Genomic DNA, 59,274 nt, shown 5'->3' with positions numbered 1-59,274 from the left:
TCCGCCTGAGCTTCCCAGAACTCGCGAAGCTTCATCGCTAGCGCGTTGGTTGCCATGGCTGTGGCGGGGTCGGGTGGTCAGTGACGGCTGACCAGAACGTCGAGGTCACCAATAAAGCGCGGTGTTACGCGCGCTGCTTGTAAGCAAGGAGGAAGCGGACAACGCGGTAATTTGTAAGAGTCTTTATTCAAGAGCTCACTGTAACACTAAAGCGTTCCGGGCTGCGCGCCCGGTGTATATCCCGCGGCCACGCCTACCCCTCGGGCGTGGCCGCCGCCCACTTGGTGCGCAGAATGATGTTCTCACGCCAGTGAGCTTTCGTGTCCGCCACAGCATCACATTTACTTTATGAGGTGTCGGTGCACCAACATTTTAATATCCATTGACATGAATTTATCTTTGTATCTATTTTGACGTATTTAACGCTTCTATTTCACTTATCCGTGTGTATTGGGGTTTCATATACTTCTTTTTTTTTTTTCTTTTTTTTTTTTCTTTTTTTCTTTTTTTTTTTTTTGTATACAATATCGAGGCTCATGAAAGAGCGAACATTAATCACACAGAAAGACAAACCGACACATAAAACATATAACATAGGGAGCGGTAGACAAGATGGGGAGAGAGGGGGAAGGACACAAACACAACATTTGAGAGCAGGGACCGAGAGACATGGAGACATCGAGAGATCTGAGAGAGGGCGAGGGCTTTGGGGGGGGGGGGCGTGGGAAGGGGGCAGTGGGAGAGGTATAAAACATATGGACACTGCCAGGACTTCCAGGAAAGAAGTTGGAATTTCAAACAAGGTGGATCTGGGGTGAATTAGCGGGGGTAGAAAAGATCAAGGTTTTGGATGGGGGAAGATAAGAGATGGTGGTGAACAGCTGTTTTAAAGACCTGGAGGGAGGAGTGGGATTGAAGGGAGTGAGGGAGTTTGTTCCAGAGGCGGGAGAAAAGAGGAATGAAAGAGTGAAGGTGAGCGGAGAGCCGAGATTTCGGCAGTTTAACCATCAGAGGGTTGCTGGCAGATCTTGTGCGACCTGTAGGAATATTTGGGGGACAGAGCACAGAGAGAGCTGGGGGTGCAAGGCCGGAGAGGAGTCGGTAGAAGACAGAAAGACCACCTACCTGCCTGCGGTGAGTGAGTGAAAGGCCCTCAGAGATAGCTTCATCGCGGGAGATTCCAATAATTCTGAAAGCTTTGGTTTCAACAGCGTGAAGCCGAGCTAGGTGTGAGGCAGGAGCACCGGCCCATAGGGGAGAACAGTATTCCATTGAGCTGCGGATGAAAGCCTTGTATGTGGTGAGGAGCTCAGGTGTGCCGAGGAAGGACTTCGCACGACGGAGGATGCCCAGTCGGCGACTGCTTTGGAGGCCAGCTTGGAAATGTGGTTTTCCCAAGAAAGATCATGGCAGATAGTGAGACCCAAAATCTTGAGCGACAGAACTTCTTGGAGAGGATTGTTGAGAAGTAGATGGAGGATTGTCCAGTCGATCTTTTCGGAGAGACATAGTAAGAGTGTGAGATTTGTCAGGATTGAAAGACATGTTCCACTTGTTTGACCAGTCTGTGATTTTGTCCAGGTCTTCAGAGAGTGAGGAGGCAGCAGACTGCCGATCTGAGGGAAGAGGAATGGAGCGGCAGAGAGAGAATTCTGCAAGAATTCCTCAAAAACTCAATCTTTATACTCTGCCATAAGCCTCAAAAACATTTTTAGAAAAAAAAAGGAAACCTCTATTTATCTTGGTTGCCAAGACTGAACACACGTGTAGGCTTCAACAGAGATGAAAACATAACACTATTGTAAGAAGCACTTTATAGTGCTCTTATTCGATTTTGTGGGAGCTGTGCTCGCATGATAAAACCGGACAAAATGGACGACGCCAGGAATGAAGTTTCCTTGAGCTATTTATTTCAAGCTCACTCAAAATAACTCAAAAGCACTGAATCCGCCCATCGAACGGGCAGCAATTTATAAGAGAAACTAAACACACAAAAGCCACGCCTCTCAGGCGGGGCGTGGTATGCAAACAGGTAAGCCACGCCTCTCAATGGGGCGTGGTATGCAAGACAAGTGTTCGCCCGGGAAAGGCAAGTCTGAACACGCCCGGGCGAGTCCGGACACGTGACCGCTCGCCGGTTGCGTCATCGGCCGGGGCAAGGTAATTGTGTCATGCGACCGGTAACCGCTACATGTGCCCCCCAGAATTAACATGCACCGGAAACGACCCCTGGCGATTCGTGTGGGGGTGGTAGGTGGCGTAGCGGTGGATGGTCGGGCGGGGGGCTTGGTTGACGGGGGACGGCCCCGTCGTGGAGTAAGGGCCAACCGTGGAGGTTGGTCGAGGTCCAAGTGGGCCGGCTTGAGGCGGTCCACGGAGATGCGATCGGCTTGCCGCCGATGTCGATGATGAACGACTTGTCGTCCCTCTTCGGGACCCGGAAAGGTCCATCGTACGGCGGCCGGAGCGGTCCCCAGTGTGCGTCGTGCCGGATAAAAACGTACCCCGCAGTGCGAAGTGCTGGGGGGATGTGGGGTTGGGGGCAGCCGTGGTGGGACTTGGGCATGGGGGCAAATCTCCTGGCGGCCTCCTGGAGGACCGAGCGTTGGCGAGCCGTGGACCAGGGGTCAGTGGCATCAGGGATGAATTCGCCCGGCACGCGCAGTGGCTGGCCGTAGACCAGCTCGGCGGTGGAAGCCTGGAGGTCCTCTTTAGGGGCCGTTTGGAGGCCCAATAGGACCCACGGGACCCTGTCGGCCCAACCGTCGTCCTGGAAGCTGGCCCTGAGAGCGGCCTTCATCGAGCGGTGGAACCGCTTGCACAAGCCGTTGGCTTGGGGGTGGTAGGCCGTGGTGCGGTGAAGCTTGACCCCCAAGGCCTGGGCGACCGCGCCCCAAAGCTCGGAGGTGAATTGCGGGCCTCTGTCGGAGGAGATGTCCGAGGGGGCACCGAAACGGGCAATCCAAGTGCCAATGAAGGCCTACGCCATGTCGACGGATGTTGTTGATGCCAGCGGGACAGCCCCCGGCCACCTGGTGGTCCTGTCCACCATCGTGAGGAGGTGGGTGAAGCCCCGCGAGGAGGGAAGGGGTCCCACCAGGTCCACATTGACGTGGTCGAAGCGCCACGGGGGCACGTCGAATGGTGCCAACGGGGTCTGGGTGCGCCGGTGGACCTTCGCGTGCTGGCAGGCGACACAGGCGTTGGCCCAGTCGCGGACGTCTTTACGGAGCCCATGTCAGACGAACTTTTCTGCCACGAGCTTCTGCGACGCCTTCCGGCCCGGGTGGGAAAGGCCATGGAGGGCGTCAAAAATGTGCCGCTGCCATCCGGTGGGCACGATGGGGCGAGGTTGGCCCAGGGAAACGTCGCACAGGAGAACTGTGCCTGTGTCCTCGAAGGGGACGTCGGCCAACCGCAGGCCTGTGTCCGCTGTCCGGAGGGCTTGCACCGTGGGGTCGGCGGTCTGGTCGACCGCCATGCGGGCGAAGTCCACACCCAGGTGGACGGCATTCACGCCGGACCGGGAGAGGCAATCGGCCACAGCGTTGTCCTTGCCCGCGACGTGCCGGATGTCCGTCGTAAATTCGGACACGGCGGAGAGGTGGCGCTGCTGGCGGCCGACCATGGCTCCATAACCTTGGCCATGGCGAAGACCAGGGGTTTGTGGTCCACAAACGCCGTGAACGGGCGGCCCTCCAAAAGATGGCGGAAGTGGCGAACGGCCAGGTAAAGGCTGAGGAGCTCGCGGTCGAAAGCGCTATACTTGCGCCCGTTAGGGCGAAGCTGCCGGCTGAAGAAGGCCAGCGGTTGCCAAGGCCCAGTTCACCCACTGTTCATGCACGGCGCCCATCGCGTAGTCGGAAGCGTCCGTGGTGAGGGCGATGGGTGCGTCAAGTGCCGGGTGCGCCAGCATGGTCGCGTTGGCGAGGGCCAGCTTAGCGCCGGTGAATGCCGCATCTATCTCTGTGGTCCAGGCGATGTCATGCTTGGCCGGCTTGCCCTGGAGGGCTTCGTACAGGGGGCGCATGAGTTGGGCGGCGCGAGGCACGAACCGGTGGTAGAAATTTACCATCCCCCAAAATTCCTTTAGGGACATGATGGAGCGGGGGCGCGGCAAACTTGTGACTGCTTCCACCTTGGTATGCAGCGGGACGGCCCCGCGCTTCGTGATGCGGTGCCCCAGGAAGTCGACGGCCGTTACGCCAAACTGGCATTTCGCCGGGTTGATGATGAGGCCGTGCTGGCTGAGGCGCTCAAAAAGCATGCGCAGGTGGATGAGGTGCTCTGCCCGGGAAGTGCTGGCGACGAGAATGTCGTCCAAGTAGACGAAAAGGAAGGTGAGGTCGCGCAGCACGCTGTGCATCAGCCGCTGGAAGGCCTGGGCCGCGTTCTTAAGGCCGAACGGCATGCGAAGGAACTCGAAGAGGCCAAAAGGTGTAATTACCGCCGTCTTCGGCATGTCGGCCGGCCGGACGGGTTCCTGGTGGTAGCCCCGAATCAGGTCGACCTTGGAAAAGATCACCCGCCCCGCCAAACGGGCGGAAAAGTCCTGTATGTGTGGTATCGGGTAGCGGTCGGGGGTGGTGGCATCGTTGAGGCGGCGGTAATCGCCGCATGGTCGCCATCCGCCACCCGGTTTAGGCACGATGTGCAGGGGCGAGGCCCACGCGCTATTCGAGCGCCGCACAATGCCCAATCGCTCCAGCACGTCGAATTCAGCCTTCGCCACGGCGAGTTTGGCCGGGTCGAGGCGGCGAGCCCTGGCATAGACCGGTGGACCTGTGGTCGGGATGTGGTGTTCGACGCCGTGCTTGAGAGCGACGGCCGAAAACGTCGGCTGCGTGAGGGCGGGAAACTCGGCGAGTAGGCGGGTGAAATCGTCCACGGCCGGGAGCGTGCAGGCTAGCTTGGTTGGAGCGGAGCCGCTCAATGAGCAAGTGAGCGAGCTGAAGGTCTCCGCGTTGATGAGCCGACGCCGTTTGACGTCGACCAAAAGCCCATGCGCGCAAATAAAATCTGCACCCAGCAAGGTCATGGGCACGTTCGCCGTGATGAAGTCCCACCTGAAGCGCTGGCCCCCGAAGCAGAATGCGACGCTGCACGAACCGAAGGTGCAGATGGAGGAACCGTTTGCGGTGACCAAAGCGGGGCCGCATAGCGCGGCCTGTTTGTCCTGCACCGAGGCAGGTATCACGCTCAGCTGAGCGCCGGTGTCACATAAAAAACTCCGCCCGGACTCTGTGTCCATGATAAACAGAAGGCTGCCTGAATGGCCGACGCTCATGGCCAGCAGCGAGCGCCGGCCTGGTCGTTTCCCGACCTGCCGAAAGTGCACCGTGGGCGGCACGTTCTGGCCTTCTGCCCGAACCTGGCGGGGTAATAGCACATGGTCCGCTCTGGTGGAGGCTCCGGCGGTCGCGTCGGGTTCGGTCGACGGGGCATCGTGGCGGCCGCTGCCATCAGCGGCGCTGACTTGGCCGGTGGTGGCGCCGGTCGTGGAGTGGGCATTGCCTCGGTCGGCCCAGGGTTCCAGGCGGCCGCTCCGACATGTCGCCCGGCCGAGAAAAATGTATCGGCCTCCTTGGCCAGGGCGCGAGGGTCCGTGATGGGCGAGTTAGCCAAAGCTAACCGTACCTGCCCGGGTAGCCGCCGGAGGAACAGCTCACGGAAGAGGAAGTCCGGGCTGTGTTCACCGAGAGGAGCAAGCATGTGGTCCATGCGTTTGGATGGAAGGGCCTCGACCAGCTCCGGGAGGTCGAGTAGTTGTCGCGCGCATTCGGTCTCCGTGAGTCCAAACGCACCGAGGAGTAGGCCTTTGAGTGCGCCATATTTGTCGGCGTTCGGTGGGTGCTGTAGGAAGCTCAGGACCCGGGCAGCGGTGGAGGCGTTGAGCGCGGAGACCACATGGTGGTAGCGCGTCGTATCCTCCGTAATCTTCCGCAGGGCGAATTGAGAATCCGCTTGAGCAAACCAAACGGCCGCGTGCGACTCCCAAAAGCCCGGGAGCTTCAAAGCTACAGACGACTCCATCGCCGTGTTCTTAAAAAGGGGTCACCAATTGTGGGAGCTGTGCTCGCACGATAAAACCGGACAAAATGGACGACGCCAGGAATGAAGTTTCCTTGAGCTATTTATTTCAAGCTCACTCAAAAGAACTCAAAAGCACTGAATCCGCCCATCGAACGGCCGGTAATTTATAAGAGAAACTCAACACACAAAAGCCACGCCTCTCAGGCGGGGCGTGGTATGCGAATAGGTAAGCCACGCCTCTCAACGGGGCGTGGTATGCAAGACAAGTGTTCGCCCGGGAAAGGCAAGTCTGAACACGCCCGGGCGAGTCCGGACACGTGACCGCTCGCAGGTTGCGTCATCGGCCGGTGCAAGGTAATTGTGTCATGCTACCGGTAACCGCTACAATTTTATCGATCTTTACCTTTGCCACCAAAGGTGAACAGAGGTTATGTTTTCAATTCTGTTTGTCTGTATGTTCGCAGAATATCTCAAAATGCTATGGGTGGATTTGGACGAAACCTTGTGGACAGGTTGGATGTATGCCAAAGACAAATTGACAATATTTTTGTGAAGATCCAGATGATAATTTTTTTAAAATAATCTTCGTTGAGATTGGGCCAAAAAGATATATTGCACGACATCTCAAAACGTAGTGGACAGGTTATGATGAAACTTGGTGAATGAGTTTGTGAGGTAACGAGGACGAATCGATTCGATTTTGGTTATGGTCTCAGATTAGATTTTGCAGATCTTTTTTGAGATATTTTGCAGACTACATTTTGCAGATCCAGCCTATCAGTGGGATACAAAGCATAAAGTGTTCAGCCTGGTAGAGGTACACACTCTACTGGGTGCCGTTCTAGTTATACAGGTACTACATGCTCATGGAACAGAAGAACGAAAAAACAACAGAATGGATAAACAGATAGAATGGGATAAAGGAGAAAAGAGTGTGCCGACAACAAAAAGATGCACTACAGCACAAGGAGAGGAATCTATAGGAGCAGGGTGAGAACATGACCTCAGTGGGTGTTCAGCAGTGGAAATGGTAGAGACCATAAAATGACGGTTCGGCAGCGGACTTGAAACCCTGCAGGGAAGAGTTCAAGCCAACGTACCCACAGAAAGACAGTTCCATAGGCAAGAAAAGAAGGGGATGAAAGAATGGAGGTGATTATTGAGTTTTGACTTGGGGACTGCAACAAGGAAAAGGTTTCTGGTGGAATGTGTGCAACCTGTAAAAACAGGAGCTGAGTGGCATGATGAGAGAGCAGGAGGAGCAAGACCAGAATTCAGATCGTAAAAACCCACAAAGCCACCAAAGGCCTATGGTGAGCAAGAGGTAATATCCCCATCTGATGTGCAATGCACCCCAATAAACGTTTCCAGGACAAATACACGTTTATAGTTTTATCTAATGACAGAATCTCACTTGAGTTGCAGTGCTCCATCAGATGGCAAAAGCAAAAACTATATAACAATCCCCAAAATGCATGGGTTTGAAACATCCACCATCTGTGTTCACTTTGGCACATACTTATTTCGCATGCTTTGCTTATTTCACGGTCGAGTAGTTATTTTAATTGTTTGTGCTTCATTTCCGCCTGTTAAGCGATCTCATTATTGCTTGTAATAACTGTTTGTGTGCACACTGTAATGAAATTGTACCTAAGTTGAACCCAGGTGTTATGCTCTCTCCAACCACTGAGGGGCGTCTATAAGAACTCGGACGACCATCGCTCCGGATCATTCCTGTGACATATAATCTGTGTGACAGCGTAGACTCGAATGGTGTGTATATTTAGATGATCCAGGCTTGCTTGCACTGATTGTTGATTGCTGGGCTTCTCCTTGATTATATAATCCTGATATATTGCATGATCGTATTTTTACAGGTGTTGCCAGAGATTGAATTTGCATTAAACCTATCATTGGGACAATGTTGTGGATTTGAATTCTTACAACAATTAAAGCAAATTCATCTCTTCATCTTGAACGATAACGGGACACGAACGAGAACAACGTGACTCATAAGATGATCCAAGTTCCGATCTTCGGAGCAGACCCTCAGGCGGCGGACGCGGCTGCCGAACTGACACATTGGCTGAAAATCTTGAATATCCAGTTCAATGCTCAGGAGGCTGTCTCCAACTAAACAAAACTCGAAGTACTGCAATCAAAGGTGCACCATACCGTGTACATGGCAATTGAACAATGTGAGACGTTCAATACAGCTGTGGCTGAGCTGAAGCGTATTTACATAAAAAAACGAAGCGTGGTCTATTCACGACATTTGCTTGCGACTCGACGACAACAGCCCACTGAGACTTTAGATCAATTTGCTCAAGACCTCCGACACCTCCTGAAGGAGAGTACCCCTGAGGTACGCACTCATGAACAAGTCTGTGATGACCTTGTACGCGATTCTTTCATCGCAGGTCTTAGATCACCGGTCGTCAGACAGAGACCACTTCAAGAAGCCGATTTGACACTAGCCGAAGCACTCCGGCTATCTCGCGTGTATACCGAAGCACGGGAACAATCCGACGCGTATGAACGCCCATACATCACTGCGGGGACATCTCGACAGACTCGACCAGAGAGAGCTACCGCCGAGGTCGTAGATGCAGCCTTGGCACCTCCGCCAGAATCAGAGACCCCAGCCACTCCCGAGGATCCCGATCCGGGCTTGACGGTGGCCGCTGCAGCAGGACCCAAGTCCGGAAGTAACGCTACGTGCTATTTCTGCGGGAATCGGAATCATCCCAGGTCTGTTTGCCCTGCTAAAGATGCGAAGTGTCATTTGTGCTCAAAGCCGGGACATTTTGCAAAAGTTTGCCGAGCGTCGCGGGGCAAACGAGCCCGCTCGACGATGAATGTGCTTATCTCCGAGCCAGCGGTACGAACGGCGTGCGGCGCGCCTCGCCCGACTTTGATGGGGATCGCCCCTTTCCGTGGGCCCCGAGCTGAGAGCTCGACCTTGGTGAGACTCGCCGCGCCGACTAAACAAGTGTCGCAATCACTTCAGTACGCGGCGCGACCGTCCTTGACAGGCATTCTTCCGACACCCTGCCAACTTCCGGGATCGGCTACCCGATCAGCTAATGCTGGCTTTGAAACTCTGCACGTGGCACGAGCGCCCTCTGGAGGCCGCACGACTGGCCTACACACGACTTCAACGGCACGAAAGACTTTAGCTGGCGTTGGATCCACACGTGAGGCACGAGCGCCTCGCCTTGACGAATCGATAACTACAGGTCCACCTGGCCTGGCTCGTGGCTATAATCCCACTCATGATCGAGGGAATTTTTGCTAATGCTTTGATCGACACGGGATCCATGGATAGTTATGTTGATTTTCGACTTGTGCAGAAACATGGATGGCCGATCCTTGGGACAAGATGCCGAATCTTTATGGCCTCAAGTGCTATGGCTTAGCACAAAAGGGGAATGTCGACTGAAGCTTGTGATTAAGGGTCGATTGTTTCCGGATGTGCATCTAATGGTCTTACCAGCATTATGTGCAGAAGTTTTGCTAGGACATGATTTTATCAAGCGACATGGACGTTTGGAAATGGAATTTGGTGGTACTGATAATCTTGCTGTGTGTGCTCTTGCAGGGATGGAAATTGAGCCACTGTCGCTGTTCCCCAATATGACCACGGACTGTACACCTGTCGTGGTTAAATTGTGACGCTACTCACGAGCTGACGCACAATTCATTGTGGAAGAAACGGCCCAGCTACTAAAGGAAGGTATCGTAGAACCTAGTCGGTCGCCATGGTGGGCCCAAGTTCTGGTGGTACTAAGCGAATCGCATCGCAGACGCATGGTAATCGACTATTCGCAGACGATTAATCGGTTTACACAGCTGGACGCCTACCCACTCCCGGGGGAATGGACTCCCTGGTTCGACAGGTGGCACAGTATTCGGTCTATAGCTCTCTCGATCTGCGTAGTGCGTATCATCAAATCCCCATCTCCGAGGCGGATCGCATCTATACAGCGTTTGAATCGGGTCAGAGGTTATACCAGTTCACCCGGCTACCTTTCGGGGTCACGAACGGGGTCACTTGTTTTCAGAGGGCTATGGACGACCTCATCGCTAAGGAGAACTTGACCGATGTCTTTGTTTATCTGGATAATCTAACGGTTTGCGGGTATGACCAGGAACATCATGATGCTAATCACACATCACAGACAAACATACAAACACACATACACACATACACACATACAGAGATTAATGGAATTATAGATAGACTAGGGCATGCCCGTACTATATATATATCTAAAATTATATCCCCCCCCCCCCCTCTATTTACATGAAATGGTTTGGTCCATTCGCAAAGCCAAAGCGAACGGCTTGCGAGTACGGTGACTATCCCCCCCCCTCTATTTACATGAAATGGTTTGGTCCATTCGCAAAGCCAAAGCGAACGGCGAATGGCTAAATCGCCATAGCCGTACCCGTACGCTCTCACATCACGCATCTCACATCACGCATCATGTTTTTAATTCAATTACTATCCGTAATGGTGCATGCTCTCACAGGAGCTCCGGAGGGTCGCATATCGCAGTTACGATGAATCGCAAATTAGTTTTAATTAGTTTTAAAACATAGTTTAACGCCAACATAGCGCCAACATAGTTTGCCAACGTGAAATAAATGAATACGCTCTCAAATGTGCTGTCCGAGGCAGAGTCTGTTCGCCACGTTCGGCACACGTGATAGCTCGCTGCTCTCTGATTGGTTGAATCGTTTTTTGGACATAGCTCGGTAACTACTTGTCCGATTAATTTCAAACCTTGAAAAGGCACATCCTCGGGTCCCCAGCAATATACCTGGCAAGTTGCAAGTATATCGGACCCGTGGTTGTCGAGAAACAGCGGTCACAGACAAACAAACACACAGACACACACACAGAGATTAGTGGAATTATAGATAGATGCAGAATCGAAAATGTTACAAAGAAGCCATAATGAGGCTGGGCCAATGGGCCATGTGAAGCAGTGAAATGTGAGCTGATGGACATGGTGGGTGAAGAGAGCCTATATAGTCTGTGGGGTATGGTTTATGTTGCATAAATGTCTCCATTTTAATGACACTGGTCCATTTTAATAAAAGAAAATTATTGCATGGTAAAGCTGCATATTTATGCATGAGGTTCCACATAATAATGCACGACTTCTCTGATGCTCTGTACAACCCTCTCTTCCATTTTACAGATGACTGCATTGTGCCATAAAGTACCGCCATCCCACTGGCAGGCAGACAGGAGCTGTCTGACTCTCTGTTGATCTGGAATTGTTTTATACTGGTCTGACAAATGGAATGAGTCTTTGAAACCTCATTCTTCTTTCATATGGCTCAAGCGTGGGATAGATGAAATAAAAGTTGCTGTACTCTGCCAATCGTGGGCACGTGACATTATGCTTTGTAGCTCCTGGCACATATCCCCTTTTACAGGTTGTGAGTTTGGCAGTCCTGCACTAGATTGTCTGTAATCTGGAGGTTACCACACTCGCATGAAGGCGATTCCGCAGGTCCCCACGTGAACTTGTTGCTGCTAAACTGGTCAACGCCAGTTCGAAGCTGGTTCAAGCGGCACCATTCCTTCAGGGACATGTCACATCCTGGAGGTTTAGTGGAGGTGGAGAGATATTGTAGATGGCCTTCAGGTTGGTTCGGTCACCACTAGTTAATGTGCCATGTGTGCCTGCCAGACCCATCATCTGAAGTGATGTGGGGTTGGCCTCTCTCATAAAGGTCTTCCTGCTTTTCAATTGTTTGGCAAGAGGGAGGGGGGGGGGGAATTCTTCAAAGACTTATTGACGTGGGTGTCCTGAGATGTTAGAAGCTTTGGGTGCTGCATGTCTTTTAGTAGCTAGATGCTTGACGTGATGGTGGTGAATGCCAGCAAGTACTGAGAGAGAGTGGGCTGTTGACTGACTGTTAGCCCTCAGATATGTTGAGCTGCACATCAGCCTTTTTTGTGTGAAGGCTTTTGTCCGAAGCAGAGACAGTATTCTGCAGGGGCATATATTAATGTGAGTGTTGAGGCTTGGAGAGTAGAGAAGTCATTGCCACAGAGTTTGTGGATCAATTTGAGTCTTGCAGCTGCTTTTACTGCTACCTTTTCTGTATGCTGCCAGAGGGTCACAGCCCAATAGAGTTGCACACAAAGGTAAGTAAGTATCTGAGGGAAGGAGAGAGGGATGTTGTTCAGCTTGACTTTCAGCTGTCTCCTTGCTTTGCTATCCTGCAGATGGAAGACGGAGTATGCTGTTTTCTGAACATTGAGACAGTCGCACCGTTGGTGGTAGTAGAGGCTCATTGTTGCAACATCTTTGCTTAGTGTCTTCAACTTTCTCAAATGTCTTGCCTGCATGTGATCCCAAAATGGCAAGATCATCAGCTTAGGCCTACATGTTAACCAGGAGACAGAGCCTCCATTATTGTGATTGTTTAACCGACTCGACTGTCCATTCAGGAGAACCCAGAAGCAATGATTGCAAGTAATCATTTGGATGTTGTGGACAATTTCTTGAAGAGAAAATCAGTCTACAAGGGCTTGGTCTGTAGCTCATGGTGTACTGCTCTTCCCTGTGACCCACAAAATAATCTACGGGATCAGCAGAGAGTCACACAGCTGTAGTCTGTCTGTCAGTAGGATAGGGGTATTTTACGGTACAATACGGTGTTAAGACTCTCAAAATGCACTTTCACCGCACACCTCCAATCCTTTGGTTTACTTTTCTGTGATTTGTGGAAACACCTTCCTGAGGTTTTTTAACCTCACTCTTCCTTTGAGAGCTTCAAACAGGCTGGTCACCTGTCATGTATGCAGTGCAAATGTTCACCGTTGTATCCCTACACCGGGACCGGGTGGTATCCCTACACCAGAGCTCGGATGGCGCTGCTGTGAATCGGGCCTTGATCGGCAGAGTGAATAAACGCGTACGACAATTGATCGCAGTTTGTCGAGATACTTTACATGGCGACGAAGGTAAACATCTAGACCATGACATCTTTCGGCCATATCGATGAATTCGACCCTCATGAGGGGGATTTTGACACGTATTCTGAGCGTTTGTCTTTCTACTTCGAGGCGAACGGCATTGCGACTGAAGGCCTGATGAAGGCCGTCTTCCTGTCCGTTTGCGGAGGTGAGACGTTCACACTCGTTAAAAACCTGATTCGGCCTCGGACAATCCAGGAGCTCACGTATGCAGAGCTCAAGGCCGCTTTGAAGGAACATTGCAACCCATCTCCTTCAGTCATCCTGTGTCGGTTTAATTTTTACATGTGCAGACAGCAGCAAGGTCAGTCGATCGCAGACTTCATTGCACACCTCAAAAAACTGTCACATCTGTGTGAGTTTGGGGACACGATTGATGACATGCTTCGTGATTTGCTGGTGGTTGGCATGTCCGATGACCGCACTCGTAGACGCCTGCTTGCTGAGAGAAGACTGACGTTCCAAAATGCCAGAGACACCGCAATTTCCATGGAAAGTGCTGAACGCAACGCTACAAGCATCGGTGCCACTCGCTCATCTGGTACCAGCCCTGCTGTGAATCGGTTGGATCATGTTCAGCCACAACGTTGGAACAAGGCTCCTCGTCAGAAGCCAGTGCAGTCTCAAACCCACAACAACTGTTTTCGGTGCAACGGAAAGCACCCTCCGGAGACGTGTCGGTTCAAAGATGCCACCTGCCATTTCTGTTCGAAAACTGGCCATATTGCTCCAGCTTGCATCACTCGCAAATCGGGAAAAGGAAAAGCTGCTGACAAGATTCATCAGTTTATCGGTTCGGAGGAACCCGAGCTTGACCAGGTGAGCTCTGTTTCCGACAACTCAGAATCGTATGACCTGCTTCATATTGATTCTCACCATAGGCGGGACCCTCTTCTTGCCAATGTTGTCGTCAACAATCGACCATTGCAAATGGAGGTTGACACTGGTGCGGCCGTCTCGCTCATCAGCCATGCTGTTTTCACAAACCTGTGGAGTGATGCTGACCGACCCCATCTGAAACCTACTACCTATGGACTCTCCACCTATACAGGTGAGAAGATTGTTCCCTGCGGTACATGTGATGTCAGGGTGGGCTACGATAACCGTGAGTTTCACCTACCCCTGATCGTCATTCCTGGAAAGGGCCCTTCCTTACTCGGCAGGAACTGGTTGAGCATAATTCGACTGAAGTGGGAAAGCATTCATCAACTCCGGGCAGCCAATGTTTCTCCTACCGCAGCATACACACTGAAAAATGTGCTGGATACGTACCCGGATGTCTTCAAGGATGAGCTTGGAACCTTGAAAGGACATACGGCTAAACTCAGGGTTGACCGGGATGCCAATCCTATATTTTGCAGGGCTCGCCCAGTCCCTTTCGCCCTGCGTGAGCGGATTGACAAGGAACTGGATCATCTTGAAAATCTGGGGATCATCGAGCAAATCCAGTATGCCGAATGGGCGGCGCCCATCGTTCCAGTCATAAAATCGGACCAGTCCATCCGCATATGTGGAGATTATAAAATGACCGTGAACAGGTGTTCTTCATTGGATAAATATCCAATCCCGAGGATCGAAGACCTCTATGCTCGTCTCACGGGAGGCAAGACTTTTACGAAACTCGATCTCAAATCCGCCTATCTACAGCTCTGCTTGGACGAGAATTCGAAACAGTATCTTACCATCAACACGCATCGTGGGTTGTATAGGTACCACCGACTTAGTTTTGGAGTGAAATCTGCACCTGGAATTTATCAGCGTGTCATGGACAGTTTGTTTGCCGCCGAACGCAACGTCGTTTGTTACCAGGATGATATTCTGGTTACTGGTCGTACGGACGCGGAACATCTACAGAACCTGGAGAGAGTTCTGAAGAAGATTTCGGACTCCGGCCTACGTTTGCGTCGAGACAAGTGCAAGTTTATGGTGCCATCAGTCACGTACCTGGGTCATACGATTGATGCCGAGGGTCTACACCCGACAGATGAGAAAGTCCGAGCTATCAAGGATGCTCCTTCTCCACGAGATGTGACCGAATTGAAGTCATACCTCGGTTTGCTTCAGTTCTATGGTCGTTACATCCCGAATGTGACCGACGTTTTGGGCCCCCTTTATCGGCTTTTGAGGAAAGGAGTCTCCTGGAGCTGGGGGTCTAGTGAACAATCAGCATTCCAGACCTCTAAGGATCTGCTCAAATCGTCCAATGTTCTCGTTCATTTTGATCCAGAGAAGGATCTTGTGCTGACATGCGATGCCTGTCGGTATGGAGTGGGGAGTGTATTATCGCACGTGATGCCTGATGGTACAGAAAGACCGGATGCATTTGCATCCAGAACGTTGACCCCGGCAGAGAAAAACTATTCCCAACTTGACAAGGAAGGATTGGGAATCGTTTTCGGCGTTGGCAAATTTCGCCAGTACCTTCTTGGACATCATTTCACGATTCGCACTGATCACAAGCCGCTGATCAGTCTGTTTGGTCCAACTAAGGCGACATCTGACACTACCGCCCAGGATCATCCGCTGGTCCCTGTTTCTCCCTGCTTATGACTACACCATATGTTATAAGCCCGGTTCGTCTATCACAAATGCAGATGCCATGAGTCGGTTACCCCTTCCAGAATCCGTTGATGATTCGCCTACACCAGGATCCATTATCGCACTGATGGATCATCTGGAAGATTGTGCTGTCGATTCTGGCCAGATCCGCACTCATACTCGACGAGACCCCGTTCTGTCCAGAACTGTCCAGGCTGTACAGCTTGGATGGCATTTGCTACCTGAGGGTGACCCAGATTTTGCGGCTTTTAAAGCACGTAAAAACGAACTCAGCGTGGAAAATGGTTGCCTACTCTGGGGATGTCGTGTCGTGATCCCGAAAAATCTGCGTTCCAGGGTCATGGATGAAATCCATGACTGTCACCCCGGGATTGTGAAGATGAAGTCACTCACCAGAAACTATGTGTGGTGGCCGAATCTTGATGCTGATATCGAACATCATGTTCGACATTGTTACCCCTGCCAGAGCACCCGGAATACACCTGCGAAAGCGCCACTGCATCCCTGGGAATGGCCCAGCGAACCGTGGCATCGCCTACATCTCGATTATGCCGGGCCTATTAACGGCAGCATGATTCTAATAATTACGGACGCGCACACAAAATGGATTGATGCCTATGTGACGTGTGGTACTACGTCAGCCATTGTCATCGAAAGACTCAGACGCTGTTTCGCCACTCATGGTCTGCCCAGGATGATCGTGAGTGATAACGGTTCGTGTTTTTCCAGTACCGAGTTTGCCAAGTTCACACGTCGGAACGGCATCAAACATAAGTTTGTCAGCCCACATCACCAGGCTTCAAATGGCTTGGCCGAACGATCCGTGGGAATCATCAAATCCGGATTGCAGAAACTTCAGGAGGGAACCCTGGAAACAAAGCTGTCTCGTCTCCTGTTCAAATACCGCATCACGCCACAATCAACAACCGGTGCAGCTCCGTCTGAGTTATTGATGAAACGACACTTGAGATCGACACTTGACAATCTCAAACCAGACATATCATCAAATGTTTATCAGAGCCAGCTTAATCAAAAGTTGGTGCACGATAAGACGTCCAACAGTCGATGTATCAACATTGGAGATCCAGTGTTTGCCCGAAATTTTGGTGCAGGTGCGACGTGGCTACCGGGAGACATCATCGAGAAGCCAGGTCCACTGTCCAGTGTGATTCGCCTGCAGGACGGCCACGAAATTCGTCGACATCAGGACCACATAACCTACCGTCACTGTGAGTCGATGGAGCCTGTAGCATCGTCACAGTCAGGACAACAGTTCGACCCGCCACTGCCGGAGATCGTCGTGGCCGCTCCAGCCAGCTCGGATGCCCCGAAAACCTCTGCAAACGCTACACCCTTCGTGGAGACCAAAGGAATCACCTCGGACTCTGTATCCACTGGTACACCGCGACCCAAAGGAATCACCTCGGACTCTGTATCCACTGGTACACCGCGACGCTCAATGCGTGAGAGAAAAGCGCCCGACCGGTTGAATCTTTGAAGATGTTTTTTTTCACGTTGACACATGTTCTATTTTCACGTATTTTCATTATTCTCATAACCGTTTGCACACATATTTTCACATGTTTTGGAAATGTTGCTTTTGAAATGTCAATTCTGGAAATCTAGCACGTATATTGCTCTTGGTAATTTTGGACTTAAAGGGGAGGATGTCATGTATGCAGTGCAAATGTTCACCGTTGTATCCCTACACCGGGACCGGGTGGTATCCCTACGCCAGAGCTCGGATGGCGCTGCTGTGAATCGGGCCTTGATCGGCAGAGTGAATAAACGCGTACGACAATTGATCGCAGTTTGTCGAGATACTTTACATCACCACATTCCCATGCCATTCTCTGTCCCCTACCCATTATCTTTTCTACCTCCATGAATCATACCTATCTCAACCCTATTACTTGCAGGTTATCATTTTTCCTCCTCTTTGCCCATTTCTTCATTTCCTTGTTTTTTGTAAAACTATGGCTCCTTGTCACCAGTGTCAGTTTGTTACCTCACTTTTCCATGGGCCACCATCATGTATTAAATAAAATCAAGTTGCACTGCAGTCCATTTAATGAATATTGGTAGTATAAGTTAAAAAGAAAGAGTACCACTTTATGAAAGTATGTCTTGGCTGTCCAAATTTTGACCACAAATGCTTCATAAATCGCTCGGTGATCTAGGTGAACAAGACGATGATGGCACTGTTTTGTTTCTATGTAAAGACTGACTTGTTGGGGTTTATACTGTCACACTGCCCAAGCAGAGTCCAGAATTTATATTCATGTTGAGCAGCAAAGCTGGCGGTTGTGGTTTGAACCTAATTGGAGCAAACCGCCTGATCATGTTTGATCCCGACTGGAATCCAGCAAACGACGAGCAGGCCATGGCGCGGGTGTGGCATGACGGACAGAAGAAAACGTGCTTCGTGTACCGCCTCGTATCGGTAAGGATTCGTGCACGTCAATGGAATAAAAGTATTTTCAATGTGGCAATGGCATTATTGGATGACTTGTGTTGGTCACTTCCTGATACTGCAGACTGGGACCATAGAGGAAAAGGTTTTGCAACGTCAGACTCACAAGAAGGCTCTGAGTAGTTGCGTGGTGGATAAGGAGATGGATGTTGAGCGGCACTTTACACAGGGTGAACTTCGCGACCTATTTGTACTCGATGAAGAAACCACGAGCGACACTCACGACAAGTTCGTTCCTCATTCCACTCCTTTCCCATCTGCACACTTGGCTTAAGATACTGGGACCCTGGAGTTGAATGCCATATACAACAACAACACAACAGGCATTTTAAGGCCATTTTCCCTGCTGGAGCAGGGGTTAGCCTTGTGGTCCCCATGACAATCCTCTCCATTTTTCCCTATTTTCTGCATCTCCCCTTGTTAACCCCCTTGCCCGCATTTCTTCTTCCACCATCTTCAGCCAAGTCTTTCTCGGTCTTCCCCGTCCTCTACTTCCTTCTACATTCATTTCCATCACTCTCCTCAACCAGTCACTTTCATCCATCCTCAACGCATGACCAAACCATCTGAACCTCTTTCTCTTCACAGCATCCATCACAGGCTCTATTCCCATCATCTTTCGCAATTCATCATTTGTCTTCCTTTCTCTCAACGATACTCCACACATCCACCGAACCATTCGCATTTCCACCCATTCCAGCCTTCGTTGTTGCTCTACGTTCATTACCCATGTCTCGCTCCCATAAATCATAACACTTCTCACACATGCAGCATACACCTTTCCCTTCAGCTTCAACGACACTCCCCTCCTCATCAGCACGCCACTCAGTTCTCGAAACTTCTTCCATGCACATCTCACTCCAGCATCCATTGCCGAGTCTGATCCACCTTCTCCATTCAGCATGTCTCTGAGGTAGCAAAATGTTTTCACACCTTCCAGCTTCACGCCATCTCCAAGATCCAACTCAACATTTCCTCCATCTGCAGCTCCCTCTGTGCACACCTTACACTTGAATGTAATTGCCACACTGGTTAATGACCCTCTCAGACCACTACATTTTTGATGAACCCACTCAGCGCACATTGTACAAAGGTGGGCGGTCCGCTTCGAAAGTCCGCTTATCCGCTTATCCGCTGCAGCGGACTAACGTTTTCGAAGCGGATAAGCGAATCGGAACAACCCCCGGAAACCGAAGCGGATAAGCGTAAGCGGACTACTGAAAAATTAAAGCGCATCGCGATTCGCCAAATCAGCTGTTAGCCTGAGCCGTTACTCTAGAATTGTGAATATTTATTTAAGTGAATAATAAGTGAAAACTGAATATTTTATTGGACGCTAGAGCGGCAATAACGTCAAGATGGAGAGATTTCTGACTCTCCAGCCCAGCGGCAGTGCCAGGGACAGGCACACGAGCGACGCAAACCAGCAGTCCCAGCACAGCGACATCCACAACTCGGCGGTCAACATGATGGGGGACGTGGAGGACAGTCAGGAGATCTGCGCCCTGACCCCTCAGCTCGCGCGCAGCGAGAGCAGGATGTCGCTGGACTCAATCGAGTCGGCTGAGATCAACGTGACAATGGACACAGACAATTCCAGCCTCAGCCAGAAGTGGAGGCACATCGCCCCCTTCTTCAAGGTCGTGGACAGCAAGGCCACGTGCACCAAGTGCTCAAAGACACTCAAAGCCCAGCCCGGATCAAGTTCAAACTTGAAGGTGCACTACCAGAGGTACCACGATGCCCAGCACAACGACCTCAAGGCGGCCCTCGACGGCGGCAGCAGACCCGGCCGCCACAAGTCCTTCCAGGACATGGCCGGCGCCAGGAGGCAGGCCAGCATCGAGGAGACCTTCAAGGAGAAGTTCAGCCAGAAGAGGTGTCTCGACCTTTACTATAGGTAGGTAATTTTATATTTTAATTAAACTCATTTTCATTTGTCAACTTAAAGTAAGAATATATTAATAACTTCGGAATAAATCGGTCCGTTCTATTCCGATTTAATCGGAATTTATCGGATTCAATCGGAGGCACGTTAATAATTATAAATTCAATGTTAAAGTTTTTTTGACTGTTCAAAAATATCTTTCAACAATTTATATGTCTCATATAAATAATTTATATGAGACATATAAATTGTTAAGAGTTTTCATTCATTATATCAATTTATAATAAATTGATATAATATATAATTCAGGTCCTTCATTGGCTGCATGAAGCCCGCCTCGGAGACAGACAACGAGCACAACAGGGCCCTGTGGGCGTACGCCTGCCCACAGTTCAAGGTCCCCTCCCGGCGGAAGCTCACTCGGGACATCAGGGCGATGGGGGACCAGGCCAAGGCCGACCTGACGGACCTCCTCGCCAAACAGGAGTTCGTCGCCACCACGGCCGACAGCTGGTCGGCAAGCAACAGGGCCTTCCTGGGGATGACGGTGACCTGGCTGGAGAGGGTCACCTTCGAGGGGCAGTCCGCCATCCTCGGGATCAAGGAGATCACCGTCAGCCAGACGGGCCAGTACCTGGCAGAGGCAATCTCCGAGCTGCACGATGACTTCGGCATCAAAAGAAAGGTGTGTAAACTCTGTAGTTTTAGAATTTAAAATTGTTTACAAAATTTATTTTCAATAGATTACAATTAACAATAAAAGTATGCGTTTTTTATGACAGTGTTTAAATATAATAGTCAAGATTAATTAGATTATTCAGGCAACTTAAAATGAATTGTTTTAGCAAAATATAATGTGTATTAAGTGACGTATTACAGTAATACGTCACCTAATACACATTATATTTTGCTAAAACAATTCATTTTAAGTTTTAAAACTTTTAATATTAACTGTAAGTGAAAAATGAAAATAAACTTTGTTTTAAAACAGTATTTTGCTTTTCAGGTTGTCAGCACCACCACTGACAACGACGCCAACTACATCAGCGTCTTGAATCACTATGGGGCCCTCGGGCGCGATGACGAGCAGCTAGACGTGGTGGAGGTGGACCCAGAGGTGGTGCAGACCAACACCATCCTCGTGGTGGACGCCCTGGAGGAGGTGGACCAGCAGGAAGAGGTGGTGCACGTCCCCAAGCATCGCCGCTGTGCGGCACACACAGTGAACCTGCTGGCCTCCAGGGACGTCGAGAAGGTGCCCGGCTGGAGCGCCCAGCCCAGGCCGGCCTTCACCAAGCCGGCCGCCAAGGCCCAGGGCCTGTGGAACGCCCAGAACAGGAAGACAGTGACCGCCAATGACATTAAGACGGCCCTGGGCAAGAAGCTTGTGACCCCCGGCGTCACCAGGTGGAACTCTAGCCACGACGCCTACAAGTGCCTGCTGACCGAGGTGCTTGACATGGACAAGAGGAACAACCTGAACCAGATCTGTCAGCGGCAGCACCCCCACCCCCTGCCGCACATCACGGAGGACGACGTGCAGATCTGGTCGGCGTACGTCAAGGTGACCGCCCCCTCGCCGCCTGCCTAGACGTACTCCAGGGCGAGGAGAAGGCCTACATGGGGTGCCTTCTCCCCCACCTCCAGGTGCTCAAGGACTTCCTGGAGGCGCTGTCCATCGACGGCAGCATCGTCCACGCCCAGAACCTGGTGGCCAGCCTCCTCCACCAGCCGTCCTGCACCAGGAAGGGAACAAAGGGCTTTGACGGCAGGTTAGTTCTTATATTATTATTATATTTTATCACAACAAGTTGAAAATTAATAAGTGCTTCTTTCTTCTTATATTATATTATTATTAAATGATTAAAAAATCCTTGCCGGTCTAATGATTCATTTGAAATGAATTAAAATCAGTTGAATGACATTTAATTTTTCAATTTACAAATCTGAAATTATTTGACATTTGTTTTATAACTTTTCTTTTACTTCAGGTTCAGCCACCTCTTCGTGGACATGGACCTTTTGATGGCCACGGCGCTGCACCCCCAGCACAAGCTCGCCACGGTCAGGGCCATCTGCAGGAGGCAGAACAACGACGCCATCTGCGACCTGGTGAGGGACAAGCTCATCAGGGACCTGCTCGCCCTCGTCCTGCCTGACGAGCACCTGGACCCTGCCCCCCAGCAGGGACCCCAGCCCGGCTCGAGCAGTACGGATTACCTGTTCGCCATGGAGGAGGGGCAGCAGGAGGAGAACCTCGAGGAGAAGATCAGGGAAGAGGTCAACAACAGGTCGAGGAAGCCACTGAGGGGGAACCCGGGGCTCTCGCCCAATCTCTTCCCGCTCGAGTTCCGTGATGCTTGGGTAACTCTATTTCTCAGGCATAACACGCCGCTCCCGAGCTTTGCCTCGGTCGAGCACGTGTTCAGCTACGGGTCGGACATCCTCAGGCCTAAGAGGTCGGCCCTGGCTGCACCGAACTTCGAGGCCCTCGTCTTCATGAAGGGCAACCTCCAAATCCTCAAGAAGGCCCATGAGGTGGAGGAGGAAGACGAGGACTAGTCAACAGACTGCTAGTCTGTTGACTAGTAGACTCTATTGTCAAAGAAAGGACGGGCAAATTGATTTTTCTTTAATGTAACTTGCATATATTAAAATTATATTTAAATTAACTGTAGAGTCGAGTAGAGTCGAGTGGAAAACTTTATTTCAATAAATTTTGAATAAATTTTATTTAATTAAAAATGTATATTTTTGATCTTAAAAGCTGTTTGTCTTTGTAGTAGTTAGAAATGGCTATTTAGGCTTAAAAAGCATTAAATTCCCTTTAGAAACGTCAAAAATCGCTTTAAAAACGTCGAAGCGCTTTTAAAAAATCGAATCGAAGCGGATAAGCGGATAACCGGTAAGCGGGCTAAGATTTTCGGCCGCTGAAGCGGATAAGCGAATCGGACTACACGGGCTGGCGGAGCGGATAAGCGGTAAGCGGACTTAAAATTTTCCGAATCGCGCCCACCTTTAACATTGTACATTGAATGGAGTTCACTCCGACACCCTTCCTGCACAAAGCACACTTCCCAGTTCTTTACACCTCACCACATGCTTTACCACTTGCCATCACCTTCGTCTTTCCCATATTCACCTTCAGACCTTTTGTCTCCATACATTCCTTCCACTTGTTCATCTTCTCCTTCAGTCCATCCATACTTTCTGCAATCAACACCAGATCATCTGCATACAACACCTCCCATGGCAAACCCTCCTTTACGTTCCGAGCCAGCACCTCCATCACAGCTACAAATAGTAGTGGACTTCGTACCAACCCCTGATGCGCTCCCACCTTCACCTCAAACTCACCACTGTTCCCGTCATTCGTCCTTACAGCTGTGCGCGCTCTTTTGTACATTGCCATCACTACTCTGATCAACCATTCCTCCACTCCGAACTTACTCAATGCCCATGTCACTACTTTGCGTGGAACCCTATCGAATGCTTTCTCCAGATCAACAAACCCAAGAAACAACTTCTTCCTCTTCCTCCATGTACTTCTGCATCTGCCTTCCAATAAAAAGCATGTCTGTCGTTCCTCCTCTGCATATACTGCATTGATTTATGTTAGCAAATTAATGATTATGTATAGTGTCTTCTAATATCCCTGCCTTATATATGAAAGGTGTACAAGATCATATGAAAGAATGTAATTCTTCATTTCCTTCCCCAACTCCACCACACCCCTCCTCCTTTCCCCTTGCCCATAGATTTCGCTGCCGTCGTTGTGTGAACGGCATCCAGGTGCGCGCACCTCCAACGGAAGCAGACTGTACGTCAGCCCTATCGCAATGGCAGCACAGTGCTGAGAGGCGCCACCTGCCAGACACTGCACTCCGTGCCGCTTGGGATGCCGGCATTTCCTTTGTGTTCCATCAACGCTCTCACGACACGCGCACTCTCGTGTGAACCCATGTGTACTTTATCCTAAAGGCATTACATTTTTAGCAAGCGCTTGCATTCCTTCCTGTGGAACCACTCCCGCAGGCCTCAGGAACCGAGTGAGAACTTTGGGTGGAAACTTGTTTTATAAACTCAGAAATGCAGCATGCCACCAGGCAAAGGATTGACGAATGGTATCACAAACCTCCACCATTGTTGGAATGGTGAAAGTGATCTACTGTGTCACAGTTGCCATAACGATGGCTTGGTTGAGAGTTCGCCGTCACGCTGCACTTGCAAGTCTGCTCCATACTGTAAAGCAAATGAAGTGCTGTTTTGAGTTGGCCGTTTAAATTTCCCACTTCTCCTTGCAGACAGCTTGGAGCAATGCTGGCAGACTAAGTCGAAGAATTAAGATGCTGGTGATGAGGAATCTAGCAAATTCTGACCTTTGCTATCCACATCAAAAGGATCAAACTATATTATTGAACCTTTTGGAGAGAAAGGGCTATGAGGAGGACAGGGGTAGGTAAACTTGATGATGTCGACTAATGTGTAAAACGACTGAAACGGTTTGTCATTTATTTGTTCAATGTAACATACTTCCCAAAACGATGGAGGAATAAAATTTCTTTTTGCATCTTTTATTTTTACTTTTTTTTTCACACAATTCATAGATTCACGTTTTCTCTTCTGGAAAGTTCCGGCAAATGATGGCGATCCGTCTGCTTCTCGGGATGTGTTTTCCTTCGTAATAGGATTCTTCGTTCTTTAGAATTTCGTGAGTGAACATGTATCGCACTTTATCCCTGAGGAAGGGAGATTAAAAACTGACATGATCTTTTGCACAGTGTACACATATCTCCAATCATGGAGAGGTGAATAATGTTTGCATAATGCAAGGGTCTAGGTCGAGCCCAGTGGTTTCCAACCTTTTTAAACATAAGATCACTTTTAGAATCGAAATGCAACCCAAGATCTCCCCTTAAAAAATTCTACTTTACTAAATATATATATATATATGCTTATGCATAACACACCTTGTTCTTAGTGTGACACCTGTGCTTGCACACTATCTGAGTGCTTTGAAGTCTGGGTCCTCGTTTGAGATGGCCAGTCTCATACAATCCATCAGATGGACATCTGTGAGATAAGGACGATACTTTGTGAGATGGATTTTTCCCAGATGAAATCATCGTCTGAGATATGTGGAATTAGAGTAGGCCTTCACCTCGAGTGCACAGGAAGTAAGAAGAGGGTACTTCTCTCTGTTTGAAATTCCCCAAAACTCTTTCTCCCTTGACCTAGCTTTCAGCTCTGTCATCTTGCATGGTGATTATCTCCATGTCACGTCCACTGCTCTGGTCAAACACCTGCTGAAATTTTGCTCAGTTCTCCAATGTCCACTTCAAGAAAATTATTTGAGACAAAACGATTTCTTCCATCTCGTCTCCCTCCTGAAATTGTCTGTTGAATTCCTTTTCCAATCGTCAGGTGGTCATGCAATTTTATTTTTATGGAACACTTCTTTGGTGTTTTGTAGGATTTTCTCCAGATTTGGGAAGTGTCCTGTCACCTTGTTCTTTAACTGTGAGGACCACAGGCCTTGTTTCAACTTGAATGCATTCACTGCACTGATCATGTGTGACAAGTCCCTGTCCCTCCCCTGCAGTTCGTGATTCAGCTCGTTAAGTTTTGCCTATATTTGATTTAGGAAAGGTGACATTTTCAGGAATCAGATCTAAAAATCTCTGGAGGACTTTTCCTCGACTTAACCACTTCACATCTTCATGAAGGATGAGCTCACTGCAGGTGGCATCGAGCTCATCGAGTAACAATTTGAACGAGCAATGGTGCAAGCTCTAGCAATAATTGAGTTGACGATCTTGATAACTGTCATAACATGAGAAACGTTGATATCCTTGCTCGCTTGCGCTTGTTGGTGGATAACACGGTGGTAATTGACAAAGGAGGCAAATGCATGATCATTTCAGCAAAGTGCAATAAGGCCTGCATTGGCACCCAGCAATGTCGGTGCACCTTTAAAATTCGTTGTAGACATCCTCGCCTCTTGTCCTCTAAGTGGCAAAAGAGAGAAAGTCGTTCGTTGTTACTGAGTCTTGAATGCTATGCAAATTAAAACAATCAGCTGGGCCGTATCCATTGTGTATACCGATGCATCAAACTGCAATGAGAAACATTCACAATGTGATGTCTTTAAAGATAAATTCACAGTATTTGATGAGACATGTCCTCGGACAGCGATTCCACCCTTTTGGCTACTTTTGAAGTGGCATGCTCTTGATGGCTGTCGTAATTTCATCGTTGTTTTTCTTTCTTTAAACAAGCTGTCGGCAGTAACCGTCATAGCCTCATTGATTAACTTCATCGGTGAATGGTTTCTTATGTTTCGCCAGCAGGTGGCTAATGCGAAAAGATGCCTTCTTGGACGGGCCCGGCTTCTCGCTCGTCATTTTGGATATGAGCAACCGACAACTGTATGGCAGCCACAGCAGTACAGCAACTGCATCATTAATGGATAATCAGTTCGTTTAAACGGAAATAATTTCTGATTGACCTGTGCGCCCACATTTAGCTCTTTTAAAAACTCTCCAGCAGCTTGCGTGTGCGACCCACAGCCACTGCAGTTTCAAATACAACCACCATACAACCACGACCCTTCCCATACTTTTTTTTTAATGTTCAGATCGACGAGTGAAGATTCTGGGATCGACCTGTCAATCCCGATTGCGAGGCTCCAGCTAAACGACAAGGTAGCAAGGTTAGCAAGTCCCAAAGGGTATGAGCAAAATGGGGAGTGGGGTATAAGTATATATACAAAGATCTGATGGAGCACATCAACTGGTTCTGATGGATCTTTGTTGTGACTTTTTTTTTTCTCGATGGCTCCTTGAAATATTTGCAGCTGAGTGAAGGGTAGCCCATGACCTGGAAGATTCTCTTAAAATGTCCGGTCTCGCACAGACTCATCACGCGGTAAAGCAGGGGGTTGATTTTTCTATTACTGGTAGCCTATTGCACAAAGTTGCAAACATTTTACTCACCGCATGATATAAAAGGAGCGCCGTTTGAGCAGCATATCCATTTGTTCAGCCGTTCCTTCATGTACGAAACGTATGACGCAGGTGGACAGCAAGCTGAGGCCAGCGATGGTGTTCCCACAGAACTGCATCGACACCAGAACATCTTAGCTGATACCAACATTGCTTATTAACTGGGAAAATTCCTTCCTTATGTCTAAAGCAGAGCATAATAGAGCCGATGATACAAAAGGCAGGAATGGTCTTGTACCTGTTGAAGCACCTTTTCACTCCATCTATCAGTCATCTACTACTTCTTTAACGGCCACAATTATTCCTACGTCCTTGTGGGGTTGACCGGGGGAAGCTTGTCCCAAATCTTCAACGAACCAGTCCTGACGACGTTCAATTAAGGTTATGCCAGAAATATTGAATTTTGGCCATGGTGCTTGCGATAGCTCATCTGCTCTTCATGAAGGACACCATGAGATGTTTAACGTCCACCAAATAATGCCAGCACATGGGACGCCCATTTAACGTCAGAGGGACGGCACACCCATTGACGAATCGCCCTGCCTGTGAACCACCAGGATGACAGTTTATCGCTGGGATGAGATTCAAACCCAAGCCAGACATCTTAGAGGTGAGTGTGCATACCTCTCGGTCTAGGCCATCCTGTCGGGCCCCCCTTTAGTCATTTACTTACAAAGAAGAAATGGGTGAATGAATGAATGTCACCTTGATGCTGTCGACATGTGGTTTGATGTACCCATGAGCATCCAAATCTAGGATGTGGATCAGAGGGCTGACTTCACTTCTTGTTCCAAATGCTGTCTCAAAAACTCTATGCAACAGAGAGGCAGCCTCAGCACTCCATTTCTCCCGCTCTATCTCATGATAGCCATGGATAGCCTAAGAGAAGAAAATCCTATTAGTTTATACAGATCGGTTGCAGGACAGTGCAAATTGGCCACAGGCTTTTACTTTCTAAACAAGGGATATCAAAGCTTATGGAACAGCAGAACAAAAGTGTCAACAGACAGTGTGGCGAAGGAAATAGGGACAAGAATGTAAGTGAGGATTAACCACAGTACGAATAGTTTCAGTTGAAAGGGGGAAGGGTCTCAATCGGTGTCGTAAAATTGGGACACCATGAGGTAGGCAGCACACGTGAAGGTCCTGGAGAGAAAAGGCAAGAGACAACAGATTCGGGAAGTTCTATATGTGAGAGAAAATGTGACTGGGGGGGGGGGGGGTGAATGGAGGTGACCAACGAGTTTAGACTTGGTGACAGTCATAAGGCAAGTCTGATAGAATGTGTGTGACAGTTAGAAAGACAGGTGAGGACAGCAAGAGCAAGCCGAAAATAGACCTAAAGACTGCAACGCCACTAACTTGCTCATGATAAACAAAAAGCTGACCTTCACATTCAGACTTTTGGCCTAAGATGGTGATGACAAGGTGGGCCTTAAACGTCATTGCTTTAAGGGTGGCAAGATGGAAAGCAGTAGCAGTGGTCTACTATGGAGAAGCATATTCCATGAGACTTCAGAAAAGCCTTGAGGGTGGCACAGCTACTCCCTCCCTCATATTGTAGGCCTCCAACTTCAGAGGACAGCAAAGTGAGGGATCCTCCGGTAGCCTCTGAATCTCCTGACATTATTTGTCTCGTGTAAACTTTTCTTGCATGCAGAAGGTTGGAAACTCATGTATTTTCCAATGCAGCACCTGGCTTTGGAGGCTCGCTTGGCGATATGATCTGCCCAATAAAGATGAAAGCTGATGGCGAGTCCCAGGAGCTCCAGAGATGAGAGAGTAACCACAGAAATAAACTATTGTAGGGTTTGCCAGCTGCTTGTTATGGAGATACAAATTGAGGATTGTTTCTTTCCTGCATTACAGGACATTACAGGATGATGAACAGTTGCTTATTTTCACAAGATCTGCAGAGAGGGATGCTGCTGCAGCGTAATTGGCAGTGGGAGACTTTGAAGGTAGGAGGAGGGAGAGGGGGAGCTATGGTCAGTGAGGAACTATCCTGCACAGAGTTGACTTATATACAATGTGGCACAAAGTACAGGGTTTCCACAAATTACCATTCCAAATTCAAATCATAATAAATAAAAAAAACGATGAAATGGGATATCCCAATGTGGTTTGCTGCATGTGAAAGAATATTCCTCAAAGTTTTATTTACATTTTTTTTTGGTGCCAGGAGTCTCCTGATACATGGTAGATGACATTTGCTGCATATGGTGCCCCCACAAGAAACAGCGCAATGTGTTTCCTGGTTTATAAAGACAAAATCATCTACATGGGTTCAACAACGCTTCAGGATGATCTATGGAAGAAAGCCAAGCACGAGTGGTGAGGATGTTGAACACACTTGTGAGTCGTTCGAGCGCAGTCTCTACGAGTCCTTTAGGACTGCCACCATGGAGCTGCAGCTACACTGCTCAACAGTACATGAAGTGCTGCACACGCGATTGCAGCTGTACACATGGAAAGTTCACTTAAACCGGACGACTGCATGCGATGAATCACATTTTCAGTGGATATTTTGGAATGCTGAGACGGAGATGACGGATTCCCATGATGCGTGCTCTTCTCAAATGAGTTAACCTTCCATGTTTTGGGAAAGTTAACAGACATAATATCATGATTTGGGGCTCTGAGCCTCCACATGAGGTCTGAGAACTTGAGCATGACAGTGTCGGGGAAGTATTGCGGGCATTCATCTCCAAGTTACACGGGAGAATGTCTTCATCATTCTTTGAGAAAGAGGGTGTATGCCATGATTAACTTCATTTTTAGCCACAAATTTTCTTTCTCGAACTTCTTCCCAATTCCGTTAGCACTCCCTTCAAAATGTGATCTCGTCTTATCCTTATGCTCAGTCACATCTGAATCTGCTTTCCGCACACACTGAATCAGATAGGGTACATCTTACCATGAAACAGCATAATCATGTATATCTTCCGACAGTTTCACATTCAACAATTTGTTGTTTTCCCTTAACACAAAAAGTTATATTCATCTTTATGCGTCACACAAATAATATTCAATCAGGTATGTATTTCACTCCTAAACTAAGAATAGCATCCACAATTGCTTTCAGGTTAATATAGTTCAAAAATTAACTCATGCAGGTATTTTAGCACTACTCTAAGAAAATAAATTGTATATGATTACAATCACAAACGGGAATACCTAATTCCCAACAACAATTTTCCCAAACCAACAAATTAAGCATAATGTATTATTACCATAATTCCTCTCCACTTTTTTCTTTTCCCTCTTTTTTCCCTTAACAGTGTGGCACTCGTGGTGATATGAGTTCACTGATATTGTAATTGACACAACTCATAACATTGTCGTTATGCCATTATCTTAATTCTACTGTATTCATTTGCAACATCACTTGATTTAATCTTTTAATCTCAGTATTTATGTCGCCATAAAAGTCTTCCTTTTCTGGTTCCACATTTCTTTCCTCATTTGTCACTTCATGCGTTATCATCGTGTTGTTGGTTACCTTATTCAAACACACCATCACTAAGGCTTTCAAGCAAGCCACCACTAAAACAATTGCCAATATAACTACTAAACCAACAAACAAATATTGGAGTATCTTAGCTACCACCCCTCCAAATGTGTTTCCCAACCATGCAAAGGCACCCCCTTTTATATAATCGTGGTATCTTGCTCCCTCTTGTCTGATTGTATCGGCTATGTTATAAATTTCTTCTGACTCATCAGGTATGTATGTACAGCAATGTGTACCAATGACTGCACATGTACCTCCTTTTTCTGCTAACAGCATATCTAATGCCATACGATTTTGTAATGCCATCGTTCTTGTTGTTGCCAGCTCTCTTGTAAGTTTTTCCAATCCACTAGCTGTTTTATTTGCCAACTTCTCCATAGCCAATGCCATGTGCCTGAGTTCTCGCCCTGCCTTCCAGGTTCCATAAAATGGAAATATTACCATTCCAATCCATTCCCCCATGCTAATAGTTCTTTTCTGCCTAGAATGCAGGATATGCGTTGGTGACTTTGTTAACAGGCGCATGTGTGCAAGCACAAACCCCATAAAACATGTTCCGAACCATCCCGAGGGAAGATACGGATATGCCTTGTGTCCACATATAAAATACGTATTATTATATGTCCATGTGTTGTCCATTCCCCACATACCTTCCCAATATAAAGCTAAACCCTTCGTGCCATTTGGTCCTAGTGGGACAGGTGTTCTCATCCAGCCTTCTTCGTGACCATAATTGTGGCATTTAGAGGTTCCCATAGACCTGTTATGCGTAGGCGTTTGGGGTCTGGTGATACACATTAATCCTGTCATTTGCTGCTGGACGGTCATGTAAGAGGGCATTTTGTTCTTATCATATGTAGGTCTATAACTGTCCTTAAATTGGTTACAATTATATCCCCCTTTTTGCCATCCCACTTCCCCGGACAGTTGGCCGTTAAAATCTGATGCTATCAGGGTGTGAGGGAAGCGGCTACATAACTCCGCCCAACCAAAAGGAACTGCCTCCAATGGTACTCCGATCTCACTAGAATGCGGCATTTGTGTACATATCCAACAATTACTTTCATTTGCTATAGCAGCCCTTGTATGGGCTAAATGTAAAAAAGTATTAATCCCGTGTAATCCATCGGGTTCTAAAGGTGTGTCTTTATCCTTCATCAAACTTCTCTTCTGCTTTTGTCGTTCCGCATGATCATATATCTGTATATCATTTGCTGGTGTTGCGTTTTGTTCCCTCATTACCCCAAAATAATCCATACAACACAGAGTCCCCACTACTAGAGAACCCATTCCTAGGATAAATATCACCATTTTCAAGGAGTATCTGAAGTAGAAGTCTCTGGTTTCCCTTGATTGGTCGGCTTGTCTTGATAAGGTGTTTCCCTTTGTCCCACCTGTATCCATCTGTAAAACATGTGAGCTACCCCTTGTATATGTCCGTACCTATAACATAATTACATGTCAATAAAATTCAACATCGTAACTAATAACCTTCCTAACAGGTTAATGAAAGAAAATCCCTAAAAATTCCTTATTCTTTAACATCAATCTGATTATTTGCCTTTCCCTGATTCCCTTATATCCCGGGGTCCACCTAACTCCCTTGATCATGAGTGTAATTGTGCTACATTATCACTCATGCTGTACTAATATCAGTAGGTAATTGTATGTCATGTAGGCAAATAAATGTCGCTATCTCAAGTAGGAATATCACATGTTGAAAATGTAATGTTTATCAATGCAAGGGGTGTTAAAATGTAATTCAAATGATTGTAAATCACGACTATCATTTATCTGCCACTGAATGTTCTGCTGGGCTGCTAGGTGCAGCCTCATTTTCTGTGGGATCGTCCACCTTAGCCCCATGTGCTTGCTTGCAATGAGAGGCATGAATCCAACTTTCTATTTTGGGTCCATATTCGTTTCTATTCTTATCAATCTCCTATGGTTTATCATTTCGTTCCAAGATACCGCAACCAAAGGTTTTATCCAAAGCTCTACCAAACTATTTCCAATTTGAACAAAAAATGCTAATTAAACAACAATTCAAAGAATTAACTTCAGTGGGTCAACAAACTCATTTTATAAACAGATCTAATTTTCCCATCCAATAATTTTCCTTGCCAAATGTCATATTGCAACACTTTAATAAACCTTCGAAAAATGTCTCCCAAATCAATAAATTCCCTTTTTACTTCCCAAATACTCATCTGTAAATTACATATTCAATTACAGTTTCTCCCTATTTGTTCGGCCTAAATGGCCACCGAAGTGGCTGCCAACATGCAGTACCGTTTTTATCTACCAAGCAAGTATTCGTCCACATAAGATCTCTACCAAAATGTTGTTTGTAAAAAACAAATCTGGGATTTCTGATTACATGGATGCACACTCTCAGGACATTTCAGGCTGCTTGTTAACAATCCACTACGATAAATTAATTTCTTTACCCACAATCAAATAATTAGTACAAATTGAGGATATTATCCCTATCACATTCATTTATAGATTCATTATGTTGGATCTAAATTTTCTCCCACTGCTGCAAGGAAGAACAATAGCTCTCATAAGTCTTTGTAATATCTCACTTCATTTACCCAGCATCGTAGAATTTATTTACTATCCATTCCCATCTGTTAACCAGTGACTTTGTTTGAACTCCAAAACTTAATTTGATGAATCCCATGTGTACAGCTACCACTTATTGAAACCCATACTTTTGTAGAAAATATCCAAGTAAGTGTTTTTATTTTAAACCCCCTTAACTGTTGCTCATCCATTTCTATGCACCCAGTGAGTATTACTGACACCAGTATGCCAATATAGGTGTGCGAGTTTAACAAATATGTTGCAGGTACACGTGACATCGCGTTCTGAGTATAAATAACGTAACAGCGCGTTCATGTCTGTCCCTTGGTTTAAGATTCACAATGCATTCCGTTTTAAAACTCACAATAGTTCCAACCAGCAAGATATTCTTTACTATTTTCCCATATCATCTATGCCTAATACACAACCATACATGCAGCACAATTTATATGCTGATAAAATTCAAGTTTATATATATAAAATCCGTGAGCAGAGCACTCTGGGAAGTCAGTGCAAGACCTCTCCCAAATTTGGCCAATTTTGTACTCCCACATTTCCATGAAGCTCATATCCATAAATAGCTTTGATTCTCATATAAATTCTATCAAAATGGAATCTCAAGATTACTCCCAATTTTTACTATCAATGAATTTACTATCAATGAATGGCTGCTCATAACTCAGTAAATCAAATTTTTATATTCCATCTCCCTTGACAAAAAGGATAATGTTCATAATCAAATTATATTTCTATTTTATTTTACTAATTCTCTCGATATGCGATCCCATCCACATGGAACTATCTATTTTCAGACAAGGCACACTGTCGGTGTCAACAATCTTGTAAGATTGATACACAAAAACACACACACACATGCATTATGCATATTTGTTTGCGTTGGAACCATTATTTACAGATCAGATGGGTGTCAATTTTATTTCAATTTCATAAAATTTGTCAATCAAATTCAAAATGCTTATACACAAATAAACCAAAAGTCCATTCTTAGAAAACCCCTATGATGTCACATTGAAATTACCCTTTCAGCCTCCACAATAATCTATCCAAATTTTGACTACACACCCATTTGCATGTCAGTCGACCACTGACCTATCAATCGTGCAGAACACTAGTCCGAAATTCCCACCTGATCATCATGTGACTCTTGTCACTTGGTTTGCCAAAAAATTGCAATGCAATTGTTCCAAACTTTGTAAATTTAAAATTGCTGTGCCCAAAATAGAAGATCCAATTTTGGCATTTGATCAATTAATTATTAATTTGTTAACAAGCAAAAAGAAAAAATGAATCATTCTTGCTCTGAAAACTTTTCAGACACAAGAATCATCGACAGTTATTCATGTTTGTCCAGTAATCGAATCTGTTGAGGCCAATCATCATTTGGGATTTGCAGCAATGAAGGCCTAATCATTGTCTGAGGTACCGGTAAGCACTGGTACCCTTGATCTTGGTTTGCCCCATGAACTTGTCTTCCTGTTGACATACGGACATCTTCTTCTCCAATGTCCCATCTTTCCACACTCGAAACACCGGTTTCTGTCGTTGTCTGATCTGTGCACCTGTGCACTTGTATTGCTGGGCTGCATCTCTACATCCCTGAGTTGCCACTGCAATCTTTCGTTATTTCCTGAAACACGAAAAAATTCTCTGTACCGTCCTTTTTGGGGAGACAACTGGAAATCAGATGGGACAACTGTCACTTTCATTCCTAATTTCGAGGGCAGTTGTGCATTTGTCTCCTCCACTGTATCCTGTATCCTTTTTATTTTAATTTTAAGTTCTAGATCCGTTATCCGTTCTTGCTGTTCCCGTTGTCTGGATTCACCATCCCAAAGATGGAATGCAAGCCAGTCTACCATTAGATTCTGTCTCTTCCTGGCTTTCAATCTTTGTTCCAATCTTTCCAATCGACTTCGCTCAAATGTACCATCTCTTGGAAACTCCTCATCATGTCCCTTTGTCCACAAATACCAATTCTCGACCTGCCTTATAGCTTCGGCACCATAATGGTCGTACATATGATGTGTACAAGCACCTTTTTGTGGAATTTCTGGTTGTCCTTGTGTATTCTTGCAGGCTCCATTTCCCATTCTGCCTTTTATCAAAGTAGCGTTGGATGTGTTGTAGCTTGTTCCAGGTTCCTCTAAAGCTTCACTCGTACCTCCAGGAAGGATCTCTCCACCTGTTCACACGGTGATTTCCAGAGAATCTCCCTCAGCTGTGGCTTTTGCACAATCCAATCTCACAGATCAGTATTTGCAGATGAGCCGGAGGGTCAGTATGAAATGGGTGAATCCTCAGGTGTCCGCTCTGTTTGACGGGGAAATCACACAATGGTAACCGCACATATATATCTGTATATAAACTCACCACCTTGCTCAATTTTCCCAGGTTGTCTCCACATTGATAATATCTCGCAAAGATATCAAAGCTTCTTTCTTGAGACCGCATTTTCATCAATCAAACAATCAATATATTCAATTCAATTTATTCAGTTCAATTTATTCAGTTAAATTTATTCAATTTCAATTAATTCATCAATATTCATCAATAAATCAAATTAATCATTTTGAATGACTCCTTGCATAAGCCCTTTCCCCAATGATGTCAGGACAGGTCCATCCATTGACTGAGATCGACTCTCATCGGTCGTCACCTCTGGTTCGTACCTCATGTCAATTGATGAATCACCGTCCTGTCCTAGGGTCATATCTGACATATTTCCCCATTTTGCCTGGTCTCCACAAATTTTCTTTGCAGCCACTAAAGGCAACTCATCCTTTATTCGTGAGACAGCCAAAATGGATGGCAGATATTAAAGTTCATTGGAAAAAAAATCTCATCATTTTTCCTTTAATAGTACCCAAAATCTCTTGGCAATTTAAATTTCGTAAAACTCCTGAAATAAGACTTTAAAATTCCTTCAATCATGCTAAATTTTGAAACTCCATCACTTGTAACACCCAATTTATCCCATAGGGCTTGAAAGTTCTTTCCCAAGTTCATGCAATCATTCTGCATTTGAACCCTATGATATCATTCATAATAATCATCATGATTTTATAGTCATGGTCATATCATAATCATCTATTTAAAACGAACATTTCCTTTATCACCACAGCTATGTGGTATAATCAACAATAGAATAAAACTGTACATAGCAACAGGCTACCTCATGGCCACTTAGTATACCTATTGACAATAAGTCATAACAATATCGAATAATCATTGAACAATTCAAAAATCGCTTCCACTGCTCCAGCCGCAGCATTCGTCATTTTGTCTGCTCATCCGCATGACCAAAACGAAATAAAGGGAGCTCAACCATTACACAGCGCTTTTAATGGCGCATGCCATAGGACCTCAACGCAATTTCGACTCGGCCATAAAACGAGCAAATTTTGCAGGATGTTAACTGGAATTAGTCGTGAAAATATATCCAAAATACACAAAAAATACACACCCACAAAAATAAACAAACCCAAACAAACCCAATGTCGACCATCTTACACAGTAATCACATCATTTCAGCATCGTATTGATTGCTGAAATATTCCAGGGTTTATACACACCTTAAAAGAGGTATGCGTGGTGTTGCCCCCTCCCACGTTTATTCCAGGGTTTATACACACCTTAAAAGAGGTATGCGTGGTGTTGCCCCCTCCCACTTTTAATTCCTCATTAAATTCCTCATTAAATTACTCATTAAATTACTTATTAAATTACTTATTAAATTACTCATTAAATTACTCATTAAATTACTCATTAAATTACTCATTAAATTACTTATTAAATTACTCATAAAATTACTCATAAAATTACTCATTAAATTACTCATTAAATTACTTATTAAATTACTCATTAAATTACTCATTAAATTACTTATTAAATTACTCATTAAATTACTCATTAAATTACTCATTAAATTACTCATTAAATTACTTATTAAATTACTCATTAACTTAACTTACATAGTTTCAGCATTGTATTGATTGCTGAAATATTCCAGGGTTTATACATACCTTAAAAGAGGTATGCGTGGTGTTGCCCCCTCCCACGTTTATTCCAGGGTTTATACACACCTTAAAAGAGGTATGCGTGGTGTTGCCCCCTCCCACTTTTAATTACTCATTACATCGTTTCCATTAAAAAACATCGCTTCTACTGCTCCAGCCGCAGCATTCGTCACTTTGTCTGCTCATCCGCATGACCAAAACGAAATAAAGGGAGCTCAACCATTACACAGCGCTTTTAATGGCGCATGCCATAGGAACTCAATGCAATTTCGACTCGGCCAGCAAACGAGCAAATTTTGCAGGATGTTAACTGGAATTAGTCGTGAAAATATATCCAAAATACACAAGAAATACACACCCACACAAATAAACAACATTTATTCCGTTCAACAGAACAAACATTTCCTCTATCATGACATGCATGTCTTCAAAATTATATGACCAAGAGAAAAAAGTAAAACTAATTAACACTGCGGGCAGTGATGATCCGGGGACCATACCGCTCCATCCTGATTGGACGAGTGCGTGCTAGAGTCGTTAACAACGACAGTCCAGATCCGATTGTTCAAAATTTCAACTCAATCGATCGAAAAATGAACGCAGGGATGCATTTTAAAGGTGCAGTGGCACTAACTGAGTTGCCACGAATATGGCCACGAAATTGCCAATATGGCCATCACAAAATATTTTCCTTAATCAATTGGCTCATAGCATAACCAATCTGCAAGTATCTCATCCGAAGATGTATCTCTGAGGACTTTTAATTAAATAAGTCATTTATAAATCAACGAGTTAATTTATTAAATGATTAATCAATAAATCAAAAGTTTCCTTGACAGCCACATCACTTGGTCAGTGTCATGTCCAAATATCAGCTTCCTTACTCAAAAGGTGCCTGAGTTAATGTAATGTAATTACTGTAATAAGATTACTGCAATTACTGTAATGATTACTGTAATTACTGTAATTACCGGAACTGTAATTACTGTAATTACCTCAGGTAATTACTGTAATGTAATTACTGTAATTTAATACGAAATGTAATTAATTAAATAAGTACTTCCTTAATCGCTAATAATTAAATAACTCGTGAATTCTTATCCGATTTACTTAACATTTGAGTGTCCCCAAAACGTTGGAGCAAAACGTTGCAACAACGAAAGTGAAACGTTGTAGCGACGTTGTGGAAACGTCAGCAAAACACAACATTTGAATGTTCCCAAAACGTTGGAGCAAAACGTTGCAACAACGAAAGTGAAACGTTGTAGCGACGTTGTGGAAACGTCAGCAAAACACAACATTTGAATGTTCCCAAAACGTTGGAGCAAAACGTTGCAACAACGAAAGTGAAACGTTGTAGCGACGTTGTGGAAACGTCAGCAAAACACAACATTTGAATGTTCCCAAAACATTGGAGCAAAACGTTGCAACAACGAAAGTGAAACGTTGTAGTGACGTTGTGGAAACGTCAGCAAAACACAACATTTGAATGTTCCCAAAACGTTGGAGCAAAACGTTGCAACAACGAAAGTGAAACGTTGTAGCGACGTTGTGGAAACGTCAGCAAAACACAACATTTGAATGTTCCCAAAACGTTGGAGCAAAACGTTGCAACAACGAAAGTGAAACGTTGTGGCGACGTTGTGGAAACGTCAGCAAAACCCAACATTTAAATGTTCCCAAAACGTTGGAGCAAAACGTTGCAACAACGAAAGTGAAACGTTGTGGCGACGTTGTGGAAACGTCAGCAAAACCCAACATTTAAATGTTCCCAAAACGTTGGAGCAAAACGTTGCAACAACGAAAGTGAAACGTTGTGGCGACCTTGTGGAAACGTCAGCAAAACCCAACATTTAAATGTTCACAAAACGTTGGAGCAAAACGTTGCAACAACGAAAGTGAAACGTTGTGGCGACGTTGTGGAAACGTCAGCAAAACCCAACATTTAAATGTTCCCAAAACGTTGGAGCAAAACGTTGCAACAACGAAAGTGAAACGTTGTGGCGACGTTGTGGAAACGTCAGCAAAACCCAACATTTAAATGTTCACAAAACGTTGGAGCAAAACGTTGCAACAACGAAAGTGAAACGTTGTGGCGACGTTGTGGAAACGTCAGCAAAACCCAACATTTAAATGTTCACAAAACGTTGGAGCAAAACGTTGCAACAACGAAAGTGAAACGTTGTGGCGACGTTGTGGAAACGTCAGCAAAACCCAACATTTAAATGTTCACAAAACGTTGGAGCAAAACGTTGCAACAACGAAAGTGAAACGTTGTGGCGACATTGTGGAAACGTCAGCAAAACCCAACATTTAAATGTTCACAAAACGTTGGAGCAAAACGTTGCAACAACGAAAGTGAAACGTTGTGGCGACGTTGTGGAAACGTCAGCAAAACCCAACATTTAAATGTTCCCAAAACGTTGCAACAACAAATGATCACAAGTAATTATCACATTGCAATGACCTCTTAACATTCCTAAACCAATATCCCATTAAAATCCCATTAAAATCCCATATCTTGTCACGGCGTGCCCGCACGTATACTAGGGCGTGCCCGCACGTACGTGCTTGCCCGTACGTGCTTGCAAAAAAAATGCGTGCAAACAACAACAACAAATTTTCTTTGAAACCACGTGGGAGTAACGACCACAGAACCCCCCCCCCCCCTCTATTTACATGAAATGGTTTGGTCCATTCGCAAAGCCAAAGCGAACGACCACAGAACCTCCCCCCCCCCCCTCTATTTACATGAAATGGTTTGGTCCATTCGCAAAGCCAAAGCGAACGGCTTGCGAGTACGGTAGAACCCCCCCCCCCCCTCTATTTACATGAAATGGTTTGGTCCATTCGCAAAGCCAAAGCGAACGGCTTGCGAGTACAGTGACCATACCTTGGGAACCACTTGTCCGATTAATTTTAAACCTTGAAAAGGCACATCCTCGGGTCCCCAGCAATATACCTGGCAAGTTTCAAGTATATCGGACCGGTAGTTGTCGAGAAACAGCGGTCGCATACAGACAGACAGACAGACAGACACACACACACACACACACACACACACACACACACACACACACACACACACACACACACACACACACACACACACACACACACACACACACACACACACACACACACACACACACACACACACACACACACACACACACACACACACACACACACACACACACACACACACAGAGATTACTGGAATTATAGATAGATTATTTTTTCAAAAGCACTTGTTCACCAATTTCCCAAATTTCAGCTTCCTAGCTCAAAGGATGGCTAAGATATCGCCCAGACGAACAAACACACAACTAGAACGACGCTCAGGAGAGAGCATATCTCCGCCTTGGTGAACAGTTTATGTTTTGTATCCCACTGATAGGCCGGATCTGGATTCGGACCTGAACCAAAATGTAATCGGCGTGTTCTCGTCACCTCCCCAACTCATCCACCAGGTTCATTCACTCATCCATAACTTTTTTAAATATATGAATAATATTAAAATAATAACATTAATAAGTATATTATGTTAAATATAATGTATATCGCTTTTCACCCGATCTCTTGATGGTGAAGAATCACTTTAAACAATTCTCGTAGCCGGATTCGCACCTGGGTCTTCACCAAAATCCAATCATTTCGTCCGTGTCACCCATGCTATCTGTCTGACAAATTTCGTCAAAAAAACAACAGCACTGGTTTTGTTTCCTGGAAGATTCCTGCAAAACGCTTTGCTTCTCGCAAAACGTCCGCCTATGAGAACTAGAGGGAGGGGAGGGAGAAGGAGCGGGAGCAAGAGACAGGGTGCCGGAATGGACATGAGGGACAATGAGGGACAGTGAGGGAGTGTTGGTATGCAATTTTTATCCAATCGCCATCTTTCACAATAATTCTGGACCGGCATGAGGTGGGATTGTCTGTCATGAATTTATTTGTTGATCGAACAAGTTTTAGATATGGCGGGAAAACTGAAAAAAAAATTCTCTCCTCCACCCCCCCCCCCCCTTTTTTTTTTTTTTTTTTTTTTTTTACTTTGGACCCACGGCTTTCGTCCTACACAATTCCGTTTAATTTGTCTAAATCCGACCAGTCGTTCCAAAGATATAAGCCGTTTTGTCGCAATACCATAAATTGGAATGAGGTAAAAATATATATATAAATATAATTCCATTTCCCGGTTCCCTGTCGCACGCCGAGCAAGTCGCGTGATTTGAACAAGTGCAAAAAAAAAGAAGTACTTTACACGTGTGCGGGTGTATAAACGAGTGTACCGGCCTTACACGTCTTGGAAGCAAATGGTCGCATGGTGCACGCATGCTCCGTTTGCTCCCAGGTCACAGTAAGACCCTTAATGACCAGCGCAAAAAATACGTATTTACAGAAATCATTTAGAAAAACATGAATGATAGCTACAGTCGTTTATCGAAGTACCATTCGTGATGGGTCACGCCACCTATATCGCGGCATCGGTGCGCAAGGAAGCCCCAGACCACCTGCTCCCCCATGTATGTACACATAACTTCCAAGTTCGTAAATCATATTGGACAAAACAAGACACACTCACCTTTTAAAGACTTGTTTGTACAATTGATGTCAGCGGTGCCTCCAAATTGTCGGGGAAGTATTGCGGGAGACTCAAGACTCCAATGACCGGACACAGGTTTTACAAAAGGTCTGGTTTATTAACTGGTTATTCATTTCATTTCCAATTACCAAATAATACCGCTTAATTCAATGGACCAGGTTAACTCTTTTCGCATGGTCCTTCTCGTTCGGCCGATGTTCCTCCGCCACTCCCGTCGGGCAGAGGGTCTGATGATGAGCGCTCGTTCGCTCCGTCGAGCAGGAGTTATCGTGGCAAGTCCTTTTTACTCAACGTTTGCTCTCGTTTATATCGACAAACTGGACTTAATCCCCTGTCCGCTGAAACGTTAATCCTTTCTCCGCTAATGCCCCGAGGTCATGCATTGCACCAAGTCCTGGCATCAGCTCGCTCCCCTCCTGCTGTGATTTCCATTTACACAGTAGGAGGGTGCTCTAGCCTGGGGCTGTGACCAGGTGTTTCAAGAGATTACCATGTTCGTGCACATTCTGCTTCGTTACCAGATTTAATCAATGAGTTACCAGTGCCAATCAATACGTTACACTGAGTTACACTTCCACAACAGCCTAAAGGTTAACGTGTTGTGCGGCCTCATGCATCACCGAGTCATTGGGCCATTCTTCTCTGCTGAAGCCACTATAAAGTCTGACAATTATTAGCTGAATATGTTGGAGAACCTTGTACTCCCGCAATTGGTGGATCTGATGGAAAGAGGTCATTTACCAACAATACAGAGCTCCCCCACACTGGAGTCTTATAGTGCACAATTTCTTCAATGAACACTTCAATGATTGATGGATTGGGTGCGACGATCCGAAACTGTGGGCACCACGTTTGCTGGACATAACGCCTCTGGATGTTTTTTCATATGGTTATGTGAAGGACCTGGTGTACCGAACGAAGCTTACCGATATTGCAAATCTGAGGAATAAGATAAGGGCTGCAATCAAGACCATAAGTGTATAAATGCTGAACATTGATGAATGTTACACACATTGACGGCTCAACCTGCCTGTGAAACACTGGGATGACAGTTTATGGCTGGATCGGGATTCAAATCCAGGCTGCACAGCTTAGAGGTGAGTGTGCCCTGTTGCAATTGTTGATTCCATGCTTTATTTTTGATTAGGAGAAAGGTGACATATAACATGGATTATCAATGATTGCCAATTTTGCTCACTCATTTACATGTTTAAAACAACAAAATAAAATTGTGAAAGGAAGCCTTTGAGAAGTTAAAGAACACAATGAATGCATGGGTTCCAAAACAACATTTCCTGGCAAAGGTGGAAGTAGCAAAGACAGGAAATAAAAGTAGAGCGGTATAGAAAACAAAGACCATTTTCCAGCTGTGAAAGGAGTACGAATGGTGCAGTACAAACAGTGGCAGAGGGAGCAGACAGACATTGTGCAAGGGGTAGAGCATGAAAAGATCATGCAGAGGGTGCACTGATCAGAGACCTGACAGAAGGTGGAGTTTGTGAAGATCAAAGGCAGGACTGTACGGAGAGGGCGGAGCGTGATAAAATACAGAGGGTGGAGCGAGAAGATTTAAAGAGGCGGGGTTTCAAAGAAAAACAGAGGGGGCGGAGATTGATGTTCAGAGGGCGGAGCGAGAAGATTTTAAAGAGGCGGGGTTTCAAAGAAAAATAGAGGGGGCGGAGATTGACATGCAGAGGGCGGAGCTAGAAGATTTTAAAGAGGTGGGGTTTCAAAGAAAAATAGAGGGGGCGGAGATTGAAGTGCAGAGGGTGGAGCGAGAAGGTTTTAAAACGGCGGGGTTTCAAAGAAAAATAGAGGAGGCGGAGATGGAAGTGCAGAGGGCGGAGCGAGAAGGTTTTAAAGAGGCGGGGTTTCAAAGAAAAATAGAGGGGGCGGAGATTGAAGTGAGGGCGGAGCGAGAAGGTTTTAAAGAGGCAGGGTTTCAAAGAAAAAGAGGGGGCGGAGATTGACGTGCAGAGGGCGGAGCGAGGTTTTAAAGAGGCGGGGTTTCAAAGAAAAACATAGGGGCTGGAGATTGAAGTGCAGAGGGTGAGGTGCCAAGGCGGTCAAACAAGTGGCAGATTGAACAGAAATCGACAACGAATGTGACGAGGAAATGTCATTTAATCAATAACGAAATGCTCAAGGTCAGAGCGAAGCAAGAAATCGAGTAAATAACACAAATCAGAGGGAGATAAGCTCACATCGTCCCAGTGGTCGAACTGGAACTTCATTTTCCGAAACGAAGGCTCCACTTCGTCCAGTAAAATCTGCTCCTCTCGCAGACTCACGAACTCCTCACAGACACCGAACCCGTCGGGCGGTCGCGGCGCGGAAGGCGCGGCAAAGCGGCGGCGCTCGAAGGGTCCGGGAGCGGTGGGTCGTGACACTTTAGCCTTCGCTAACCGAGACACGCGGCCTAACTGGGAGCAAACAGTCCACGTCATAGTACTAGTTCGTACCTTTCTTTCCACAATTATATTGTCCGAAGTGATACACCTATGCCATTTGGGTTAAGCACACACAACACCAACAGGCAAGCCGCCTATCATTACAAATGGGCATTACTCTACGTACAGTACGTACAGTAAGCAAAATGACGCGGGTAATGGCAATCCAGCTTCTGTAATCTACGTGACACCTATACACCGTTCAACTGGGCATGATTGGTTTACAGGTTTACGCCACGGTGACAGATTTACAATTGCGGTTATAAATTGGAGTGTGTGAAACAAACATCTAAAATTCGGATTTGGACCCGAACCTCTGGAATGTCCGTCCATCGTCCTCGGTATTCCTGTTCCTGTTCCTGTTCTGAGCCTGTTCAATACGACAATTCAATATAACCCTGTTCTGAGCCCCCCCCCCCCCCCACCTCAGATGAGTTGCGCAGCCCATGAGATTAGTTTTAGATGAGGAGAGATCGCATGAGAACGGACGGCACGAGAACGCAGAAGGAATTGAATTGTCGTTGTACACGAACTTTGCCCTGTTCGCCGCGCTCTGCGCAGTATTAATCACGCGCTGTAAAGAACGACCGGTGCCAGGCCACAGACGCGCGACTTCCTCTTGCCTGCCTTTGCCTGGATACATGCCGTGACCGCCAGAGGGCTACACCACGAGTGAGCTGTTACCGGAGCAACCGAAGCGGGCCCGCTTGGCGCGTGAACTTCTCTTCCTCCATCTCCCCGTGTATGTGAGTGGGCCCATTTGTCTGGGCATAAGTAAGACTGACTAAGCTCTGCTCTGTGTCCCTTTCCTTTCCTTTCATTCTGATCATTGTGCATAGTGTAAATAAATGCTGTTCTTCCTTCTGATTTGACCGTCCTGTCTCTTCCATCATTGGCTTCGCATGGTACGAATAAAACCGCTCTAATCGGGTTCCAATAGAAAAGTAACAGCATGAGTCACGTGATACGCATTCCGCTCGGGCGTACTCGATTAAGCGTGGCTCGATCCCCGCTTCCGTTGCGGCGTGGGTACCAAAGGTACGTGCGAATTTGTCCTGAAACCCTTTTCCACGTTTGCCCGGAAGTGGCGACTCGGTCTCTCGGACCCAAAGACCCAGGGGGAAAAAGGGGGTTTAATCTCCCTTTTGTAACAGGAACGGGCTTCGGGGGATCCGCAACAATATATATATATATACAGATGTTTGGTACCGGTACTACAGAACTTTAATATGCAAGAAAGCAAACACGACATAATAACCATAACAACGAAGCTTTTCGTGCTGTACTCCTCAAGGCAATTCACATCAACAACTGATTAGCGTCACATAAAATCACCAATATTCATCCAATTGACCTGAAATTTCAATTTACGATTTGAGTTTTGTCATCAAATTTCGACAAAGCTTTATTATGATAATATGGATTTGGTCAAAATTTAAAGGTCAGCGTCACCTAAAATCATCAATTTTCATTCAATTTACCTGAAATCGAAATTTACCATTTGAGTTTTGTCATCAAATTTTCAACAAAGCTATATTATGAGAATATGGAGAAGCCAAATTAATAATTTGCTCAAAAGGTCAAAGGTCAATATCACATAAAATCGTCATTTTTCATCCAATTGACCTGAAATTTTAAGAATTTGCATCTTGGGCCACTGGATTGGTTCACCAATCAAAAGCTAGAAGCTGATTGTTTTGTTTTTTTCAGATCAAAAGGTCAAAGGTCATGGTGGTATAAAATCGCCAATTTTCACCCAACTGACCTAAAATTTTAAGAATTTGCATATTGGGTCACTGAATTGGTTCACCAATCAAAAGCTAGAAGCCGATTGTTGTTTTTAGATCAAAAGGTCAAGGTTGCATAAAATCGCCAATTATCACCGAATTGACCTGAAATTTTAAGAATTTGCATATTGGGTCACTGAATTGGTTCACTAATCAAAATCTAGAAGTTGATTTTTTTTTTAGATCTAAAGCTCAAAGTTCAAGGCTGCATTAAATCATTAATTTTCATTTTGTATTTTTTTAAAACTGTTTTCGTTAATTTGAGCATATGGAAGAAGAATAAGACGACGTCCGAATACAAACGGACGCATGGACGGGCTTTGCATTTTCAGATGCTTTCTAGTTGTGTTTGTTTTCATATAAAAGTCCCTTCAAGGTGAATACTTGTTCATTTGAGCAGTGAGCAGAATGAATGCATTCGTCTTAATGGGATTCATAATTGTTTTTGTGATACATGAAATGAAGTAGGGGTGTCAGGGAAAGGGTTTGGGGTCTTTGCTGCATTGCATTGTCCATCTTGCTTTGTGCATTTCCTAAAGCATGTTCCGCTGCCTTTGGATTCATTGCAGGCCACGGGTTCGGACTGAGAATAATAAACACAAAATGCCCCATGCAGGCCTACATGCCGAGTTGTGGATTTATCCAGAGCATGTGTGCTGTGGCAGCCAATATATACAGGGCCATGGCCGTATCCACAGTCAAGTGATGACATGTATTTATATTACACTCTGCGCAAGGAATTAAGCGGCAAAAGTTTTGAGGCTTATATGTATATTTTTTAATATTATGGTCAAACTTGGTCAGAGTGTGGTTGTAGAGTGAGGGATCTGTACAGTTCATAAAAACAAATTTGTCAGTTGAAGCCAAAGATCAGTTGTTATGAGAAAACAACATGGCTGTCTGACGTGAGTATGCAAATTGGCAATCACACCAGTCACAGGCAAGTTTACATTGGCAGAGATGGATTTAATAACATGTGTGGCCACCACTGACCCTGATACAAGCTTCTACACATCTGTCATCGAGCATATCAGACCATCGAGTTCTCTCTCTCTCTCTTTGTGTGGGATGTTGCGCCACTCTTCGACCAAGGCCACAATCGCTTGATCAACAGACTGCATGGAGTTGGCGACCCACAAACTCTCCTCCCGAGAGTGTCGTAAACATCCAACATGTTCAGTCTGATTTAAGTTCAGAGATCATGCCAGTGATGTTGTGTTCCTAAAGTGCAGATGTTGACAACATTTGTATAATGTGGACGAGCATTGTCATTCAGGCCAAAAAGACAAGTGTCAACCTTGCTGATGGACTAGATGAATGACAATATGCAAAAATTATGTAATTCCTGTATCCGACACAAGTCATACCTCTCCTCCGAATGATGACAAGTTCAGTTCTTTGGCTAACTCGAATGCCAGCCTCGACCATTATGCTGCCCACACCCAACCGACCACGCTGCCCAGTGACACAACTAGAAAAAAAATTCTCCGCCATGTCTCCAGACTCTAGCATGCCCGTACATGAATTATCGACAGAATCTACAAGGTGAGTCACAACTCCCAGGACACGGTTTTAGCTGCTTATACAAGATTCGTTTATACCTTCTACCAGGGTGAGGCATAAGCCCCAGGAATAATAACATATTACAGCAATAACAGTAATACACAATAACAGGCATAATAATAATAACATATTACAGTAATACAACAATTACAATACCTCCTTAGACATTGAGTGCATCCGTACGACGTCCATCGTTGTCACGGCACAAGATAATTTTTCTCCTCGTGTGGTGTGATAACCGACGCAAAATACGATGTGTTATGGTGCTAAAATACCACGTGTTATGGTGCTAAAATACCATGTGTTATGGTGCTAAAATACCATGTGTAATGGTTTTAAAATACCATGTGTTATGGTGCCAAAATACCATGTTTTATGGTGCCAAAATACCATGTGTTATGGTGCCAAAATACCATGTGTTATGGTGCTAAAATACCATGTGTTATGGTGCTAAAATACCATGCGTTATGGTGCTAAAATACCATGTGTTATTTGGTGCTAAAATACCATGTGTTATGGTGCTAAAATACCATGTGTTATGGTGCTAAAATATCATGTGTTATGGTGCTAAAATACCATGTGTTATGGTGCTAAAATACCATGTGTTATGGTGCTAAAATACCATGTGTTATGGTGCTAATATACCATGTGTTATGGTGCTAAAATACCACGTGTTATGGTGCTAAAATACCACGTGTTATGGTGCTAAAATACCATGTGTTATGGTGCTAAAATACCATGTGTTATGGTGCTAAAATACCATGTGTTATGGTGCTAAAATACCATGTGTTATGGTGCCAAAATACCATGTGTTATGGTGCTAAAATACCATGTGTTATGGTGCAAAAATACCATGTGTTATTGTGCTAAAATACCATGTGTTATGGTGCCAAAATACCATGTGTTATGGTGCCAAAATACCATGTGTTATGGTGCAAAAATACGATGTGTTATGGTGCCAAAATACGATGTGTTGTGGTGCTAAAATACCATGTATTGTGGTGCTAAAATACGATGTTATGTTGCCAAAATACGATGTGTTATGGTGCCAAAATACCATGTGTTATGGTGCCAAAATATCATGTGTTATGGTGCTAAAATACCATGTGTTATGGTGCTAAAATACCATGTGTTATGGTGCTAAAATACCATGTGTTATGGTGCCAAAATACCATGTGTTATGGTGCCAAAATACCATGTGTTATGGTGCAAAAATACGATGTGTTATGGTGCCAAAATACGATGTGTTGTGGTGCTAAAATACCATGTATTGTGGTGCTAAAATACGATGTTATGTTGCCAAAATACGATGTGTTATGGTGCCAAAATACCATGTGTTATGGTGCCAAAATACCATGTGTTATGGTGCTAAAATACGATGTTATGGTGCCAAAATACCATGTGTTGTGGTGCTAAAATACCATGTGTACCATGCGTATAACATAACATGCGCATAACACATGGCTAAAAAAAAAAAAAAAAAAAAAAAAAATGTGTTATGGTGCTAAAATACCATGTGTTATGGTGCTAAAATACCACGTGTTATGGTGCTAAAATACCACGTGTTATGGTGCTAAAATACCATGTGTTATGGTGCTAAAATACCATGTGTTATGGTGCTAAAATACCATGTGTTATGGTGCTAAAATACCATGTGTTATGGTGGCAAAATACCATGTGTTATGGTGCTAAAATACCATGTGTTATGGTGCTAAAATACCATGTGTTATGGTGCCAAAATACCATGTGTTATGGTGCCAAAATACCATGTGTTATGGTGCAAAAATACCATGTGTTATGGTGCAAAAATACGATGTGTTGTGGTGCTAAAATACCATGTATTGTGGTGCTAAAATACGATGTTATGTTGCCAAAATACGATGTGTTATGGTGCCAAAATACGATGTGTTATGGTGCCAAAATACCATGTGTTATGGTGCCAAAATACCATGTGTTATGGTGCTAAAATACGATGTTATGGTGCCAAAATACCATGTGTTGTGGTGCTAAAATACCATGTGTTATGGTGCTAAAATACGATGTGTTGTGGTGCTAAAATACCATGTATTGTGGTGCTAAAATACGATGTTATGTTGCCAAAATACGATGTGTTATGGTGCCAAAATACGATGTGTTATGGTGCCAAAATACCATGTGTTATGGTGCCAAAATACCATGTGTTATGGTGCTAAAATACGATGTTATGGTGCCAAAATACCATGTGTTGTGGTGCTAAAATACCATGTGTTATGGTGCTAAAATACCATGTGTTATGGTGCTAAAATACCATGTGTTATGGTGCTAAAATAACATGTGTTATGGTGCTAAAATACCATGTGTTATGGTGCCAAAATACGATGTGTTATGGTGCTAAAATACGATGTGTTATGTTGCTAAAATACCATGTGTTATGGTGCTAAAATACCATGTGTTATGGTGCTAAAATACCACGTGTTATGGTGCTAAAATACCATGTGTTATGGTGCTAAAATACCACGTGTTATGGTGCTAAAATACCATGTGTTATGGTGCTAAAATACCATGTGTTATTGTGCTAAAATACCATGTGTTATGGTGCTAAAATACCATGTGTTATGGTGCTAAAATACCATGTGTTATGGTGCGAAAATACCATGTGTTATGGTGCTAAAATACCACGTGTTATGGTGCTAAAATACCATGTTTTATGGTGCCAAAATACCATGTGTTATGGTGCCAAAATACCATGTAGTATGGTGCTAAAATACCATGTGTTATGGTGCTAAAATACCATGTGTTATGGTGCTAAAATAACCATGTGTTTGGTGCCAAAATACCGTGTGTTATGGTGCCAAAATACCATGTTTTATGGTGCCAAAATACCATGTGTTATGGTGCCAAAATACCATGTGTTATGGTGCTAAAATACCATGTGTTATGGTGCTAAAATACCATGTGTTATTTGGTGCTAAAATACCATGTGTTATGGTGCTAAAATACCATGTGTTATGGTGCTAAAATATCATGTGTTATGGTGCTAAAATACCATGTGTTATGGTGCTAAAATACCATGTGTTATGGTGCTAAAATACCATGTGTTATGGTGCTAAAATACCATGTGTTATGGTGCTAAAATACCACGTGTTATGGTGCTAAAATACCACGTGTTATGGTGCTAAAATACCATGTGTTATGGTGCTAAAATACCATGTGTTATGGTGCTAAAATACCATGTGTTATGGTGCTAAAATACCATGTGTTATGGTGCTAAAATACCATGTGTTATTTGGTGCTAAAATACCATGTGTTATGGTGCTAAAATACCATGTGTTATGGTGCTAAAATATCATGTGTTATGGTGCTAAAATATCATGTGTTATGGTGCTAAAATACCATGTGTTATGGTGCTAAAATACCATGTGTTATGGTGCTAAAATACCATGTTTTATGGTGCCAAAATACCATGTGTTATGGTGCCAAAATACCATGTAGTATGGTGCTAAAATACCATGTGTTATGGTGCTAAAATACCATGTGTTATGGTGCTAAAATAACCATGTGTTTGGTGCCAAAATACCATGTGTTATGGTGCCAAAATACCATGTAGTATGGTGCTAAAATACCATGTGTTATGGTGCTAAAATACCATGTGTTATGGTGCTAAAATAACCATGTGTTTGGTGCCAAAATACCATGTGTTATGGTGCCAAAATACCATGTTTTATGGTGCCAAAATACCATGTGTTATGGTGCCAAAATACCATGTGTTATGGTGCTAAAATACCATGTGTTATGGTGCTAAAATACCATGTGTTATTTGGTGCTAAAATACCATGTGTTATGGTGCTAAAATACCATGTGTTATGGTGCTAAAATACCATGTGTTATGGTGCTAAAATATGTGTTATGGTGCTAAAATACCATGTGTTATGGTGCTAAAATACCATGTGTTATGGTGCTAAAATACCATGTGTTATGGTGCTAAAATACCATGTGTTATGGTGCTAAAATACCATGTGTTATGGTGCTAAAATACCATGTGTTATGGTGCTAAAATACCATGTGTTATGGTGCTAAAATACCATGTGTTATGGTCCAAAAATACCATGTGTTATGGTGCCAAAATACGATGTGTTATGGTCCAAAAATACCATGTGTTATGGTGCCAAAATACGATGTGTTATGGTGCTAAAATAGCATGTATTGTGGTGCTAAAATACCATGTGTTATGGTGCTAAAATACGATGTGTTATGGTGCTAAAATACCATGTGTTATTTGGTGCTAAAATACCATGTGTTATGGTGCTAAAATACCATGTGTTATGGTGCTAAAATATCATGTGTTATGGTGCCAAAATACCATGTGTTATGGTGCTAAAATACCATGTGTTATTGTGCTAAAATACCATGTGTTATTTGGTGCTAAAATACCATGTGTTATAGTGCTAAAATACCATGTGTTATGGTGCTAAAATACCATGTGTTATTTGGTGCTAAAATACCATGTGTTATGGTGCTAAAATACCATGTGTTATGGTGCTAAAATACCATGTGTTATGGTGCTAAAATACCATGTGTTATGGTGCTAAAATACCACGTGTTATGGTGCTAAAATACCACGTGTTATGGTGCTAAAATACCATGTGTTATGGTGCTAAAATACCATGTGTTATGGTGCTAAAATACCATGTGTTATGGTGCTAAAATACCATGTGTTATGGTGCTAAAATACCATGTGTTATGGTGCTAAAATACCATGTGTTATGGGGCTAAAATACCATGTGTTATGGTGCTAAAATACCATGTGTTATGGTGCTAAAATACCATGTGTTATGGTGCTAAAATACCATGTGTTATGGTGCTAAAATACCATGTGTTATGGTGCTAAACTACCATGTGTTATGGTGCAAAAATACCATGTGTTATGGTGCCAAAATACGATGTGTTATGGTGCTAAAATAGCATGTATTGTGGTGCTAAAATACCATGTGTTATGGTGCTAAAATACGATGTGTTATGGTGCCAAAATACCATGTGTTATGGTGCCAAAATACCATGTGTTATGGTGCCAAAATACCATGTGTTATGGTGCTAAAATACCACGTGTTATGGTGCTAAAATACCATGTGTTATGGTGCTAAAATACCACGTGTTATGGTGCTAAAATACCATGTGTTATGGTGCTAAAATACCATGTGTTATTGTGCTAAAATACCATGTGTTATGGTGCTAAAATACCATGTGTTATGGTGCTAAAATACCACGTGTTATGGTGCTAAAATACCTTGTTTTATGGTGCCAAAATACCATGTGTTAGGGTGCCAAAATACCATGTGTTATGGTGCTAAAATACCATGTGTTATGGTGCTAAAATACCATGTGTTATGGTGCTAAAATACCATGTTTTATGGTGCCAAAATACCATGTGTTATGGTGCCAAAATACCATGTGTTATGGTGCTAAAATACCATGTGTTATGGTGCTAAAATACCATGTGTTATTTGGTGCTAAAATACTTTTGCAGACACGACTTTGATGTTATGGTGGGCCGAGCGGAATGGCCGCCATGTCCGCACAAGTTACCCGATTATACCCGAACGTTGACTAATCGCGCTACGCTAAATCAATGGAGGAAAAGGACACACGGCTGGGATTAAAATGACACGACACCAGGGATACGGTTCTCAAGACCTCCGGAGGAGGTTCTATTATGGCGGAAGGTCAGATTACAACGACATGAGGGACAGCATAGGAAGATAGGCACTTAGACACACTCTTATATTAGCCCCGACAGACGACAGACAAACGGGACAAAACTGACTCACACGGGGATTGATGGCAAGGAGGGGTAGGTCTTCGATGGCTCAAGGTGCACCTTGGCTCAGGGGCAAAATCGACCCGGTCCAGTCCCAAAGATGCGGGAGGTCTCACTCAGCGCTCGGAGGTGGTGACTTGTCGTCTCAAGCTGGGGGCGCATCTCACGTCACGTCCGGTGAGTCCTTCGTATATCCGGCGGGGAGTCACGCCCTCGGCTCGTTAGCTCCGCCCCAGATGGCATCGGCCCGTTGCTTCTCATTGGGTGCGGGGGGGGGGGGGTTACCGGGCTCCGCCCTTGACGAGGAACTGACAGCCAGCCCCTTCGTGGTAACCCCGTAACCTGGAGCACATGGGCCATGGCGGCTAACCGAGCCGGAGGGAGGACGCCCACTCCCCGCACCGCGGCCGCGCCGCCCCCGCTGTGGTTGTAGTTGTTGTTGTTCCATGAGATGATGGGAGGATGCGGAGATGAGGTTGTGGGGAGGTATTGGAAGGTCCTAAACTCACTACTGGTGCCATACAATCACATTCTGGTGCAACGAAGAGTCAGAATTAATGGAAACGAGTCCTTAACTGACATAGACTAAGAATAACTAGCAAGAGGTCCGAAAGTTGTCTACGTGAGATGCGGTGGACCTGGGCACGACATTTAATGGGGGAAGAAGGGGAAGGTCGGCTCTACTGAGTGTCGTTTACAGACAATGGGACTAGGGAATGGGGGATTGGGGATAGTTGGGGAGTATTGGGGAAATAGGGGAATATTTACAAGCGGATATGGAGGCCAAATTCCATATCCGCAACATTGCACCCTTCTCTACCCTCGGGGCGTCCCGACCCGATAAATTCTTACCTATTTTAGTGTGGCACTCAGATGTAGTTCCCTCTACTATTAACTCTACCCTGAGTGCGACAGTTTTACAGATATTCACAAATGAGTAAATATGTCCCCCTGTGACGTTGCACCCTTCTCCTCACAGAAACACACCCACAGGATAACCGAATTGCGGAAAGAATTCGCAAACTAAACATACAGCCGGTAGGGAGCATTATTTACAAGACTACGCTGATATTTACACTACGATCCAGGACCTGTTTTTGGAGGAACACATGCAGATGTTATTGCATAGAGAGAGCACGCATGCCAGCATCGATACACCAACCCACGAGTGCTCTGTGGCCTTACGGCCTTTAATTATGTGCAGAGCACCCCTTCCAAGCACCAAAAGCACCACCCCATCATGCACAGTCAGCACCATCCGGTGCACCACCATTGTTCGTTAAAATAAAAACGACAACCCCTAACCCTGCAGGTGTCTCTTGCTCTTCGTGTGGTGCACTTGGCCTTCTTACTGCTTTCAAAAATAAAGAAAGGCGCCAACCGCGTCCATTTCTGTATTGTGGCCTTCAGTGGTGTCAACTAAAAGTGGTTCACCTGTATGGCATAGGTGCCACGTTGACCCATAGGTCCATCCACGGGTGGTGCTTGGCCGCAAAAGAACTGCGGTCCATGGTGGGTGGCCACAAACATTGCGGTCCATATGGTGTATCGATCCCAGCAGCAAGCAGCGAAAGTGCAGGCCCACAACTGCAGAGCCAGCACCCCTCTCTCCTCTCCCTCTGCCCCAAAGCCAGATCCTCGGAGGTGGGAGACAAAAGAAAAGACAAGTGAGTAAGGTGGTAAGGGCGCAAAAGTGCACGCAATACAAGGTGATGCACACTGGGGGCACATGGGAACCAGGTGAGACAGGTACGTTCCTACCGTACGCCCCCCCCCCCACCAGGTAACCTACATGGCCCCTCCCTTACCCCTTACTGCATCCACAAAACACAACACTACCCATAAACATCTACTTTACAAATCAACAACCGTCCCTACTGTCTTCCCCGTTCCTCCCATAAACCAAATTCGTCTTCTCTCCCTCCTAACCAATCAAATTTGCCATTTTCAACTCTCATCAAAATTTGCCATCTCCAACTCAACATCATAATTTGCCATCACCAATTCATCATCAGTCCCTCCTAAGGAGGGAGAGATGGAATCACCCCAATGTCTCATCCACGTCGTGATGCGTCTCACAAATCCAAACAGCAATTCTCATTTCCTGCACACAGAACAAAGAAAACACAGGTGTGGAGTCATCATCACCACAGGTAAGTGGCTGCGTATGGTGCGACAGGTTCATCAATCCTAACTATTTCCTAAAGGACTTTAACAACTTTACACTACCCGGGGTCTTTCTCCTGCCAAACCATTGGCCCTCTTACACTATGGGTTCTAAAAACCAATTCCCATTGACCAACTGTGGTGCTTTTCAATTTGGGGTCTCACTCCCCCGATTCAACACTCGGTGCCCTCGCACAATTTCTGGGCCGCGACGTGTAGCTCTCCCAGCAGGTCTACCCACCTGCACACCTCCACCACTGCAGTTGCCTCCGAGCTTACCTGCTCCTTACCCTACCCTAACTACCTGGGGAAGGCCCTCTGGCGCTCTCCCCACTCGGTGCCCTTTCTGGCACTGGGCTACCCGGGTCCGTCCTCCGGATCCTCGGGCCCCATCCACAACTCTACCGGCTCCCAGAGCCCACCTGCGGCCTCACCTGGCCGACATCCTCACAGTGGTGGAGTGCCCAACCAACTGCACACACTAACAGGCTACACGCCCAGCCATTTCCACAACACTAATGCACCCATCCACAATACCATTCTGTCACCCGCACCACAGATGCCAATATCCAACCACAATTTACCTATACCTTCTACCTAACATTTACACTACCCGCCCCGGGTATCCGTGATAGGGGTCCACTCTTCCCCCATCCACACCTTCGCACCATGCACACCACTCCGTACCACTTACTCCAACTCTCTCCACACACCTGCACTTGCACACCTGTGCTCTCACTCTTGGTGCCGCCTGCACCCTTCTCTCCCCAAGCGCATTCGCGCTGATCCACAACACTCACTGCTCCACACACCGCTCCACACTGCTCCACACACCCGTCCAGTTGCACACCTGTGCAATCACACCTGTTCAATCACCCAGCATCATCTCATCTAACTACTCCCCTCTGAAACTTGCGCTTCCCAGTCGTCCCTTTAAACTATTGCGCTCCCACGTCATTATTATCCACACTAAACTACCTGCGTCCCCACTACAGGTATCAGTCACTAACTAAACTTAACGTTACCTAATGTCATCTTCTAGGGCCCTATCAATATCCTAACCCACCCGGGCTAGTTTTCACTGCCATCACCCCATAAGCTATTGCTCCTTTGCCCCACCTGGGAAGGGTGGCAGGGATGCCACCCTTACCCACCGGGCCCATCGCTCACTACCAATTTTGCACCTCGAATTTCAACAAATCAAAAATTTGCCAATCACTACCCATCATCTGCCAATCACTACTGCCAATCCTTTGCCAATCATCAAATTTTGTTTTTCTCTAATTTTGGGTCCAAAACACTAACCTCATCACCCAGTCTACTCACTAATGCCTCTCGGTGCGCCAATTCCCGTCCAAAGCCCGGCTTCGTAAAGCCAAGCCATGAATGCGGGTTGTTTGGTGCCAGCGGCTGGACACGTCCCGCATTCGGGGCAGGGAAGGAGGTTTACCCGGGCCGAGATCCCATGCACCATCTCGGCGTGGAGCCATCCAATGTCCCGATCTCGACCTGCCGGCACGTCTCCACAAAAAGTGGTCACCATGACGACCCTTCTTATCCAGTTGCCCGCTCCGCCTAGGGGAGCACGGATGCGGCCGTTCAAAGCGAGGCCCGGCACGCACCGAGGGCCCGATTCGGCTAAAAGTCGACCTAACCGCTGCTCCGTTTAACGTCGATGCTTCACCTGCATGCTTACACCCCGCAGCCCGTTCCTTGCTCACACATCCAGCCGTCTCCATGCTCCTCGTCGTACCTTTCCTTACACACCCAGGTACACTCATTCCACTCACAGACTTGGTCACACACCTGACCACCGAACACCTTGGCACACATTCGTTGGTCGCACACCTCACCAACACACCTCTTCGCGCCCCTTCCTCGGTCACCTCCTCTGTGACAATCACAGGTGTGCTCTCACTCGCACACCCAACCACGTGCCTCACTACCAATTCCAGCGTGCATTCCCACTCACGCCCTACCATTCCAGGTGTGCATCCTTCCATTCCAGGTGTACATCCTCGTTCACCTGTCACAACCAACTCACGCTCCGTGCCACTCGTACTACTCTCACCACTACTCTTGACAGCGCACTCACCCTTACTCTTGACAGCGCTCTCTTTCCCCACGCACCTGTCCGTTACACACCTTCCTCGCGCATCCTCTCGCGCACACTCTTTCGTTACACCCTCTGTAACACTCACCACAGGCGTGCATCTCCTCGTTACATCCTCTGTAACACTCACCACACCGCGCTTCCATGTACCCCCTCGCACACGCGCTACGACCGACTCACTCTCGCCAGCACCCTCACTCCTTGGCACGCACTTTTTCCTCACACACCCCAGAGTCGGACTTTCTCGCACACCTCCTTTTTCGCACACCAGACCTGTCGCACACTTCACCAACGGCCTCTCACGAACACCCGGGTCTATCTCGACCCCCAAGCTTCTTAAATCACCTGGCGCATCATACGCACGACCATATTGGTCACCACTTACACCGGGTCCTCTTCCTCTTCGCTTCTCCTCCATCACCTGCGAATCCCTCATCCGGTTAATGAGCACATCATCACGATCCAAACACAGACTTTGGACCAATTCTTTAACCTCCTCTTTTATCTCTTTCTTATCCTCTCTCCGTCGCTTCTTAATTTCGCTCACCCCTTCTTCCACTTCTTCTAATTTCTGCTTCACCTCTTTTATTCCCCGGTACGTCTCCTCAAGCTCGTCCCCTAAGGCTACCTTGACCGTTTCCATGTGCGTCCTCACCTGCCGGTCCTTCGTCTCCATTACCTCTATCACCTCGTCCAACCTCGTTGTCAGTCCCTCACGTACCATCTGACATTCCCTCTTCGTCGCTACCAAGTCATTTTTTAGGTCATTTTGTGTCGCTTTTAACCCTCCTAATACCGCAGTGTTCCTTTGAACCTGCTCCGTTAGTCCTTTTTGTCCCTCCGTCAGCTGTTCCACCTCCTGCGTCAGGTCCTCTATGCCCCCTTGTAACTTTACAGTCCCCTTTCTCACCTCCTTCTCCATGTGCTCCTTACAGTGCCTCACCTCCTCGCGCACTCCTCCGACCTCCTCACTCACCCCTCTTCTGATCTCCTCTCCCATCACTTGCATCTCCTGCCCAGATGCCACCCTCATCTGCTCCATTTCCTCCCTGTGAGCATCCAGTTTGGTTTCTACCCCCATTCTGACCCCCTCTATCTGCTGCCCCATTTGTTTAACTTCCCTTTCCGGTTGGTCCCTCATGTCCCTCAATTTGCCTTCCATACTGTTTTCTAACCCCTCTAACCCCTTTTGCATCCCTTCCATTTGATTCTCTTGAGCGGCCATTCTGTTTTCTACCCCCATTAACCCCTCCTGTATTTCCCCTAATCTATCGTCTAATTCCCCAAATTTCTTGTCTAATCCCTCACCGGTACCCCTCGCTTCGTCCCTCATTACCCCCATTTCGTTTCCCATTTGTCCCATACTGCTTTTCAAACCTCTAAATTGGTCTCCCAATTGCTCACCCATTTGTTCCATAAGGGCCCTCATTTGCAGGAGGAAAAGGTTCGAATCCACCAGGGGCGCTGCCACGGTCGCGGGCGCCGCGACCAGCGAGGCGCCATTTTGCGCGCCCGTAATGTCGGGCGCAACGACGCTATTTTGTGCGTCTGCTACCCTCGCTGCTTCGCTCTCCTCACGTCCCTCAATTTGGTCCTGGACCGACCCTGCCTCACTCTCCTCTACCGGACCCCAGCCGACTTGGTCTGCCATAGCGCGACTTTCAAAATTCGGGTTTTTATATTTTGTAAAACACAATC

General features: G+C 45.9%; 2 protein-coding genes across 3 annotated transcripts; one reads left to right on the top strand and one right to left on the bottom strand.

Annotated features, from left to right (window-relative positions):
• The first annotated feature begins 9,794 nt into the window (after positions 1–9,794).
• On the top strand, positions 9,795–23,913 carry LOC144889027 (DNA repair and recombination protein RAD54-like). Its single transcript, XM_078768836.1, has 6 exons — positions 9,795–9,846; positions 12,171–12,202; positions 12,509–12,592; positions 17,832–18,038; positions 18,133–18,296; positions 23,715–23,913. The coding sequence occupies exons 1-6, from the start codon at positions 9,795–9,797 to the stop codon at positions 23,911–23,913; spliced, it is 738 nt and encodes a 245-aa protein (XP_078624962.1).
• A 601-nt stretch (positions 23,914–24,514) lies between these two features.
• Positions 24,515–44,293, bottom strand: LOC137434391 (alpha-ketoglutarate-dependent dioxygenase alkB homolog 7, mitochondrial-like). 2 transcript variants are annotated; one of them, XM_078768837.1, is made up of 4 exons: positions 43,908–44,293; positions 27,666–27,839; positions 26,952–27,073; positions 24,515–24,695 (listed from the first exon to the last, which is right to left on the bottom strand). In XM_078768837.1, exons 1-4 carry the CDS (start codon positions 44,148–44,150, stop codon positions 24,566–24,568), a joined length of 669 nt encoding a protein of 222 aa, XP_078624963.1. In that variant the 5' UTR covers positions 44,151–44,293; the 3' UTR covers positions 24,515–24,565. The 2 variants fall into 2 exon arrangements, 1 of the variants encoding a protein (XP_078624963.1); XR_013621537.1 differs by lacking the exons at positions 27,666–27,839; positions 43,908–44,293 and adding an exon at positions 24,927–25,029 and having other exon boundaries at positions 26,952–27,021.
• Positions 44,294–59,274: the final 14,981 nt, after the last annotated feature.

Source organism: Myxine glutinosa, unplaced genomic scaffold (genome assembly GCF_964187855.1).
Source record: "Myxine glutinosa unplaced genomic scaffold, kmMyxGlut1.1 SCAFFOLD_586, whole genome shotgun sequence".
NCBI lineage: Eukaryota > Metazoa > Chordata > Myxini > Myxiniformes > Myxinidae > Myxine > Myxine glutinosa.
This window is presented reverse-complemented; position numbering and strand designations above follow the sequence as displayed.

Coding starts and splice junctions, on each gene's coding strand:
- LOC144889027 (XM_078768836.1), top strand. CDS start 9,795: ATGGTGGGCCCAAGTTCTGGTGGTACTAAGCGAATCGCATCGCAGACG. Junction 12,593..17,831: donor AATCAGTCTACAAGGGCTTG/GTCTGTAGCTCA, acceptor TGACTTGTTGGG/GTTTATACTGTCACACTGCC. Junction 18,297..23,714: donor ACGAGCGACACTCACGACAA/GTTCGTTCCTCA, acceptor CCTTGCCCATAG/ATTTCGCTGCCGTCGTTGTG.
- LOC137434391 (XM_078768837.1), bottom strand. CDS start 44,150: ATGACGTGGACTGTTTGCTCCCAGTTAGGCCGCGTGTCTCGGTTAGCG. Junction 27,840..43,907: donor AGTTCGACCACTGGGACGAT/GTGAGCTTATCT, acceptor TTCTTCTCTTAG/GCTATCCATGGCTATCATGA. Junction 27,074..27,665: donor CACATGTCGACAGCATCAAG/GTGACATTCATT, acceptor GTGTCGATGCAG/TTCTGTGGGAACACCATCGC.